The sequence below is a fragment of the Pholcus phalangioides genome, unplaced genomic scaffold (assembly GCF_987345545.1).
Source record: "Pholcus phalangioides strain wild (caught in Gottingen) unplaced genomic scaffold, Ppha-v1.0 ptg000019l_1, whole genome shotgun sequence".
Taxonomy (NCBI): Eukaryota; Metazoa; Arthropoda; class Arachnida; order Araneae; family Pholcidae; genus Pholcus; species Pholcus phalangioides.
The window spans coordinates 8,656,808-8,728,896 of record NW_028301612.1 but is presented as its reverse complement, the minus strand read 5'-3'; the positions used below and the strand labels follow the sequence as shown (position 1 = coordinate 8,728,896).

The 72,089-nt window shown below is 38.0% G+C and overlaps 1 protein-coding gene, 1 long non-coding RNA gene and 1 other non-coding gene across 3 annotated transcripts; 2 read left to right on the top strand and 1 right to left on the bottom strand.

The window, feature by feature from the left end:
• Nucleotides 1-28,463: 28,463 nt before the first annotated feature.
• Nucleotides 28,464-63,156, bottom strand: LOC149071193 (elongation factor 1-beta-like). The gene is made up of 7 exons (XM_089248074.1): nt 63,009-63,156; nt 53,942-54,064; nt 47,449-47,551; nt 44,965-45,028; nt 38,048-38,173; nt 31,829-31,896; nt 28,464-28,588 (listed from the first exon to the last, which is right to left on the bottom strand). Exons 1-7 carry the CDS (start codon nt 63,086-63,088, stop codon nt 28,502-28,504), a joined length of 651 nt encoding a protein of 216 aa, XP_089104200.1. The 5' UTR covers nt 63,089-63,156; the 3' UTR covers nt 28,464-28,501.
• Nucleotides 55,433-57,508, top strand: LOC149071194 (uncharacterized). The gene is made up of 2 exons (XR_016194679.1): nt 55,433-55,872; nt 57,295-57,508. It is a non-coding gene; the product is annotated as an uncharacterized LOC149071194 (long non-coding RNA).
• Nucleotides 63,157-71,114: 7,958 nt separating the features above from the next.
• TRNAF-GAA (transfer RNA phenylalanine (anticodon GAA)) lies at nt 71,115-71,187 on the top strand. Its single transcript has one exon. It is a non-coding gene; the product is annotated as a tRNA-Phe (tRNA).
• Nucleotides 71,188-72,089: the final 902 nt, after the last annotated feature.

Below are 72,089 nucleotides of genomic sequence, written 5' to 3'. Positions count from 1 at the left end.
CCAAACTTTAAGTAATATGTAATATACGCATGGATATTGCCACATCATTTCGGCACGAGAAGACATGTCACTACAGACAGACATGACCGCCCAGCGAGACCATCTTGGGATGGTTTGTCACTACAGTTGATCATCATCAAAAGAGACGGCCGCATCTATTGAAGTCAAACAGTATTTCATCTTGTGTGCAAATAGGCTATTCCTAAATTACTTCTGCTTCTTATAAACCTCTTATAAAGATTCATCCAACTGGGCTCTGACATCAGTCTTACTAGGCTGCCCGTGTGTGATTCGTTGTTTCATTTAACCCCCCCCCCCATTTATTTTCCATTATTCGTGTGTATAATTGGGCCTTTCACTCACAAAAAAGGAACCACCGGGCCGCGGGCTTGCAAACGTTGAGAACCATCGAATTAGAAGATTCGGATTGTATGAAGTTGAAAACAAGACCTCGAAAGTAAGATCTTGCTCATGGAGACGCCCCACCCAAAGCAAACAGAGAATGGTCATGACTCCTCCTTTTGCCTTTTCCACCAGGTCAAAAGTTAACAAAAGGTTTCGTTTCGGAGCATAAAACACTGTTTTACTGCGGGTATATATACTTTACTCTACATCTTTCTCCCCTCTTTTCAGAGAACCTCGAACCTGTTGAAATACAGTTTAACAGTTTCCTAAACGGAAAAATAATCCCGTAAAATAACATCAGCAATTCTAAATAACTCATACGGGATAGGTGTTGGATATCACCAGAGGCAGGTTTATGGTTTTGCTGCCTGTGGGTTACGTAAACTTTGCCGCCCGTCTACCATTCAAATCGAATTTTTTGGACCACTCATTCGTCAAATTCGAAATCTGATCTGTAGCCCGCTTAGTCTCCACCCCTGTTTTCAAGTCACTCATTTGGTCATTCACATGCTTGCACTCTCTAAAAAAAGGAATTTTAGGTAAATCACTGCTCCCTCTTTCTCTAGGTCACTCACATGCTTACAAACTCTATATGTCGCTCACTGATCTGATGTCTTGCTCTCTATGTTAGTCTCCATTCTTTTGATAGCTTAAATTCTTGAAAATCCACTAAGCCTTTTGGTCTTTAACTAACCTGTCGTCACTCACACGTTCATAAACGAGATCACTCTTTTGATTATTCACATGGTCCCTTGCTCTGTAGATTTCTATTTGATAATTTCTTGCAAACTCTGTAGATTACTCTTTAGGTCACTAAGGGCCGTATTCACCGACATGGTTTAAACTGTAGTCAAAATTTTTGGATAAGAGGTCAACATAGATTGGTTAAAAACCTGAATTTAACCAATATCCGTGTCGATCTCTCATCAAAAAATTGTGACTATAGTTTAAACCATGATGGTGAATACTGCCCTCACTGACTTGGTCCCCCTCTCCAAAAAATCTTCTATTGGTTATATTCAAGCTTATGTAACCAATAGAAGATTTATAGGTTATTTTTTTCCAGTTTTGTGAAAGATCTTGATAAAAATCAAATTTTTGTAGACCGATATGCGCCTATTGGTTGAATTTTTCAAGTTTTAAGAAAGAACTTTTCAAAACTTTTATATATTCTTAATAACTTATATAAAATCCCGGCCTTAAACCTGTTTGTGCTAGCAAATCCTGCACTTCCAAGCATGTAACGAAAAATCTAACTATAATAAATTTTCTCTCGTCTCTGTTTTCTCCAAAAAAAACCAACTTTGGTGTATCCATGCATTGGGGGAAAAAATACATTTCATTTGAAAGAGCAAGGAAAAACCATTGAAGGGGTAAAGTGAATAAACATGAAAGCAAAACAAAATGAGTAACAAATTGCGACCTGACAGTCGAGTGGTTAGAGAAGCTAGTCTCTGATTGTGGCGATCTGGGTTCGAATCCCGGTTTGGGCATGGATATCTACTAACAAATTCCCTGGACGGATCATGCTGATCCCTTGGGAATATGTGAGGATCACATTATTATCCTAAAATGAATGAAAATCAACTAGAAATAAAATAAGGTAGGTGTGTCCCTGATATAACCACACACACACACGTGCGAAGGTTTGAAAATTATTCTAGACGCCGTTTCAAAAAAAATTAAAACCGTTTTTTTATATCGTTCTCAGGTTAATAAGACTTCCATAAAATAAATGTTACATCATGGGCGGAGATACGGGGGCGTCAAAGTGGAGTTGACTGATCTAATGCATATATGTATATACGAATTGACATCATCATCGTCTTGCCCCCCCCCCCAGACTTCCAAGTCTATGTCCGCCTATGTGTTACATTCCCAAGAAAATAGTTTTACTAGTCCAAAAACCGAAAATCCTGAAGTGGCCATATCAGAAGCATGTGCACATGATATGACTACCCTTGTTCCATGTTCTACGAATCGTGACTTTTTTAAGTTTCAAATACAAATACAACGCCACAACAGGCAAATTGCCCAACGAGGTGGCTGACTTTAGAACATCATGGATCCCCGAGCCATTTTTTGGAGGCCCTACCTACTACTGCTACACCACACCCCAGATCCAGATTCTTTTTCAAATTGATCTCATGGCTGGTGTTATAACCCTCATTGTTTTTCTCTTTTTGGCGTTTGCAGAAGTGTATCAAAGCTGGAAGATTTGCCGGTGCTGCATGATTCAAATACCTGGAGGAGGGTCATCTCCATCCATACAAAGAGCACCAACGTCAAGAGGATCATCTGAATCAGACGACGATGACTCTGATGAGCTGCTCCAAGATGATGAAAAGCTGACTTGCTCGTGATATGGCCACCTTATTCGTAAAGCTTATTCGTAAAAATACGGAACTTTTTTTAAAAGACTATTTTAAGTAAAGTCGGGATCACACTACAAAAGTATGATAAATGTTCTTTTATAAAACTTGAACAAACGAATGTAACTGGCACGCTAATTGGTTGCATTTGTCAAGTTCGAGCGAATGTAACCACCGGACTTATTGATTGTTGTTTTTTTTCAAGTTTTATAAAAGGTCTTTTATCTAACTTTTATAGTGTTGTAATTCGAGCCTTAGATTCACGTTTCGGCGTACAGGGATTGCATAAAAAATAATTAATATTGCAATTATTTTCACGTATAATATTTATGACATTTCAAGTAAGTCAAATCTCGATAATTTGAATGTGCAGCGACCGACAAAATCGGAAATTTCAGAATGAAAAAAGGAATTTTTTTTTTTAAATAACAGTGTTACTTACGAATATAGTAGCCTACACCTAAAACATGTCAAACTTTTGGAGATGAAAAAATTCGAAAAGAAAAGTTATTTTCTAATATTAATCGTATTTAATTATTAAATGAAACTATTTAGAAATACACTAGACCAGCGGTTCTCAACCAGTGCTCCGCGAAGCCCTTAGGGCTCCGTGTGAACTCCCAAGGGGCTCTGCGGCAGCTCGAGAAAAACACAAAAAAAAACAGTAAATTCGGAAAAAATAATTATAAGTATTTTTGAATAATAATATTAAATCAGTAACTTTTTGATGGATGAATGAAAAATAGGCCTAACGGGCTCCTCCACAGAAATTATATACCAGAAAGGGCTCCGCGAGTCAAAAAAAGGTTGAGAACCGCTGCACTAGATGGACATACTGTATCATTGCAACGGACACAGCTTACATGATACTCGTATGAATGAAATGATTCATAAATAAAGTGCATCAAAAATTTACTAAAAAAATGCAGTGATTTTTGACTGGCTCTTTTTTTCTTTTCCTTTTTTCGTGAAAAAGTCATTCACTTTTTGCTAATTTAATAAATTCTATTTCTGAATGCTAAATTCTATTGCTGAATGCTAAATTCTATTGCTGAATGCTAAATTCTATTTCTGAATGCTAAATTCTATTTCTGAATGCTAAATTCTATTGCTGAATGCTAAATTCTATTGCTGAATGCTAAATTCTATTGCTGAATGCTAAATTCTATTGCTGAATGCCAAACTCTATTGCAAAACGTTTAATTCTGTCACTAAATGCTATTTTCCAAATTCCTCTCATTCCCTAAAATCTCGATTAAAAGGAGTAAATCGAGTAAAAGAAGAATTTTCACTCTAAAATACGAAAAATGTTCCGAGACTGAACATCTTCAACAATATATAATACAATATCAATAACAGATATTCGAGTTATCGGAGTTCGACATAACGAATTGGCTGTAGCTGCAAGTCACCCAAAACATTTTGTTACCAATATGCTTCTGAAGTCAACGGTTGCGGAGATATTCCACTGGACAAACGATTTGGGACTGCTAGTATAAGACATTTGAGGAAAGGGGGGAAGGAATGCAGTAAAACATAAAAAATTTAAAATTCGTAGAAGTTTTTCCCCAGGATCTTTTACCGGAAGCGCTTTCATGGTGTATACAAACAATCCGTGGACCTCACATGTTGTCAGCAGTGCACAATTTCGCATGCGCACCCCCCATAAAGACGCAACAGGCTTTCCAATCAAGCTCATAGATAAAACCACTGGGAGATACGAATTCCCGGGAGAAGTTGACCAGGAGAATCTCACTTTTACACGAATAACTTTGAGGTCTCTGCAGGGCTACTATTAAGAGTTCAGGGCACTTGCGCCCTAAAATTTCCAGAGCCTTATTTCTGCTTCTTCAAAATCATCCGCGACCCACGTGAACCGATATATTTTGGGCTCTGTTTCTGAAGCATCTTAGTTAGTTCTATTTTGCAAATTATTGAACAGTAAAGACACTCGATTAAGGACAGATTGTATCGAAACTGTAATGGGCCCCTGGGCAAAGAGATGTCCCGTGGTCCCAACCACAATGGAAGTACAGACAAACCGATTTAGAAACGTGTATGGTGTTAAAAAATTAAGCATTATTATTATTATTTCTTTTTGAGTTTTGATCTCAATAACACGAGGTCCACTACGCAGCTAAGGCCCCACAGGTCGTGGTGGTGGCGGCCCATGGGTTAGCCTGAGACTGCGTTTCTTGACCTTTCTGAACCCAAGGACCAGTCGAACGTTTAAGCCAGGGGTGCACAGCCAAATGCAGGACACCAATGTATCCCATCCAGCCCACGAAAGGTATTCAAGTAGAAAAGTATCAATACATCTGTACGAGACATCTCAAATTATCGCCAAAAATTCCCAAAAGACAAATGCCCATTATGGCCAAAAACAAAATTGTCAAAGGCAAGTTAAGTTTTCATTTATCGCTAAAATTGAAAAAAAAAAATTCACAATGGATTAAATTGTAATTCACCAAAAGAAAATCTATACGTTTTATTGATATGGGCCATTGATATATTTCACAGCCACCTCGTTGGGCATTTTACCTGTTGTGGTGTTGTATTTGTATATAACTATAATTAATACGGTCATAATTACCATAATATAATCTATAATTCATGAAAATTATCTTAATTCTTGATTTCAGTAACCAGTAAAAATTCAAGCAAGCGTCGTTGAGAATACGACGGGGGGGGGGGGGGAAACGTGGCATTATATGTAAAAGGATTTTATATTAAGGACTATCGAAATTTTACAGGAATGTCCCGTAAACTACGGGTCTTACGGTCACACCTGTTAATGGCCTGCAAGGCCGAGAAATTCCTCACTTCGGGCCCGAGGACCGCAAATGTTATGCACTCCTGGTCTGAACCAATTTGACGGACCACAAACTTACATTATGTGAGTCAAAAATCTCACATTTCTATAGCTTTCATTCAATTAGAATTAACTTTCCAAGTCTTTATGTGGATCACCTATCCCATCTTCACCTCTGGTCAGCGGGATCCGAAAAATTTCGCCTCCGATACTGCACCCCCCGACGTTTCGTCTCCGGTACATTTCGCCCCCGGAAATTTTGCCTACCCTGACAGTATAAGTGACTGAGTGATTGACCAAGTAAGTGATTGACTATCAGAACCAGCTCAAGATCATCATGGGCCCTCGTGCAAATTGATTTTTCTGAGGACCCTTATCTGACCGTAAATGCCTGCTTACCAAATTACATGCTTGATCTCGAAAATTTTAACCAGGTCGGATTATCGTGGGAGCTTTTCCCTTGAGTACCTTTCACTTGAGGTCCTCGGGCCGTGCCAGGGTGGGCCCATGTGTTAAGACGGTACTGCTGACTATGTGAGTGGCCAAGTGATTGGGTGATTGACCGTTTAAGTGACCAAGGGAGTGACCGATTAAGTGACCAAGGGAGTGACCGATTAAGTGACCAAGGGAGTGACCGATTAAGTGACCAAGGGAGTGACCGATTAAGTGACCAAGAGAGTGACCAAGGGAGTGACCAAGGGAGTGACTGTTTCAGTGACCAAGGGAGTGACCGTTTCAGTGACCGTATGAGTGACCACAATCTCTTGGTCTCTCATTCAGTCACATAATGTCCCTAACTCATATGGTCATCCACCCACTCACCTACTCCCATGGTCATCCACCCACTCACTTACTCGCATGGTCATCCACCCACTCACTTACTCACATGGTCATCCCCCCACTCACCTACTCACATGGTCACTCAAACACTCACTTGGTCAGCTTATAGTCATTCACCCTTTCACTTGGTCACTCGTTTTTTCACCCAATAACTTGGTCACTCACACAGCCTGTTACTTATTCAGTCACTGACACGGTCAGGGAAGCGAAATAATTTCCGTAAACTCAGGTCCACGGACCACAGGTTGAGGACACTGAGCAAGTGCAAAATACAGTATCATATTTCTCCACTTGCAGTTTGAGTTTGAATCGAGAAAAATGAGGGGAGAGAGTCTTATTCAGCACGATTCTTTTTAGAACCGCGCGTACGAAACGTCCGTCCTTGCGTCGACGCGACAGCGACCACACACGCGCACGAACCAAAACCCACATGTTCTTCACACCCTGCGGTTTGTTTGCTTACTCACCATTTAAGAAGGCTCTCTACTTCAAACTCAACACTTAAAATACATCCTCTGCCCCTCACTCTCGCTCTTCCTCTTTATCTAAGCAATGGGATACGCTGATCTTACCAAAATAAAACCATGAAAACACAAAAAGATTAGATGATAATGGAAGAAAGTTGGAGGGTCCCCGTTGCCCCCTGTCGATCGTCACCCAAAGACAACGGATACCGAAATAGCACGAACCTCAAAGAAGAATATATCAATACATTTGAATCTGAAAATAACATGACGGGCGATATGGTTGAGAAACAAGAATTAATTCAGAGATTAAAATCCCCTACATCAATGGGGTTCCTTAACCAGAGGGTGGTACTTAGCAGTAGCGCATTTACAGTGAGGGTGGGGGGGGGGCTTATTGGCCTATAGCAACACCCCCTAAAGAAGAGGGGGGGTGTTCTTTAGGGGGTGTTGGCTATAGTCATGGGAGGAAAATTTGAAGAATAAGTGGCCGAGAAAATTAGTGGAGTGGGGGGAAGGGCGGCAGAATTTGTATAACCCTAAATAAATCTGCCTCTGCTGAGCAGTGTCGTCTTAACACATGGGCCATACATAGACCGGGGGCCCCAAGACCGAGGGGGTTCATGAGAATGAGATCCGGTTAAAATTTTTACGAGCAAGCGTGCAAATTGGTACAGACAAGCATTTCTTGCTAGGTAGTAATTTGGTCAGTGAGTGGCCAAACGAGTGACCTATAAAAATTGCAAGCACGTGAGTGGGCAAAACAGAGACTTGGACATGGCCCCCATATCATGGAGCCCTGTCAGCCCTACTCTTGTGGGGGCCATGGACTTGGAACGTGAGCAAGCATGTGAATGAACACAAGAGTAACCTACAGAGTGAGGATCAGGTTAGTGAGTGGCCTAGAGTGCGTGCAAGCATGACCAAAAGAATGACGAATTAGAGCACGTGTAAATGATTAAAGGCAGTGCCGTCTTAACGCATGGGCCCACCCGGGGCCTCAAGAGAAGGGGGGGCCCCAGAAAAAAGAAAATTCGTTGAATTTTTCGAAAATTGGATAAGTAGGGCCTCAGAAAAATCAATTGGTCCAGGGGCATATGATGCTCTTAAGATGGCCCTGATAAAAGGAGTGACCTATAAAGCAAGGAACCTTGTCATTAAGAGACCAAAAGAGTGACCTAGAGTTGTGCAAGTATGTGAGCGACCAAAACAGTGTGCAAGCATGTTGAATGACTAAAAGAGTGACTTTTAGAAAGTGTGTGAGTAGGGGGGAAGGGGTGACCAAAAGGGTGACTTAAAGACACAGGTATACTTGCAGGAGTGAGGGAGAAGAAGCCAAGGTTGGAGAATTTGAGGAAAGAGTAATAAAGAAAATTAGACTAGAATGGGAGAAGAGCGGCAAAATTCGTGTAGTCCACATGCGGCAAAACCATAAATGAGCCTCTGGTCCTTAGACCAGAGTGATGTAGAACGTATGCAAGCTTGCGAATAGCTAAAGCTCAGTGACCTAGAGGACGTGCAAGCATGTAAATGACCGAAAGAGTGGCCCAGAGAGTTTGAAAGCATGCCATTAACCAAAAGAGGGATCTAGAGCAGTGTTTCTCAACCACCATCATTCATACCGGCCCGCGAGTGATCAGCCGTTTCATTTTTTTTTTCATTCATTTTCAGTTGGTCTTGTGTTTGACCGAGCGTTCCACTCACAAAAATGAATGAAACCGGACCGCGGGATTGCCAAGTTTGAGAACCACTGATCTAGAGTGCTTGCAAGCATGTGAATGATCAAAAGAGTAGCCCAGAGAGTTTGAAAGCATCCCAATGACCTAAAGAGTAGTCTAGAGCGTGTGCAAGCTTGTGAATGACCAAAACAGTTCGCAAGCATGTGCGTGTGACCAGAAGCAATATGAAAGCATGTGAATGACAAAAAAGAGTGACTTAAAGAGTGTGTCAGCATAGCAGTGACCAAAAGAGGGTCTTAGAACCACAGGTGCTCTTGCCGGAGTGGATGGAGGCGAATTCGAGGAAAAAGTATTCAAGTAAGTCAGACTAGAAATGGGAGTAGGGCGGCAAAATTCGTGTAGCCCGCAGGCGGCAAAACCATAAATGCGCCTCTAAATGCACGTCAGATTCAACCACATCATCAGAATCTCTCAAGCCCCAAATAATTTCCAAACCAAAAGAAAAAAATTGAATTGGATTTTCCACCAGTTTCTAATTCGAAAACAATCCAATTCTTTTTGAGGCAAAATTTTCGCCCATCACCGGCGAATGCGGCTTCAACGGTGCTTCGAAGAGGTGTCATCATGTCAAAAGTCATTCATTTCGTTGTCTTTTCAGCAAATTGGTCTTAAGAGCGTGAAATGTGTGTTTAGATGCTTTCATATATTGAGCTTCAAAAACAAAAATGTTTTCCACAAAAGACTTCCTTTTCCATTTTTTTTGCTAAGCTTTTAAAATACCGGATGTCAAGACTCGTGTCTTAAGACTTTTTTACTATTAAGATGAAAGACGCCGCTTCCTCAATATATACGTGCTTTCATACGGAATACATATATTTTTTTTCCTTACCGTTTCTCCCTCGTGAAAACATCGTATAAGAACATTCTGGAATCTTCCCCGAGGACCTATTTCCTTCTTAGTATTTTTCCTACTGAAATAGATATCCGTTGGGAAGAGTCGTTTCTTCGCCTTTGATATTCATAAATAGCGCACGTAAAGGAGTCAATAGTAGAGTTATGTTTGAAGGAAGATGAAAAATGGTCAGTGTGTGTGTGAAATACAGTAAAACCCCGATTATACAGAAGGTCACGAATAGCCAAAAATCACGGTTAGATCTCTAGGAATGAAAAGTTGTAGTGTAACCACACAGAGTTATGATAATATCTTTAGTCTATGAGTGTAACCATTGACGTACGCAAGGGGGGAGGGGGGGGGCTCTAACCCCCTCTTGAGCCAAGATTATTGTGTTATTTTGCGGGGAGGAGGAAAAGTAAACCCCCTCAGAAGGAAAATCTGAAACCCCCCTCCAGAAAATGACGCCTATGAGTGTAACAGTAATCAAAGATTTCAATTTGAGTAAAATATACATATGTATACAAATAGACCAAAGGGTTTTCTCCCAACCTAAAGTTTCTATCGGAACCCTTGATGGTTACAAGTCTGTACAGTGGAACCCTTGATGATAATGTGGCTATTTCACGCAACTTAAATAATTTATTGAATATTTATCCACAAAAAAATATGTTTATTCCTATTGCCGTCTCAACAGCATCATAGCCCCACGGCGAAATGAAAGAGTGCTTAGGCACCACCTCTTAATCAGGGGCGTTCGCAGGATCGACTTTTGCCTTGGGGGAGGACACAAAAATAGTCTTTTCGAGAAATTTTGAGTTATCGCAATTCAAAAAGTATTCAAATCAACAGAAATTCGTTTAAATAACACAAAAAAGTTACTTTAATTTTTGGTCGGCTTGGGAGAGGGCACGGTCCCCCTTTCCCCCCATGCGTAGGGGGTCTCTGCTCTTAATATACATATTTATTGTCATTAATCGTTATGCGAGATCTTATCGAGAAATCCCTATTCAACTGAGGTCCTCGCATGGTCCCTACAAGGGGGGGGGGGGCGGTTGACAGAGCCCAGGGCCCGAGATTATTCTCATAATTTTTGTTTTTCACACTACAGCCTGTTTGCACAGTGGATATCTCTGCAACCGTTGGCTTTAGAAACATGCTTTCAATTACAAAAAGTTTTCAAACGACTTGCAGTTACTTTAAAATATCGAAACTTCTTTGAGAGTTCGTATACATGAAAAAAATCATAAAATCAACTTTTTATACAGTCCCCGTGTGCTCAAAAACCAAATTAGAGAGATATACGGTGTGCAAACAATTTGGGACAGCCTGTGTAACTTCATCATAGATGGGACCCGTGAAGAGTCTTATCTGGGAGCCCACCAAAGACCTCGGCTGGCTTAGGGCCATACTGCAGGATGGGGAGAAGGGCACGAGTCTTCGTGCCGTGCCCGATTGAACTCGTTGGGAATTAAGGGGTAGCCATGTCATTCTATTTGAGGCACATTCACGAATCAAGAGCTTTTATTACAACCATCGTCTCGCCAGAGCTCTTGTGCAAGGACTCTGGCATGTTTAAATAATCATGAAAATGCTTGAATTAATCATGAAGCTAATCATTGAATTATAGGGTGTTATTTGAGTTGTGTGTGTGTGTGTAGGGCCCCTGGCTGGGATCTTTTGCGGGGCCCCCCCGACCAAACTTTCACGGGCTCCTTTATGGAGGATTTATAGCGTGAAAAACAAAAAAAATAATGAAAATCATCCCGGGCCCTAGGGCTAGAGCCTTGCCAGCCCACCCCTTGTGGGGGCCATGGAGGAGGCTCCACTACAGATCTGTCTTAGGAGGGCCTGGCTCCAGGATGGGGGGGGGGGCATGATGAGCACAGAGACAGGAACCTCTGAACAGCATCATGGGCCCCCCCGGGCTAAGTGAGTTTTCTGAGTTCCCTGAATGGAAAATTCTGAAAAAATTCAACTACTTCTCATCTTTCTGAGTCGCCTCTTTTCTTGATCATTTTTGTCGCACCACGGTCATTTTCTGCACACGAGAGCTAATCAGACCGGGACCTACAATTTATTGACGATTCCGAACGGCAGGCGTATTTTTTTTTTATACTCATCGAAAGGTTGGTGCGCTAACCCCTCGATGGGGGGACTCCCTGCAGTAGCAATTTTTTGCTGCGGTCAAGTCGCCGTTTTTTTTTGTACTCCTGTGTCAGGAAAGTTTTCTGACAAGGACGAACCGGGTACCGAACTCGCGACACCTCTAAACATCCTTTGGTACTTTAGGCGAGCATCTTATCGACCGGGCTACCGTGCCCCCCCCCCTCTTTTCTTGAGGACCCCCGGGGCGTGCCCTGGTGTGCCCATGCGTTAAGACGGCACTGCACAGAGACGCTGGCGGGGAAAGGAAAATTTTTTTTCTACATTGAATGCGCCCTCCAACTTTGTTTTCTTCCTGATGGGGCACAGTGTCTTTCATTTTTCGTGCACTGACCAGTTTCGCTGTGCGTTAGAATTTCGATATCTGTGTGCAGAATATCAAAATAACATACTACCTTATACAATACAGGGAAATTTCTTTTTGCGCAGCAAAAAATGTCAATGTTTCGTACACAGAAGCATTCGCATTCTTAGTATTCCCCCAGATTCTAAACGTGCCTATTTTGTAAACTTATTAACCATAAAAAAATGATACCATTCTCAATTACTTTTGTCCATAACACAAACGGATAAAAGTAAAGTATTATATTGGGAAGCAACATTAAAAACTAGAACCCGCTTCTGTTACCTATGAAGTAAAATGAAGGAAATGAGCTATTAGCTGATCGGTTTCGCCGTCCATTGCACGGTTCCGTTTGGCATATATACGCTCTAGCGAAGGAAAACCTCTATATCCTCTGTAGCTTAGTGGTCAGAGCACTCGTCCGGCAATCGAGGGACCCGGGTTCGACTCCCGGTAGAGGCAGAGATGAGTTTTTTCCTTCCTTAAAAAATTAACATTTCTAATAGTAAATATCTTCACAACATCCAGTCTTCTGTATATCTTGTATGAAGTAAAAACACAACTGCTATGATTTGAACTGGTGACTGGTTTCCAATTAATGTACCACATGAAAAAAGCAATATAATATTAATTATTGTTTTATAAGTAATAATATTAATTAAATTGTTGTGTTTGCTCAAAAATTTTAACAGTTGATATTTATAAAAAGTAAAATTATATATTCATTAAAATATTTATAAATTTTGGTTCTATTCGTTCGTCATTTTATAATTCTAATTTGAATGATCGTTGACAGTTATGTTTTTGATTTGATGGATGTTTCTCAATACACTACATAATGTAGGCCCTACTACTAAAATCGAAAATTTCTTTTTCTAAAAGGGATATTTCAGCTGATAAAATTTTATTTTTACCCGTTTGTTGGTTATGGACAAAAGTAACTAAGAAAGACATTAGGACTACAAAGAAAGGTTCCGTGGCGTTTGATCATGCGGGATCCCTAAAAGCCGGAACCCCAGGGTTCTACTAGTTGGGAACCCGTTCAATAGACGGGCCCGATTTTCACAGGGCCCTCCATGTTTTAAGGGGTCCTCAAATTCATAAATAATATATATTTTACTAAACTTTTTTTTTTTTTTTTAATATATATATATTTTTTTTGGAAAATCATAGAATTTTCCCTAAATCACACCATACTATTTCTTAAGTGCCCATAATCAGCAAACCCTATTAAATATCAATTTTTATATTATACCAATCATTAATAGACTTTACACATCATGTACAATAGACCTATTGTAATATCAACTCCACGTCACAAAAAAATATGTTTTCATGTGTCACAGTCTTGTGTTCTATTGCTCACACAATTTCACATCTTTCTGACTGTAAAATGATTTATGACATGATGACAAGAGAAAGTTTGCATGTTTGATCATCACGGAATCCCCAAATCTTGTCACGAAGGTTCTGTAATATGTTAGTAAATTGCAAAACTTTTTATGCATCTGATTTTGCACATTTTTTCAGATGAACTGCAACAATTTTCATCTTTGGTTCAGGTTGGTGGCACGGTGTCACAAATGTTAATTAATGTTAGGACAGATGCTTCCAAATGTAGAGACAGCATTGAATCATCATTGACATCACTCAAGGGGGGGGGGGGGGGGGCTCCATCAAGTTAAAATCGGGTCCTGACAGTAGATCCTTTCAAACAGGAACGTTTTTCCCCAGGACCGTAGCAGGGCAGTCTTTTCCTTCGGGGGTCCCTCTTGAAAGGTTTATTATTAGGGAAAACAAATGTAAACTTTTATGGGGGCCCAGTTCGGCTAGGGTTCGGCAGGGGCAGTGCCCCGGTTGCCTCAGCCTAGTTACAGCCCTGTGTGTGTGTGCGTGTGGTTTTTTCCCCTTATTTTTCTGAATTTTAACTAATATGTAAACTCTTACTATAATACTTATCGATATTTGAAGCTTTTTCTTGCTATCAATGCTTTTTTTGTCTCGCTTCCCCTCTTCCGTTAGGGCAGGCATCTTCAACCCGTTACTCGCGAGCACTACGGTGCTCCCCTGAAGTACTCAGAGTGCTCGATGCTTGAGTTCGATTTCTTGCTCGCGAGCACTTGATCAACGTTCCAATTAAAAATCTTGGAGGAATCGCATTCAAGGATTGAAATAATCATTTCAGGCATTCGTATGTTACACTTGCCGTAAGGGTGCTCTTCTTTTGATGATAGGGGCACAATCAGTGCTCGCGACTGGAAAAAGGTTGAAAACCCCTAACGGTTAGGGGGATTACTACCCTTTCTGTGTTCCATGGACCGTTTGTGTCAATAAGATCAGACCCTCTACGTGAATAAAACAAAGGCCACGGACCTCTTTACAGGATAGTATTCGGTTAATAAATTTATCGGATAACTAGTATTTTCCACTCAAGGGTCTCGCAATTCGAGAAGGGGCAGGGGAAGGGTGAAAATAGAAAAAACTATAAAGAAATTCTATATTAGAAAAACACGTTCAAAGTTTGTTTCTTGAATACTTTTACACTCTGTCATTCATTACTTCTTTTATTGTAAAAGAACCAATAAACCGATTGACACGAAATTTTTTGCACTTGATTTGCAATCAAAAGAAATGCTTTTTAATGTCATTATTGCAAAATTTACATTCTGGAGAGTCAGAGGTCATGACACCCCTTAGCAGTGGCGTATTTACAGGGAAGGTGGCATGTTCAAAGGAGCGGCAAATTTGAGGAACGAGTGGAAAAGAAAATTGGAATGGGAGTGTATGTATAAACCCCTAAAAAAATCCAGACAACAAGGGACTAGGACCCAGCGTATTTGCAGGTACGTGAGTGGGCAAAAGAGGGAGCGTGAGCAAGCATGTGAATGACCGAAAAAAAAGGACCTGCAGGATCAGTGAGCGTCCTAGAGCGTGTGCGAGCATGTGAATGAGCAAAAGAGTGACCTGGAGCAGGCCCGTCATTTGGGGGGGGGGGCAGAGGGGGCCGTTGCCCGCAAATATGAGAGTGAACTAGAATTGTCATAGGCGTACGCAGAATTTTCTCAAGTTGGGTGAGGGTGGGGGTTACGTTTTTTTCTGCAAAATGACTTTATAATCTTGGTTTGGGGGGGGGGGGGTTAGAACCCCAAACCCCTTCCTGTTTGCGTACGCCAATGAGAATTGTGCAAGTATGTGAGTGACAAAAACAGTGGGGAGACACGAGAAAGAGTGACTTAGAGAGTGCGCGAGAGTGGGAGTGACCAAAAGAGTGACTTAGCGCTGGCCGTAACTAGAGGGGGGGAGGGCCGTAACTGCCCCGGGTAGCAAAATTTGGCGGGACGGCAATTTTACGTGAGAACAAAGAACGCCATTACAAAATTACCGAATTTTAAAGTTGTGGGAGCGGCAAAATAATATTTGCCCGGGCGGCAAAAATCATAGTTACGGCTCTGATTCAGAGGCACGGGTGTACTTGGAGGAGTTGGGGAGTGGGGGGGGAAGCGGGTTATGCACAGGGTGGTGAATTCGAGGAAAGTGTAGTGAAGAAAATTAGGCTAGAATTTAAGACGGTCCTACGGGTAACAGATAATCGAAACCACAAGAGAAATTACCCCCGTTAGAAAAAAAACGTGGTGGGGGTAATTGTTCTCTTTGTCTCTCTATCTCCGACGTCCCTGCTTCTACTTTCTTAAATCATTTACTTATGCAGGTACGAACGGCTGGCTGATGATAGTATGATATTACATTTCGCAGGAAGTAGAACCTATAAAACCAGACCCAAAGTCTACCTTCGGGTCCTTCAAGGTTCACAAACGGTGACACAGGTTAACATGTTAATCCGTTCCCTATTACGTGTATAGTAAAAGTGGACATTAAAGATCGAAAGCGTCAAACGCCAACGCGTAATTTTTCTCGTCTTCTATATGATACCGCGAGGGTGTCGACGCGTGGCCAGACACCCATTCATTTCTAAAAATGGTAATCTCCCTTTGTGGTAGCACCCTTCGCCGCCTTTTGAAGAAACGAGGTAAAATAGAGCAAAAAAAAGGTGGGGGGGGGGGACACCTCCCAGAAGCACATTCAATGCCGCTTCCGTTTTTCCCGATTCGACAAGAAAGCCTCTTTCATAAGGGCATTATAAATGCACAAAATGTAGTGAGAGTGTGTAACCCTGTCTAGCCGATTTGGCGTTTAGCATGAGCCCTCGCCCCGAACACCTCATGTGCCCTCTTTTTTTTTTCCATCACAATGTGGAGCTGCTGTCTCTTCCACTTTCGCTGATGTGTGCAGAAAATTTTACATGGGGGAATGAATAGATGTTCTGCGTCTTCTATAGACAAGTCGTTGATGGTAAATCCCACATCCGCCCTTTAAAAAAAAAAAAGGAACGGATTGATAGGAAAACGACGCGTGTTGTTCTAGTGAGACAAGGCGTAAACACTACATCAGTGATGGTGATGATGGTTGAAGTTGTTCAGACAGTGGCGTATTGAGTATGACTTTGACAGGCACGTGTCTATTTACTCAACTGGTCCAATGAAGATTTGGAGAGAGAGAAAATTCTAAGGATATGCATGATCAGCATTTTTCTCAGTAAAGCACGTGTAATAATGAAATAATTTTTATAGTGAAACTCCCACACACACACCGATGGCCATCTGCAACGTGATGTTGTCTATAACAGGGGTTTCCAACGCAGAGTTGCTTGCTGAACCCTTGATGGTTATAAGCCTGTTCAGCGAAACCCTTGATGGTAATGAGGCTGTTCTACGGAACAAATTTTTGAATATTTATCCAAAAAAATGTTTGTTCCTGCTGCCGTCTCAACAGCATCATAGCCCCAGGGCAAAATGGAAGAGGGATTAGGCACTACCGCCACTTAATCAAAGGTATCCGCAGGATCGATCTTTGAAGGGGTGCACAAAAGGTTTAGAGGGGTACAAAAAATTGTCTTCCAGAGAAATGTTGAGTTCATTCAGTTCATATTGAGTTCACCCTTCAAAAAGCATTGAAATCAACAGAAATTTGTTAAAATAGTACATGAAAGGTATTTTATTTCGATATTTTTTAATTTTTTAAACCTAAATATTACTTTTTTAATTTTTTGGTCACTTTGGGAAGGGGGCGCGGTTCCCCCATTCCCCCTCCCATGAGTAGGGGTCTCTGCTCATAATATATATATATATATTTATTTATTTTCATAAATCATTGTGTCAGATCTTACTCGTCCCTACTGCAGGATGAGGAGAGGGCATGGATCTCCGTGCCCGATTGAATCCATGGTTGATACTCACGAGACGAGGTTCGAGCCCTGTCATCCAATTGGGAGTCATATTCACGAATCAAAAGATTTGATTATAACCATCACCAGAATTCCCGTACAACTCTGTCATGTGCTTTAAATAATCATGAAAATGCCTGAAATGATCATGATGCCAATCATTGAATCACGGGTATTCATCTGAGTTGTGGTCGGGTTTTTTACACTATAAATTCACTATAGAGGACGTCCCCACTATAAATCTCAGTCTAGGGGGGGGGGTCTGGTACCAGGATGGAGGGGGGGGACGCGATGAGCACAGAAATGCTAGCGGAGAAAGGAAAATTTTTATTCCTACATGAAATGTGTCCTCTAACTTGGTTTTCTTCTGGAGCGGGTGGGGGGGAGGCATATTGCCTTTTATTTATTTCACTTGCACTGACCTACTGTTCCTTTGCGCATAGAATCTCAAAATAATACGCTACCTTGTACAACATAGGGATTTTTTTTCTGCAAAAAACTATGAACACAGAGAAGTATTTTTCAGCCAACTATAAACGTCCATATTTTGCGAACTTATTTTATTAACCATGAAAAAACTGGCGCCTTTCTTAGTTAAGAATTCGTTGCGCCTTTTCCTTTTGTCCATTACCAGCAAATGGGTAAAAATAAAGTTTTATCAACCACAAAATATGCCTTTCAGAAAACAACTATACAGTACAGGATAATATTGAGAAATATTATGAAACTCAAACCCCTTCTGTCACGTATCAAATAAAAAACACAACTGTTATTCGACTGGAAGACTATATGGTGTGCTTATCGGTGATTGGTCACTTACCTTCGCAGCATCGAGGAACCGAGGGCTAGTCAGTACAATAACATTCGTATTACACAATCGAAAAGCATAGTGCAGGATGACGATATTGTTCTTGGGTTCGTAAACTCTTTAATTATAATTGCGACATATGGTATTATACTAATGTTATTTTATTTTATACAAACGTCAACTATCAAAGTTTCGCAGGAAACTTGATAATTTAATTTATATTAATTGTTAAAAATAATTTATCAATATCATATCTCATATTGATTTTTTTTATGCGGTATATTATTATCTATCAATTTTTGTTTTGAAGGGTTATTAACAGTTGCATAATTTATTTGATAGATAGCAGGAGGGTTCCAGTTAAATGATATTTCTAAATCTACTTTATAATATAAAATCACAAACTCGAAAAGGGCCTGTTTCTAAGCAACCGAAATTAGTGACGATTTTATGTTACGGAAATGGGTGACGGAAATCTGTTACGTTTTTGTGTTACGGAAGTCGTTTACGATTTTGGGTCAAATATTCATTTAACTGCAGCACATATCGGGAACCATTTGACCCATCGGGACCACGTTAGGTGCATGTGCCGAGAGACTCCTACATCCTACAGCAGAGCCCTTAGGCTGGAATTTAGATGGCGAGCCCCCAAACCAGCTTTTAAGGGACCCCTCTGTGGTTAATTTATAGTGTGAAAAATCAAAAAGTGATAAGAATCGTTGTGGGCCCTGTCAGCCCTGCCCTTGTGGGGGGGAGGTCATGCTGAGAGGTATGTATAATATACATACAACAGCAGTGCTCCCAACACACAAGGTCGGGGTTCCCGGGGGGGATTGCACGTATAAGGTAAAAGTTTTCATTGCCAGGGGCCCTTGATGGATCTCATTGTTTTCTTACTGCTTTAACGTTGAAAAATTTGCGATAGCGGAAGCACAAGATTTATCCAGTCTGGGGGCCCCATATAATTTGTGAATTCGGTCGGTAGTTGCGTGGGTGGGCCTGGATTTTATTCCTTGGTGAAACGAATACAAATGAAAATTTTTCATGGCACTCGCACCGGGGGATGACCGACAAGCTTCCAAGTCGGGGGCCCCATGTCTACAGGTTTCATTTTGGGGGCCCTGGATGAATCTCATTCTTTTCTGTTGTAGAATTTGCAACAGCGGAAGCCCGAGATAAAGCCAGGCTGGGGCCCCACTAAAAATCTGCGTATTGTGTCCCCGCTACTGGATGTGGGGGCCCTAGATTTTATTCGTTGTAAAATTGATAAAAATGAAAAATTTTCGTGGCCCCTCACACGGGGGTGTCCGACAAGCTTCCAGGTCAGGGCTCCATGGAAATGTTGACAGGTTCTAATTCGGTGCCCCTGGATGTATCTCATTGATTTTTGTTGTTTAACATTGTAAAATTTGCAACACATCGGTAGCCCAAGATATATCCAGTGTGGGGCCCCACTAAAATTCAGCGAATTGAATCTGGGGACCCCCATGGGGAAGTTTTCTGGGGATACTTGATGAATCTCATTTGTTTTTTGTTGCTTTATTATTATTTTTATTAAAATTCGCTTCTTCAGTAAGCTGGTGCTTTCACACGTCCCTTTCCATAGCACGCTGATGAAGTGGGACGAAATAAACAAGATATGTTGTGAAGAGAAGTGGGGGGGGGGGGGTTGGGGTTGGCCGCCAAAAAGCGGCAGGGTGACAGAGCTCCCCTAGTATGTGTATAAAATATTTCCTGTACGGTATAGTTATTTTCTAAAAGGGATATTTTTGTGGCTGATAAAATTTTGTTTTTACCTATTTGTTGGTTAAGGACATTCTGTGAGCAGAGATACAGGTCTGCGCAGATGAAATTAAGGGTTCCACGGAACACCAGATGGAAATCCGTGGTCTATAGCTACTGTATATGGAAACATTTTTTGATCCATTGATTGTATATTAAACTAAATTCCATCTACATAATACATTCTCAACGACCCCATAGTCCGCGGGTCAAATATGGCTCTCGGAGTCATCTGATGTGGCCCGCAACATCAAATCTAATTCTGTAAAAAACAACATTTATAGATCATTTATCGCTATTCGGCAGTTTGGTTAAGATCAAAGAGTAAAACTCTGATGTGACCCGTGGCACAGTCCCAGAGCACTCAAGTGACACGCGGCGCATTTCTAGATCCATACCGTAAATATGTCTGTGTGTCACTATATTTCGGTCGTTCACATGCTTTCACACCCTATTGGTCACTGTTTTCGTCCTTCGCTCATCAGGTCATTCACATGCTTCTACATTTTCTAGGTGTTAGTCATCCAAGTGAACTGGACTTTTCTTTTTAAACGCTATACTATTCTTGTTTAAATTCAAAACAAAATTCTTTGCGAAAGAAAACTTTGTGAGTATCAGCAACAAGAAAGTTTTCTTCTTTGAAAGCTCTTCGGGATTTGTAAGGGTTCCATGGCGTTTGATTATGCGGAATCCCATGGTTTTGCGGAACACAAATTGGGAACCCGTGCCCTAGTCGTATCCGGGATAGTGACACCATTCAGCTCGTCGTCTGACTGATTGTAAATTTTTCTCACGAACTTCGAATAATCCAAAAAATTCGAACTGACCACAAGTTCCACTGTAGACAATCAGTGTGCTTCAATACCGCATTATGTCCCTCAATATTTACGGCCCGCTGTGATTGCATCCTTCGTATCTGGCCCTCTCTATGATATTTTTCCGGTGAAAAAAAGATTATGAGATCATGAAACACCCACGGAATGTCTTCTTACGTGCAGATAATCCTTCGAGGCTATGTATAATCCTCTCAAACTCTTGTCACTCATTTCAAAGTACGTACTTTACGTAAATAGGTAAACTAGAGCGAAACTAGAAATGAAGGATTGACTGATATTTTTGGTCTAGAGAGCGATTTCTTGTTCTTCAAAAATCCTTCAAGCTTGAGGCAGTCATTCTCGGCATGGGGTCGCTTTTCACCTAACTCCCGATAAATCCCGGATTTGTCAGCAGAATTCTTTCGTTTACACGCTCTAATCCCTGAGGAAGCTCTTGACTTTTTGAGCCCAGAAGCTGAAATGCTTGTTGTTATTGCTGTTACAATGACTGACACGAGGATGTCGGGGCTTAAAAATAGGCTGCCAATCACTGTGAAGTCTAAAGAGAGCTTTTCATTTCGCGTGATGAGCTTCCTTAAAACGAAATAACGTAGCTGTGGTCAGCATCTTTTCCCTTAATGCTTTTCTTGATAAGGGGCCGTTCAAGTATTACGTCAATTCTAGAACAATTAAGCAGACCGTGGTACATTTTCAGATCACTTAAATGACCCGGGACACGGTACCAAAACACTTAAGCGATCCTTGACACATTTAGAGATCCCTTGAGGGGCATGTGACGTAGTTTTAGAGCATTTAAGTGGCCCCCAGTGCGGTTCTACATCACTCAAGTTACCCGCGGCACATTCTCAGATTATTTAAGTGATCCGCGGGATATAATTACGGACCACTTGAGTGATGCGTAGCACAGTTCCAGACCACTTAAGCAGCCCGGACACATTTCCAGATCACTTGGATCCGCAAAACATTTAGAGATCACTAAAGTGGCTCTGTAAGGCACTTACCAATAGGGGGGGGGGATGTTACTTCAAGTGCCCAAAAACTATCGAAAGGTTTCCTAGTTTTTGACGCAAGTAGTATATGTGAGTAGGACGCCATTAAAAATATTTAATATTTTCATGAAGAGTGGTTTATCACGTAAGTGCTAGCCAAACCCCCCCCCCCTGTCAAAAGTCAACAAATCAGAAACCGCCTCCCCCATCGATGATGACGTAATACTTGAACGGCCCCTTTACAGATAGCGTAAGTGACCCGTGGTACAATTGCATAGCATTTGGGCGGCCCGTGGAACATTTTCAGATCATTAGAGTAGGCCCGTGGCACACACATTCACAGATCACTTATGACCCGCAACACATTTAGAGATCCCTTATGTGGCGCAATTTTGGGGCACTTAAGCGACTCGCAGTGCAGTGTTACATCATTCAAGTTACCTGCGGGACATTCCCAGGTTATTTAAGCGATCCGCGGCATACTTGCAGATCATTTGAGTGCCGTGCGGCACAGTTCCAGAGCACTTAAGCGGCCCGCTACACATTTCTAGATCACTTGAGTGTCCCGGTCACATTTCCGGATCATTTAAAGGATTAACAGGACATTGAGAGATCACTAAAGAGATTTCTATAGAGCAGTGGTTCTCAACCTTTGGAAGCCCGAGGCCCGGTAAATCTCTTTTGCATAAGTGAAAGGCCCGGTCATCGAACAACTAACGAGAAATTAATGAAAAAATTAAACCGAATCACTTACAGCCCGGTGTGATCAGTGTTAGGGCCCGTCTCGGTTGAGGAAACACTGCTATAGAGAACTTATCAATATGAAGCATCCGAGTTCAGGTGCCCACAAACTAGGGAAATCTTTCTCGTCATTTTTGATACACCTAGTAAGATGCTATTCAGAATATCGCATATTCTTTATAAAGGGTGGTTGATGACGTAAGCATCATCCAACCCCCCCCCCTTGTCATCAAACCCGAAACCCCTTCCGACCCCATTGATGCTGACATAATACTTGAGTGACCCTAAACAAATTTCAAGCTCTTATTCCGATGACCACATGACCCGTATTTTACAGGTCATTCCCGGTGAACATCCCGACTTTCTTTTGCGAATTTTTAATTCTCCACTGGAATCAATGATCAGAGCCACCCTTGGGCTGGTTGCGACAGATGACGCCACTAACAATGAATTTTATTGAAGGCTTTCACCCTAAATTATTTCTTGCATTAAATCTGAATTTTCATCAATTCCGGATTTTTTTTTGCACCGTTAATTGAATTTTCATCAATTGTGGAATTATTAATTCATGATTTCCATCAATTTCTGAAATTTCTTCCGAATTTTCATAAATTCTGGAATTATTTCTTTCGTTATTTCAGAATTTTTATTTGTTCTGGAAAATTATTCCTATCAATTATTTTTTATATACAATTCATCATGGGCGGAGATACGGAGGGGGGGGGGCACTGCTCCTTCAGTGGCAAAGGTAAAGTCGACTCATCTGATTTGAGTACACGTATGAATTGGCATCATCATGCCGCCCCCAGACTTTTTCAAGTCTATCTCCGCCTATACAATATTCATCACTTCGAAAATTAAAATTCTATCCGAATTTTCAAATTTTGTGTTAATTTACATTTGTGTACTGAGAAATTGAATTTTCTGGATGTTATGCCGAAACTGATATTTGGAAAGGAAAGTTATTTGTCCCCTTGCATATATCGGGCAAGTGCGCTAACCAATACACCAGAGACACTTTTCAATTCCTTATAACACGCATTAGTAGCGTGAAGCGCTGAGTGGACACATTTATGGGAGGCTGCAGTCTCCCCTCAGCGCTTGACGCTACTAATGCGTTATAAAGAATTGAAAAGTGTGTGTCTCTGGTTGCGTGTATTGGTTAGCGCACTTGCCCGGTATATGCAAGGGGACAAATCACTTTTCTCTCCAAATATTAGTTTCGGCATAACATCCAGAAAATTCAATTTCTCAGCGATTCCCTCCATTGCAAGGGCGTAGCCAGGGGGGGGGGGGCTTGGGGGTCTGGTCCCCCCCCCCGAAATGTGAGAAAATGACCGAAAAAAGGGAAAAAGATGGCCAAATCTATTGTTCTGTCACTTTGGTACCCCCCCGAAATGAAAGTGGTCCCCCCCCCCCGAACGAAATTTCTGGCTACGCCCCTGCTCCATTGCATATTATATAAAAATGGGACTGGCGGACCGTAAACCTTTTTGGTGCCCGAAATTGTTGAGACGCACCGGGCACCGCGTCCGTCACTGAATGAACGAACGCCAGAACTTTGCCACTGGACTTATCCCGTACCCGAGATCTCTTCCAGCCCAGCTCCGTGGCAGTTCAGAACACTTTGTTGCATCACATTTATTGAAGATTGATTTCATATCCATTATAAATATTAAAACTATTAATCTCGCGTACACATCAATTCGCTACGATCTGCGTTAGCCTTCACTTTCACCATTTGCAATTTTTTTTAGCGATTTGGAACATTAGAATAATCTCCAAGCGCCCCCCCCCTTTTTTCTATTTTTGCATATTTTTTTCACCAAAATGTGCGCGTGTAATGAATAAAACAATTTTTGCGGCATCAATAAATGTTATACTGTATAGATGCAACGTTCTTTATAAAAGCTTCACATTTTAAAACAAGAGAAAATTTGATTAGTCTATTGGAACTTTTCGATCTTATAAAGTTGAATTTTAATTCATAATTGGAAATCCTAGATAAACCAATTACGGTTTATATAGGATTAATGGAGGTAGCTTATACCCCAGAGGTGTTTAACGCATTGCACTTGTTTGCGTATTTTGTCTAGTCCGAGCTAAAAAAAAAAATTTTAATAATTTTTATACTAAATGAGTGTCTTCAATAATTCAAAGCCAATGACCCCATTTATCAAGACATGTACATTACACTAAGGCCTGTGATACACATGCTAAGTAGCAAGGAATTGACATGTATTCGAACTATAGCAAAACCTCTTTTGGGGACATCGGCGGGACAAAAAAAAAATTGTCTAAACAAGAGGTGGCCGTTAACCGGAGTTTTGAAACGGGCGTAGCCAGAAATTTTGTTCGGGGAGACAAGTGATATAGATTTGGCCATCTTTTCCCTTTTTTTTTTTGGCGATTTTCTCATATTTCGAGGGGGGATGGGTGGGCAGACCCCCCCCCCCTCGCTACGCCCATTGGTTTGAAATGAACTTTTATTACACAAGGGAAATTATTTAGGGTGTAACAGAGGGGTGACCACATCCCCCTTAGAGGTTTACTGTCCTTACTAGCAAGAGCATCATGAGCTCATAAGTCTTTCTTGTGAATCTGAATACCATCTTATCCAAAAGAGGAATTTTTCGCGTTGTTCTGCAACGAGGCTTCGGCTGACAAAGTTGTTCTATATAAACTGAAGACCCAAAAAACTGGTACAGGCATGCGTATGCAAATAAAGAGATATGGAACCGATCAGAGTACGGCGCTGCGGTCGGCAAAGCCTATATAACACAACAAGTGTCTGCCATAGTTGTTAGATCGGTTACTGCTGCTACAATGGCAGGTTATCGAGATTTAAGTGAGTCTGAACGTGGTGTTATAGTCGGCGCACGAGAGATGGGACATAACATCTCCGAGGTAGCGATGAAATTTGGATTTTCACGTACGACCATTTCACGAGTGCACCGTGAATCCGGTAAAAAATTAAATCTGCGACATCGCTGCGGCCGGAAAAAGATCATGCAAGAACGGGACTGACGAGAATCATTAAATGTGAGAGACGGGCAACCCTTCCGCAAAGTGCTGCAGATTTCAATGCTGGGCCATCAACAAGTGTCAGCTTGCGAACCATTCAACGAAACATCATCGATATGGGCTTTCGGAGCCGAAGGCCCACTCGTGTACCCTTGATGACTGCACATGGTTTTTTGTTAAAACCATGTGCTCTCCTAATTGTTTTGAGCAGTGTACTTTTTTTTTTCTTTTTTTTAATAATGTGTTTTTATATTCAATGTTCATGTATTTTATATTTTATATGCATAATAAAGCACCCGACATCGCCCAGCTCCCTCACCCGGGCAATGGCTAAAATTGACAATGGTTGATAGAGCCTGGGCGGTGCACGGAATGAAATGATGACTGCACGACACAAAGCTTTACGCCTCGCCTGGGCCCCGACAACACCGACATTGGACTGGAAACACGTTGCCTGGTCTGACGAGTCTCGCTTCCAATTGCTTCGAGCTGATGGACGTGTACGAGTATGGAGACAACCTCATGAATCCATGGACCCTACGTCAACAGGGGACTGTTCAAGCTGGTGGAGGCTCTGTGATGGTATGGGACCCCTGATACGACGCTGACAGGTACGTAAGCATCCTGTCTGATCACCTGCACCCATTGTGACGGACTTGGACAATTTCAGCAGGACAATGTAGCAATTCTGGACGTGTGGGGTGTCGCAAAGTGGCTCCAGGAACACTCTTCTGACACTTCCGCTGGCCACCAAAATCCCCAGACATGAACATATCTGGGATGCCTTGCAACGTGCTGTTCAGAAGAGATCTCCACCCCCTCTTACTCCAACGGATTTGTGGACAGCCCTCCAGCACTACTTCAGACATTAGTCGAGTCCATGCCACGTCGTGTTGCGGCACTTCTGCGGGGGCCCTACACGATATTAGGCAGGTGTACCAGTTTTTTTGGCTCTTCAGTGTATAAATATGGAAAAAATTACCACAACAGTTTCCTACACTTTTCTGAAAGTTCTAGATTATTCAGCAGTAGCGCCGATTGTTCTACGACGTACGTAGCAGATATTTCGGCATATTCTGTTTCGAGGCATCTTATGAATCTAAATATTACAGGACTCCTCGAGAAAAGGTTCAATTCGGGCCGGTGTCACCCCCCCCCCAATTATTCCCAACCAGTTATACGCCATTCAGGACTACAATAACGAGGGTGAGAATTAATTTTCCCAGTCTGTCTGAGAAGACTAACATTTTTTTTTTTTTTCTTTTGCTAAGACTAACTCTGCAGACAGGATACATTTAATATATCAAAAAAGGTCCCATATGTCATTCTCCATAAAAATATACAGTTTTTAAGTCTGTGCTTTTTGGAGTGTTCCAACATTTTTTTGAATTACTAGAAAAATACTGGGCAAATTGTTCTGAAATTTTGGTCTCAGGTGAACTTATGCTTGTACTCAAAATTTTTAGTGAAAATTTAGTCACAAGTGCCTTTAGGGCATATGTAAGTATAACATTACACGTGACATCCTGTGTAGGAATTTGAATAATGAATTGTTACATTCTAATGAAATATGAACATTTTTTAGTAAATGATATCTCACTGAATAACAAATTGTCCCATTCTAAATTCCTGCACAGAGTGTTGCAAATGTAGTGCCAATTTTTCTGATAAATTTCATAAAAATTGCATGTTATAAGAAAAAAAAATGCAATGAAAATTGGAATTTTTATAGAAAAACATTTCTGTAAAAATATGTGCTGTTCTCTCAAAAATACACACAAGTATTGCACAAAGTTAGTACAATATTTTGTGAAAGTTACTAATCATTTGCAGTTTTTTTTTTTTATCATACAGAATTGATCGAAATCCTTTCTTATTTTTTTTAGTTACCGCAAAGGCCACTCTAAATTGCGAGTACAAGCACAGGGTTCAAGTGCGACCAAAATTTCAGAATGATTTGCCCAGTATTTTTTTATAAATTTGTGAAAATGTCTTAACTCCAAAAAATACAGACTTTTAAAAACCGTATAACAATATTTCACACCCTTTTCAAATCGCACACATTTGTTGGATTACATGACATCAAAAATTGATATCACAGTAAAAAGTCCTTTTTCAACTTAGAATGAAATATAATTCAATCTTTTTTCATGGCAAAATTTTTGCAGTATCTCTCCACAATTTCTGCAATATGTGTAATCTGAACAAACTCAAAACCTGGCACCTTTTTTTTTCAATTGCTCAATCTATCACTCATATAGACAGAAATATCTGTCTAACCTCATAAGTCATTTTGACTTGAATGGTCTCTTATAAAATTCTCACAAACAATATCACTCAATTCTCAAGCAGCAATCACAGCTGCTCAAAGACTAAAGAGTATTATTCTCGCGGAAAGAGAGTATGCGAATGAATCCTAGACACACACACACACACACACACACACACACACACACACACACACACACACACACACACACACACACACACACACACACACACACACACACACACACACACACACACACACACACACACACACACACACACACACACACACACACACACACACACACACACACACACACACACACACACACACACACACACACACACACACACACACACACACACACACACACACACATATATATATATATTGATGCACTCTTTGATATGTGTGTGAATTAAAAAAAAAGAAAATACACAAAGTATTTTCTAATGTTCTTATTCAATGTGTTTTTTAAAAAAAAAATTTATGTATATTTTTTTTACTTTATTCAATGTATTGTTTTTAATGTAAAATGTGCCATGAATGTATTTAACTCAGTGCAATCCTTTCCCCCAATCTGAAATTGATGTATTGTCTCTCACTCTTCAGTGTATAATATATATTTAAATGCCACAAAATTGTAATAGGGTCACGGCCTAACAAAAAAAAATACTTCACACCCTTTCTGGTGCTAATAACTAATGGAACAACTTCAAAATGCACACACGCTGTAAAAAAAAATAATAATTCTGTATAGTGTACATAGAAAATATTAGTTTATTCTAAATTCAGTGTCTAAATTTTCTGGAAAGCTGCAATATCCACAGATTGTACATGATCTTCAAACTGCTGGATTTCCTCCTGAAGCCAGTCAATGCTCACCTGCAAACAAATCAAATATGTCATCTAACAGCCTTTGCATTAATAATACAATAACGCATACTACTACTAACTAGACCATACAGGCACCTCAAATATTCCTCAGGAATTTCTAATGAAGCGCTGTATGTCAGAAAGTATTGCATACCGAGAGAGACCCAGGCTCTATCACACAAGGCGATTTAAGCACATTGTCCCTTGGGAACTTGGATACCTTCGGAGATTTATTAAATGTTAAAATTACACCATACCTAAAAGCTTTGCTTATATGTGCCAGATCGAGGTTGAGTGAGGGATGGTTTGGCAAAAAATATAAACATGCCTGGCACCTTCTCCCACAGGGACAGAAGGATGAAAGAGAAGAGATTTTTACACCACCTTCTTTGGTAGATTTATAGGGTTTTTATACCACTTTCTCATGTTCCTTTGCAATTTCCCTATTGCAAAGTGAAAGATACGAACATTTTTATTTCCCATGTAAACAGGGCTCAAGTAAAAATGGTTATTCGATGGTATGATGGAGGGCATGCCGATTTAAATTGCTATTGTTTTTTAATTATAAAATTTATATATTTTTTTATTTTAAAAATCAAATTTTCCTCCCTTTATCATTTAATGATACTGAATTAAAATTAACTGTGTGGTATGCATGTTGTTAAAAGGGTGTATAGTTGATCAAAAGAAATATAGAAGATCTGGTAAACATAACTTGAACCTAATCCCAAGCCAGAAAGACAGCTGTTCTTTTATTTCTAGATTTTGTGCATGGAAAATAAGAGCAGAAAAATATGGGAAGAGAGCTGCACTAAATATTAGCAATGGGGCACCAAGGTTCCCCTTATATATTAAAAAACAGGAAAATTAGTTTTTGTATAAAGGATTGGATTCTATGCCCTAATTCTTGATTTAAAATAGGTATTGTAGCAACATCAATATCGTTGAAGAAATTTTAACATGAAAAGTGGAAAAGTCTACAGTTTGATCATTTTTTTTACCAAATACTCTTTAAATCTGTGAAAGAATGAAAATGTATAAATTATTAAGCAACATCAATGCAAGTTGGAAGCACATAAATACATCCAATTGGGTAAGAAACAATGTTGTCAACAGAACATTTTTCATTTAGTTGATGCTAAATTGACCCTCTCATTATATACATTGAGTGAATTGGAAAACCCAGCACCATATGCGATACCCTCCACCAAGCATTTACTTTAAAAAAAGGGGGGGGGGCTCATGAATAAAACCCTTTTTTCTCTCTGCAAGAAAAATGTGAATTGATGAAGTTGATTCAGACTCCCCCTTTCATGTTACATAAACAGATTTTAAATGTTCATATATTACTTTTAGTTTATCAACCTTCATGAATGCCAAATTAAATTTGAGAGATTACATGAAGAATATGTATCCTCAATGATTAACAAGATTTGTTTTAATTAATAAGCAGACAGCTTATTTAAATAAGGCAAATTCTGATTTTTACTTAAAAACACATGGTTTTTACATACATATGCATGTAAAGTGTTTGCAAAGCATTGCTATCTGTCTTCTGAATTTAGAAGCAATAAATTTGCAGGTTATTGCCTGTATACAGGAAATTACGGGCAACAGACCTTGGAAATATAAAATGTAATACAGGTAACAGCAAAAAATCCCCCCCACAGCAGGTGAACTGTTGGTCTTCATCACGAGACACATAGCTTTGCTTTTTTGATAAGCAGACTTTTAGAGACTGATACAACCTGCAACTAGAAATAGTTGATAAAACCTTAACTTAAGGCATGCAGAGTTGCAGACTGTCATCTATCAGAGAATCATCTATCGTATTAGTACAGCATGCACTCTGCCTTCAAAAAGCAGATAAAATGTTGCATGTAATTAAAAAGGTATTTTCCCTTACTCTTAAATTTTCTTTCCCTTTTAGATTAGAGATAAGCTAAAAGGGAAAGAAAATAACTACAGTCAAACCTATGTGCCTAGTGAGACTTATGGTTTTGCCGCCCTTCTCATATTCTAGTTTAATTTCCTTATTGACTCTTGCCAATCTAGGCTATAGTACACTTGTCCCCAGATGCTGTAAATATCCTTGTCACTCTTTTGGTCTCACATGCTTGCACATTTTTGGTTACCCCCTGATCTGATCCACTGCTCTCTAGGTCATTAACATGCATGCACCTTCTAGGTCACTTTTTTAGTCTCTCTGGCTCACATCTTAGGTAACTTGGCTCTAAAATCTTAGGTAACTTTCATTGCTTGAACATTGACCTGGTTCCTCGCTCTCTAGGTCATTCACTGAACTGGTCCCTTTAGGACTCTGACCTGGTCTCTTGCTAGGTCACTTTCAAGCTCACAAAATCTTTAATCCACGCACTGACCTTGTTCATTACTCTCTGAACCACTCTTACGCCTACTCCCATGACGCACAAGTTCTAGGTCACCCACATGCTTGCATAATAGAGATAAATCTTTTGATCGCTCAACCAACTTGGTCCCCTCACTCTCAAGGTCACATTTGGTCACTCGTATCCTTGCACATGCTCTAAGTAACTTTTGGTTACTTGCTGATCTGGTCCTTTGGCCACCCTTCTCCCACTTTACTAATTATTCCTCAAATTTGACAACCCATTGAACTAGCCATCCAAGGCTATAGTCCACCAGGCTCCTTGTAAATATGCCTCTGCAAAACAGCCATAATTTTTTTTTAGCATCTATCACTTATAATGTGAGCTTTCAGAGGTTCCTGAGAGCACAATCAAACAATTGAATATTTTTATCCAGTTCCAATGGATTTCCGCTGTGGTGGTCGAGTGGTCATAGTGACAGACTCGCATCGCAAGGTCCTGGGTTTGGTTGCCACAGTGGTGGTCGGTCTGTTAGGTACATACACTTAACACTTCCTGCACAACTCACTAGGTAGTAAATTGCCCATAGATGGCAATAGACCAGAGTTGTGCTCGGTTTGAAAGTTCCAATGGATTGAGTTAAAATTGGGAACCAGGCACGGATAAGCGAAATGTGCATATGATATTACATTCGATAAATATGTTGAAAATTACTTGTATCAACGTTTTTAATTTAATAACAAATTCAAGAAAACCTGACTAAAAAAGACTTTCAAAAAAAGTTGGACAAAGAGTAAACCGGTACTGTCCCGAAAAATACGGGACGCACTGCCACCCTATCTACAACAATGTGGGAAAATTACCCCTGCTGGGATACATTTAAAAAGATACAGCATTTTACCTTTTCGTCTTCTACCACACTCATAATCTGCAACTTCTGGATACCATAAGCAAGAGGCATTAAGCGAGCTGAAAGTAAGAAAAAACCCATTTTGAGCATTTTCAAATCAATATCCAAACTCCAGAGACAGAATTTAAAAAAAAAAAAAAAATTGCAATAAACATCATTTATTCTATTAAACACTACACAATACATTCAACCACCATTGAAAAAAATAACAGGCGAAATCTCTTGAAAATTGAAAATTCTTTCATGTCCCAATTTTTGAACACAGAAAAATCAATAAAACATTCCAGTAAAAACAAAGCATTTGTAAGATAAAATTTGTACTAAATGGCAGAAATGCAACTATAGGATTTTTGTGAGGGGGAAGAGGAAAGGTGCACAATTTTCCCACCCCTCTCCACCCTGTAATGTCTATTACAGTAAAACCTCTCTTTTGCAGACACTGGCGAGACAAAATAATTTGTCTGCAAAAGAGGGCCGATTGTTAATGAGGGGTTTGAAATTCATACTTTTATTATACAAGAGGAAATTATTTAGCTCAAAAGAAGGGTGACCGCATCTAAGGGGTGTGTTAAGAGGGGTTTTACTGTACTATCATTAAACCACACACATGAACTTTGTATTATAATTATATTATAACTATATTCCCGTGAATCTCTAAGGAATTGGTACACGTTGCAATATGTATATTTGGCGTTGTGAACCTAATACGAAGTTTGTTTCTGTGCAATGCTTGTTATATAGATCTCTGAAGACCGGACACACCTTGCTTCCCATCTCAGAGATATCGAAGCGTTCCGAAGGATGAGTGTATCCAAAAAGTTATAAACAAGATTATATGATGGCATTCTCATAACCAATCTAGTAATCGTCAGTTAATTGAATGATTGTCACTAATCTAAATCTAATGATTGTCAATAATGAATGTGAAATTTTGAATCGCAGTGGATATAGTTATATATATAGTGTTATATAGATCTGCCATCTATTTTTCAAACTAAAAGTGAAGTGTAATGATTGAATATTTGTACTGTTGTAGGCCTGCTGCTCTCTGCGCCTCTCAATGCAACTATAATCCTCCTACAACAGAGCTCAACATATCAAAAAAAGTATTTAAGCATCAGCCTAATCTCTTAGGAGCCAAGCATGGTATTTTACTCAAGAAAAACAATCGTAAGGCCAGGATTACATTATAAAAAGTTGTGGTTGCATTTTTCAAGTTTTATGAAATAATTTTTATAGCATAATACCAGCTTAAATGTTTTCTTGTACTCTTTCTATGTTAAAAGATATAGAGCAAGAAAGACAATTTTGTGTCACCCAAACTCCAATTTAGCAACCACATTAAGAAAATTATAGGCACCAATACAGATTTTCTAGATGACATAGCAACCTAGGATTTGTCTAGCCCTGTTCTACAGTAATTTTTTCTTTTTGGTCTGCAGAGTATTTTTTGTAGAGATTTCACATGTGTACCCTACGTAGGGAGAAAGACACACTGATGACCCTAAAAAGGACAAAGCTTCAATAACTTCATTTTATCTGTTATATTTCACAACATTACACACTGTGCATAAAAATTTGCGTTTTTTGGTATAGCTTATACAATGAAGGCATAACTAAAAAATGTCCAGAATCACATTTATGGTTATGTCGCTCTTCTCTGATCTTAGCTCAATTTTTCTTGTCATTCCCCAAATTTGCGCAGCCCTTAACCTCCACCACCACCACCACCACCATAAATATGCCCATCTCCAAGTCATTCTTTACACTCACATGCTTGCACACGTTTTAGGCCATTATTTACTTATTTGTCCCTAACTGATCTAATCTCTCTTAAAAAGTTACTTTTTGGTCACTCACATTCTTGCCCACTTTCTTTGGCACTTACATGTTTGCAGCTCTCTAGGTCACTCACTGAACCTGGTCCATTGTTCTCTAGGCAGATGTGAATGTATGGTTTTACCACATGTGGACTATACAAATTGAGACACCCCCCCCCCCCTCTTTAGTTCTAATTTTCATGAAAAGTCATTTCGGAAATTAGCAACTCCCTCCGAATCTTGAAAGTCTGGGCTACAGCCACTCCCCTCCCATGGCTTCTGCTCAAGCCATCCTTGCGCAACTACATAACTTGAAAGTAACTATGAATGAAAGCCAAGATCTCAAATTCCAGACATTTTGGAAAAGCAGAAAATCATTATTTCAAGATTCAACAGAATTCTCAAAATTATATTTCTCATCGTTTCGTGTAGATTAACAATAAAGCACTAGCCTACTCCCCTCTTGAAATGCGTGCTCCTTTGGTATAATTTCCCACCATTAAATTAATAAAGTAGTAATGCTAGAAGTTAAAAGAAAAGAAAAGGTTAATGGCCAGAGTTCCAGTCCAGTCACAGAAATCAGAAATATATTCTCTAGAATAACTCCAGTGTAGTTTTAGGGACCGACCCCCCCCCCCCCCCATCACTAACTTCTATGTTGTCATATCAGATTTCTAAAGAAACCTATACCTGTGAGATGTTAAAATCATCATTACCAAGGAGCTTTCTTGCGATAAGTCACATGCAACCATTCAAGAGTACCAGCTTGAAGATGGTCAAAAACTTTAAATCCAACATAACTAAAAGGTTGTACAATAGGGTGGGGTTGAAAAAAAATGGAATTTTTATTTTCAAAATCGCTATAGTGCGGGAAAGTTGCCTCCTTTAATAAGAAGGAAAACTACGTAAAAAATTTAAAAATTGGTTGATATCTTCCGGTCGCGCATCGGACTTGAAGTTTATGGAAATTGACGAAATCAAACATTTTTCTGAAATTTTTTATTAGATGAAATTCTATGATCGACACGCAAAAGTTTGTTACGCTTATTTTATGGTTGAATAAAGTGAAATAAATTAAAACATCATTAATATTTTAATGTTTATTGGTCACGCAATGTGTTCGAAAAATGGGAATTAACCAAATTTTTACAGGTTTCATTCTGCAGCTTTTCGTCCGTTTTGTCAGAACAAACCACCCAGAATTCATCACCAGGAGGTGGTTTGCACGTCGAGTTCCACCCACACGAAGACAATCCGTCTCTAAGGAAAAACCATTAAATACTTCGTGCTACGTAAGAAAAACTTTAAAGCTACCGAATACACTGGAATTATTAACCGGAATACTTGCCTCTTGTATCCTTCCCCCAATGCTACGGGAAGTATGTGATGATACATCATTCATCAATTCAGACATCAGAGGCATCGAAAGGATTTACCGACAGACTCAGACAGTTGAGATATGTATCAAACTTGTTACCGAGGCCTGAACTAAAGTATATAGACTTGAGAAGCTTAAGTCGTACATCAGATCTACACTATTATCAAGATCAGTTTTATGAATGATTTCTCCCAAAAGTCATATTTTGAACATGTTAATTTTTATGACTAGCTTTGATATATAATATAAATTATATGCACATGCCTATTTCGGAGGGTTGATTGGGTTGCGTGTGGATGAAACTGGACATGCAACCACCTCCTTGTGATGAATTCTGAGTCGTTTTGTTCTAACAAAACGGGCGAAGAGCTGCACAACGAAACTTGCAAAAATTTGGTGAATTAATGTTTTTCGAACACGTTGCGCGACCAATGAACATTGAAATATTAATGATCTTTTAATTTATTTTACTTTATTGGACCATAAAATGAGCATAACAAACAATAGCGTGCCGATTCTAGAATTTCAAGTAATATTAAAAAATTTCAGAAAAATGTTCAATTTTCGTCAATTTCCATAAACTTCAAGTCCGATGCGCGAGCAGAAGATATCAACCGATTTTAAAATTTTTTACTTCGTTTTTCTTCTTATTAAAGGAAGCAAGTTTTCCACACTATAGCGATTTGAAAATAAAAATTTCATTTTTTTCGACCCACCTTATTGTACAATACAGAATTTTTTTTTTTGAATCAAGGAATGCTCTTCAGATATGAATATCGTGAATCAGAATAGGATCAAATAGTCATTCAGACACAAGAGCCTGAATCTACAATGTTATAGACATGGTAGAATTGCTTCCAACATTTGTGGTATCACCCCCACCTTTACAGGAAACATTTCTCCCATCTCTCTCCTTGCTAAGCCAACTCCATAACATCCGATGTTGTCCCTGTAGTTTCTACTGCCCCTCTTGCCCTCCAAGTGGCAATATTGCCCACTTTGGGAAACATCGATATAAGGGACCAGGACAAAATGAAGCAAGACCAACCAAATGAGTAAAACCAAAAATATATTGAAACTCGTGCAAAAAATAGGTGATCCACAAACATGTTTACACAATGATCTTCCATGTGACTTTGAAGTCACAACTTCTACAGCCTTGACAAGCCAGCATAACCTATTAGAACTTATGTATCTGCACCGTGGAGATTATGAAACAATGCCCCTGGCCTTTACTTGACCTAGAGGTTGGCTACATAAAGTAACTTCTAAACTCTAGTCAAAGAGCCTGCATGGCTTATGAACTGACACTCGTACCGAGAAAAGACTATCAAGGATAGTATGAAGCTATTTGAAGTGGCCATCTAGGTGCGCGCGCGCGTGTGTGTGTGTGTATAAAAAATGAAACATTTTCTGTGTGTGTTCCCTACACAAATCTACAATTTTAGAACAATCATCACCAAATTTTGCACGTCTACCAAATAGGGCATGACTTGAACGACAGGCTACTTTAAAAGTTTGTAAAAGCTGTGCAAATGGCCAACATGGGTAAAAAAACTACAGAGCAACAACAGTTCTTGGGCCTCAAAAATCACTTTCGAAATGTTTACTTTGATTAGAGGTTCCCTAGCAATGCATTTCGGACATGCATATATGCCTTTATAATGGTTTGCCACTTTTTCAATCCTCCCAGAAATTGAAAAAAAACCCCAGGCAGCGCCCGGTATTATAGATTACTTATAAAATGCAAGGCTTCTCTGCTCCTCCCATGGACATTATTGGAGGCAAAGGACATTGTAAAAATTCATCATCTAATTTTACCATCATTTAATTCTCTATCATATGATGGGGCTGATATTACTACTGGTTTCCACTTAACTAGAAACATTTTCATTACATTTGTTAAAAAGAAAAGTTTGCCTTGAGAGAAGAGTTGTAACAGAAAGCACAAAGACTTCATCCGGGGATGTTGGATTTGTGATTATTGAGTAAATGAAAAATGTTTGTATGATTACAGTAAAACCTCCTTTGCAGACACTGATGGGACAAAAACTTGTCCCTAAAATAGGGCAACCGTTAATCAGGGGTTTGAAATAAGCACTTATTATACAATGGGAAATTATTTTTTGGCTATAGGGCCACTTAGGGGTGACCACATCTGAGGGGTGTCTGTAAGAGAGGGTTTTACTGTATATCATTTTGTGAAATCTTGATTGACTGTCAAGCTTGGTGTGGTTTCACGTTTTTTCTATTTAAGAAATCAGATACAACTTGTAGAATGCACTCAGAGCATAGAGCAGAAGGTTCCTAAACAGGGGTCCGAGATTTAAGAAGCCTGAACTGGCATGAGAAAATAATTAACTTGGTTTTTACCACGTTTATAGTCAAACTCAGATTAAATAAAATATATTTTGCACGAGCCAGGTGCTGTGTTACACAAGTTAGGCATTTTATCGTAATCACTGTCAACCCTATCGTAATCACCTATGTATGGAAGATTCACTCACAGTAAACTTTTGGAACTAAACAGCATTGGTGCTGAATCGGAGGGACTAATGCGGTTTGACAGAAATGTACATTCCCTATAAGAGTCCTTGACAATCATTGAAAGCAGGGGGGGGGGGGGGAATCTGTTGAATATAAAAAGTTAAGAACTTATAGTATAGAGGTTAAAATTATATTCACTTATGCACATTTCATCCAAATATGTGCATGCAACTTTATACACTGAATCCGACTCAAACACTAGAATTTTTTCGGCATTGTTTTATGATACCAAAATTATTTGTTTTGATACAAGGCATTGCAAATACAAAGAGCGAACTCGAGATTTAATATTTTTTCTGCACATAACAAAATTAACTTTTCTGAGTTCACCCTTCATATGCATGCATACAATACCTTGTATGCTCGTTATAAAAATTATTTAAAATTGTTTAAAAAAGACATTATTACAATCCACATTAACTTAATATTTCTAAATGAAAGACTATTACATATAGCAATACATACCTGCACCCCATTTAAGCCCATCGCATTCAATAGTCCTGACCAACCTTTCCATCTCGGCCATATCAGTTTCATCATCCCAAGGTTTAACATCAAGAACAACACTGGACTTGGCAATCGTACCAGGTTCTAAAACAAACAATTTTCTGTTTCATTTGAAATAACATACACTAAGACTATTTTTACTCCATAGAATCGCTTCTGTTATTTTTTTCCATATTTGACTGTAATAGGAAAAATGCAACACAAATTTTTTTTTCTTCACCGTTTTTTCTCTCAAAATGCATGTATTCACTTTCTGTCATTTTTTACTTTTTTCATTCACTTTTTTGTAGCTTCGGGACAAAATGTCTTGTTGACATGATTGTCAACAATTTTGTCTTTTGACACCTCGATAGTGGTTTGGATTGTAATTTTGTCTCTGCTTGTGATGTGTTGCTTAATTTTTACTTGAAAGTCTACCACCAACGTTAGAAGTATGATACTGGCAAAAATTTTGAGAGAGATTGGGTGTGCAAAATGAAAAATCATAAACAGCCGCAAAATTTTAAACATAAAAAAAATACATACGCGAGACAGCATTGGATTTTAAATTTGCTGGCACATGGACCAATTTGGTCAAACTGCGCCAAAACACATGATTATAAAAAAGAAGATTGTCCTTTTGTCATATCAAAAAATTAAAAAAGTGCATGATAAAAAGCAGCATGAAACTTAAAACAATGACATGAATTGTTGAACTATAATTTGTTATAAAAACCAATGACTTTAATGAATTTAAAAATTCGAGATGCATCGCTATGGTAATTTAAAATGTCATGAAGTGAGAGATGACTGACCAAAAGTGGTCGTAAAATGATGACGATGATATGAACAAGTAAAAGCATGAGCAATGGTCAATGGACTTTGACAATGAGGGCACTCTGGTTGACTCTCTCGTAATAACAAATATGATTGTGTGAGGCGACTGTGTCCTATGCATAACCGGGCAAGCAGAACTTCCTCTTTTCGGTTAGTCCTGCAGCTCGAACGCCAATGGCCAATTGCAGGCTTAATGGAATGTAGTTTATTATTTACCTGGTTATTCCAATGATCCTGCCAGCAGCGATGCATCACTTCTCGGAAGATTGAGAAATGGCCACTGGCAGATACCAAAAGGTTATCAATGTTAGTTGTTCGAGCTGCGGTGTCTGCTTTTTCGTTGCCCGGTATTCCAACATGGCCTGGTACCCAGTAAAATTTTACTGTGGTACCGTGATGAGCGAGGTAATACAGTTCATGGAGAATGGTATGAATAAATGGACGAGTGTGAAAAGTAAAAGAACACAGTGCTTGTAATGCGCTGAGAGAGTCACTATAAATGATGCATCGTCGGTGGCGTTTGCGTCGTACATGACGTAGAGCCTGAAGAATAGGCATATAGTTCCGCCGAATAAATAGAGAATGTGTCAGGAAGTTTGAAAGATGTCTCCTCACAGCAGATGTAGGCACAACCGACATGGCCAGGGCTCTTAGAGCCGTCGGTATATATGGGGAAGTACCTGTTGTACCTACCCCTGTGCCTAAGGAATATCTGTCGATATATGACATCTGCTGTGGTGGCTCTAAGATGTGATAATAATAGAGAGACATCTGGCGGAGACTGTTCCCATGGTGCCAGTTGTCGAGCAACTGGGACCACACGACTGATGTCTAATTCTAGTTCTTCCACAAGTGCCCTCATACGTAGACCTTAAGATAGAACACATGAAGGGCGAGCAGCAAATAGTCTATGAAATGAGGGATTTAAAATGACACGATGAAGTGGATGATCTGGTAAAGACTTCATTTTGAAATAATATTTCAAGGAAAGTTGCTGGTGTCTTGATGTCAGTGATGGCTCGTTACATTCGACATAGAGACTTTCCATGGGAGAAGTTCGGAAAGCTCTAGAGCAAATGTGGAGAGAGAGATGATGAATTGGGTCGAGCACACTGAGATAGCTCAGAGGTGCCGACCCATATACGATGGAACCATAGTCAAGCTTTGATCTTATTAGAGCTTTATATATGTGCAGGAGTGACTTACGGTCTGCTCCCCACGATGTAGAAGAGATGACCTTCAAGAGGTTCATCGTCTTCATGCAACGGGCTCTTAATTGCGCAATATGAGGTTATGCGCGAGACAGCTTTTTGATGCAGATTGCATTGTGCAATGAATGAATTAACTTAGAAAATATCAACACTCATTAATGATGCAATAAAATTTCATCATTTCTGGCAGAAATGTCTTTTCTGGGATTTCAACATGTCTCTATATAGTACTCAAGACCTAGATTTTCTCTGCTTTCTAACAGTGAGTGTGGTTGAGACATTCACCAACACCCTACAATGAGATGAGCTCATTACTGTTGCAATTTGGCAGAAGTTCTACGATTTGATAAGCATGATAAATGTTTCTTAATCACAGTAATTCTGAAAGTAATGGTACGAACCCGCAGTAGGTGGAGAGGACCACCCCCCATGATAAGTGATAAATTTAAATATTCAAAATATACCAAATATTATATGTTTTGAATGAATAAATTTTCACCTTCATAAGTCATTCATTTTGGCCCAAGATCAAGCACGACGCCACATCAAAAGATGCCCATCCAACTGTTTGCTTGTATTGGGAACAAACATGGCAACGATTCCAAAATAGTGAAACAATATGCAAAATAGACAATGCTATGGATGGACGGTTTCCATCACCGGATCATCCCAACAACTGATCGGGCATATAAATAGCATTGGCAGGATTAACATATCACTTGCTTGCTTCACTTGGCATCTTCATCACTTGTCTCACTGGTTCTGTTGCGGCTCTACTTGAAGAGTCGGCCTTCCTGATCTATGATGCTCTCCCAACGATGTTCCATTCCTGAATTCTAAGTCACTTTGTTTTGTAAGGCATAAGGAGCTAAAGAAATCGGCATCATGATACTGAGCAGTCATTAAACTCTGGTATGTATCAAGCTAACCTCTATGGACTCCAAACGACAGCGGGGCCAAGGAAGACCGATGGTGAAAGTATTTTAAATTTTTAATTTCTTAATCATGTCAATTAAAGTAAATTAATTTGAGTTCATATTCTCAACTCTTGTTGTGTTTGCTCATGGTATTTATTTTTTATTCCGGTTGTGACGAGTAGTAATCATCACACGTATCAAGGCAGATTTTTTTAATTGTGATGTGTTCATATTTTGGGAAATGACATGGTTTAGAAATTACCAGCAAACAACGATTTCAATGTGCATTTTATCCCAGATTTTCTACCATGCACTGATTGAATGAGGAACATCTTTTAGCATAGCGACAAATGCCAATAATGTTTTTGGCGTTCTCATCAGTTGAAGAATAAACTCATGATTTAAAAAAAAAGATATATACTTATTCAGGAGAGAGGGTAGATGTATCATGTTTGCTGTGAAAATTGTGATGTGGTACAATCATGGCTGTTTAAGTCATCCAGCAGCCCCCCCCCCTTCCCGTATGGGATGTTTGGTGGGCCCTGGGCCCTCTATAGTGAATTTAGTGTGAAGAAACAAAAATAATTGTCCCAGGCCTCTCTGGCTGGAGCCCTATCAACCCCAACTTTGTAATGCCACAAGTAAAAAAATCGTGAAAAATGAAGATGCTGATCTTGGCGTGATAATTTTCCGGTGAATGCATTGCATTTGAAAGCATCAAGATCAATAAAAATGCTAATGAATCAAAAAACGTTTGACAGAGATTCTTGAAAAGTATACCTTTGAACGGTACAGAATAAGTACTTAACGATAGCAAACACCATGATAGAACACCTGTTCTTCCAATACTTATGTTCTATTTTAAATGGAAAAAAAAAGAAAAATTTCCATTTTAAGAAGTTTTGTAATCATTAATGTAATACCCCTATAGCGATCAAAATTACCACTACCATCATTCTAGGTAGAACTTCATTTTATCTCTTAACTAAAAAACTGTTTATATTCCAGGAATTTAAATGAATCAAAATGAGAAAGTCATGGAATTACAAAAATTTGAGATAAATCATTTAGGTGTAATCGCATGGCAAAGTAACTTTGCTGTCAAAATGACTGCGTCAGCTGTTCTAGTGTCAAAGGAAGATGGATCTCAGACCGGGTTTAGAATCACAAATCTAAAAGCAAATTCATGAGAAATTGATAAAAAGTTTGTTAAAAACACTCAAGAGCAATTAGACAGTTGGGGATATACAAAAGAGGCAAGGGTCTGTCGTGAGTGCATCAATTCCTGCAAGAAAAAAAATCATGTGGATGCGCAGGGTTTACATCAGAAAGCTTGCACGATAACAGTGGATAGACGGGCCATGGTGCAATTAATCAGTGACGTAACACTGGTGCACCAAAATGTGTAAAAGCAGTCAAAAACATTTCCTTGCGGTGGAATACAGAATTAACGAGAGCGTTTATAAGTATAGATATCCCTGTATTTTGTACACATTCTTCACAAGAAACTGAAAAAAACGTTGAAAAATTATAACTTTTTGAAAATTTGATAAAAGGAGATGGAAAGGTGTTTTCCATTTCTCAAGCACAGAAAACAGAATCAAGGCAGAGCAGCCTCAAAAGCACACACCCCCTCCTCCCAACAAAGTTATATTCTGGTGCCTCTACTTAGCTAACGTTACCTATCTTTGAAAATCCAGAGACAAACTTATACCATCATGAGGCCACTATGCCCTTAGGACATAGACATGGTCAGGAGCCTGAAGATAGGGCCAATAAGCCCAAGAGACCTGGTTTCCCATGTTATAACGTAACTAAGACAGCAGAATACACAAAAATAGCTATTAGAAATCAAAACGTCGCGGGGGGGGGGGGGGAAGAAATGGTTTCAGTCCACAAAACAAAAATTTTTCTTTAAAAATTTGGTTTAATATAATGTTTTTATAGTGTTAATACAGTGAATCTTTAATTTCATATAATGGTATATGCTATGTAAAACTCAAAGTAAGCTATTTTTAAAAAGAAAATAAAAAAATGGTTGTATAATTTTTTTTTCCTCTTGGCTTCACACCTTCTCCCGCCCAACATGTAATTTAAACAGGATTCTGATACTGAACACACATATTGCATAAAATTTGAATAATTATGATATTTTGATCATGGTATGATGAATTAAGTTAAAAGTAGAAAAGTAAAGAAAGAAAAAAGTTTATTATCCTTAGTCGCATAATTGTGCTGTTTATCGCTCTCATGTCCATCTATGTGATGTCAAGAGTTATAAATCTTAAAGATTGCAGGTCATTGTACTACACACAAGAGATTGGAATTGGGGCCTTGTACAAAACTTCCAATTCTTCTATAGGCATGTCCTTCTATTTTTGATGGTTCTCTTCTTCTTTGCTTGTTTTTAACAGTAACTTAATGGCTGGTGTGACTATTAAAGAAACTGGAACGGCAATACAATAAACGTGATGTAGATCTACATGAAGGCATTTTTTCTGGTACAGGCTTTGAAAAATCTGTCCAAGCTTTAAAAATTTGTTTATGGTCAATCACTATCAAAAGGAGATGGTTTTACACGACCACTTTTTATAACTTCTAGCCATTCCTCTGCAATCTTGACATAGGTCGTTTGTGTAGTAAACAACATAAATCTATACTCAGTGACGCTTTTGATACACGAACTAACCTCATTCACAATTCATAAGCACAAGCTACACATCAGTAAAGCAAAACAAATACTGCTTTCTGCGCATATGCTGGACACTGATAGTTTCATCCGTCCATCGGTGCACAGTGACTAAAATCATTACCCCTTCTGAAAGCATTTTTGCCTCTAATGTTTTCCGCGGTTGAAACAGACAGTACCGAGCTATACAAAACTGCAAAAACATTAATTTCAATTTTTTGGACTGAAAGTTCCCCCCCACCCTTCAATATAATAAAACAAGAAACCTGGTGATGGAGACAATATACAGTCAGCCCCCCCGTATTCGCGTTTTTTTTTCCCTTACTTGGAAAATTTTTTTGGCAACACTCAGCAATAGTGATTCACGTGTTTTGCTCACAAAATTTGAGTTGTGTGTGTTTAGCATGGCTCATTTTCCTAGTGCTACTGATAATGCTTCGAAAAGGCAAACATTACAAGAAAAATTAGATATATTGACTATGCTTAAAGTAAGTCAATTGCTGCTGTGGCCCACCATTACGGAATCATCTACGGTAAGATATATCAAAAGAAAAAGGAATCTTAAATCTGAACAACCTTGGTTGTAGTTGTACTTTTGTCAGCGATAACTTTGCATCTCCTACGGGATCCATGTGTTTCTCGGGTACAAGCCATTTGATTGAAATGGATAGCTGAACCCTGTGACTAGAGAGAAGAATTGCACGTGAGCCCAGTGGCACATAAGGGCCGGAGATCGCAGCCTGGGATTTCAAAAGAACTGTGGAAAAGACTTGTGGGACAAGTAAGAAGACGGAGTCGGCATGTTGAAGTGGGAGAGATTTGAGAATGATCTTTTTTTTTTATAAATACTTGATGATATGAAGAAGAAATGGCAAACAGAAATCACTATTTTCTTTCAGAAAACATCGCCAACAATTTCCTCACCCTCTTTTACATTCCCTTCTACCTTTGTCACCCTGCTCTTTCTCATGATGTTCAATAAACAATATATATATAAAACCTATGGTTTCTGTTATTTGCGGTCACCCCCGGAACGTAACCCCCATGAATACGGGGGGGGGGGGCAACTGTATCTAATTCTCAGCCACCTCCTTGGGCATTTTGCCTGTTGTGGCATTGTATTTGTATTCAAAATACCTACGTTTTACCATACATAAAAAATAAGTGGGAACTACAGACATTCATTTTACAGCATACCACCCATACATAATGTGTTAACAGAGCAGATTTTAATTCACTCACTTTTGGACTTTTTTTCTTCATATTGCTTCAGTCTCTCTTGCTTCAACTTCTCAGCATCAGCGTCCTTATAAAAGAAATTAAAACAAATTTAAGAAAATACAGATAGAAATAAATGTTAATATATATCAATTAAAATATACTTTTTAAACCAATGAAAGGAACCTCATCAATACTCTTTTTTTATTTGGTTGTATTTGCGATACATTGCATGATGTTAGATGATCCTATATTTGACAGCATACTATCAACATGGTGTTGACGTTTGTTTCTTGTTGCAATATAAATAGACACTTTTCCCAATGGACATCACCAAGTTCAATGTCACAGGAAAGGTAATATACAGTCTCATTTTCTGCTATTGCAAGCCTATAGCGATACGATCAGAATTTTTTTGTCCTCTGTGTTTATTAAATCATATACATATATATATATACACACACACATATACATATATATATATATATATACACACACACATACACATATATACACATATACATATATATATATATATATATATATATATATACACATATATATAAAAAAATGTTGTTTGATACTCATTGCTTCTGTTTTAGTTTTACCATTCTATTCAACTGCTTTAAACGTAAAAATTGAGAAATGTCTATTATGAAAAAAAATATAAAAATTGAGAACGTGACACTTAAAACACGAGTACAAATACAAAATAAACACAGGCACCCATTGATATAACAAAAATATTTGAGCCAATTAAATATAGAGAGAGAGAGAAGAGAGAGGCCATAAACAGGAACACTTGTTTCAAGAAATTGGAGAGCACCAGAAATTTACGAGTACAATTGATGAAATGCTCGTGTTAGAAAGACAAAATTTACAGTATGGCTGTAATTTGCATTTCCATTTTCTAAGAAGCTGTTCTTGAACATACTGGTTCCAAAAAACTTGCATGAAGTAGATTGAATGTATCCTAAGATACCAAAAATTACTTTTCCTCTTTGTTTCAAAAAATTGGATCAGACTTAAAATTCTCACAATTTGAAACACAGATGGCAGCACAAAAAAAAAAAAATCACATAACACTATATACCCACACTTAGTGTGTATATAGTGTTAGGTAGGCTACACCAAGGCCGTAGCGAGAGGGACTGGAGGGTCTGGTCCCCCAAAATGTGAGAAAATGACTAAAAAAAGGGGGAAAGATGGCCAAATCTATTGTACGACCACTTTCCCCCCCCCCCTCCCTGAAATGCAAGTGGTTCTCCCTCCAAACAAAATTCCTGGCTACTGGCCATAAATTTCTGGCACAACTCAATTGATAGTAAATTACAAACGGTGATAGACTAGAGTTGTGATCAATTTGAAAGAGACTTAAAACTGTTTATTACATGAATATTTTCACACATAATCTTGATCAAATAAGAGATTAAATAATTCAAGAAAATGAAACAGGACATTTCTACAAATGCAAAATTACCAGTGCATTTGCTTTGGCAATATGAGAAAAAACTCATGCCGATATCATACAAATACATTGTACTGTAACTGTCTTTGGTAGCGTTGACTATGGATTTTACAAAGGTTACTTAGTAGTTAGAGAAGTGCATGGTCGCTCATTTTGGTTCAAACAACCTACAGTTCTCTTACGAGTTGAATGATACCACTATCACGGATGCAACTAGGGTCACAGATTTGGGAATTCTCATTGACGAGCGGCTTAGGTTTTCTGAGCATTGTTCAGCAGTTGTCAAAAAAGCAAATAGCATGCCTGGTCTCATTTTCACAAAAGGACTCTTCGCATTCTCCTAAAGTCATTCTTCCGCTGCTTAGTTCATCCTGGACTGGAGTATGCTGTAAAGTTTTGGAGACCATACCTACAGAAGGGCATAGACTTGATTGAAGGGGTGCAGAGAAGAGCTACATGTGTCCTTATTGGCACACAGGGCTCAAGTTATGAAGAGACCATTTTTTGAATATGTTTACACTGGATGAACGCAGGTGTCGGGGAGATATGATCGAAGTGTTTAAAATTTTCAACGGGATGGATAGGATGGACCACGAGTAATTAGTACACCATCAATCGACTGCTTTTACAAGGGGACACCAGCATTGATTGGTAAGAGACTATGCAAGGTTATGGTGCCGCGGGGGGGGGGGGGGGGGGAATTTCTCTAATAGGGTTGTAAACTCCACAACAGTCTCTTAGAAGATAGAGATGCAAATTACAACCCTACTGTAAATTTTGGTATTCTAACTTGAGCATCATGACCTGCTCGAGTAAATTTTCGGCACATAATTTTTTTAAAAAAAAGATGTACATACGGTAGGCTATAGTGTGTGTGTGCGTATGTGTATGATCACCAATACAAATTTAAATTCCATAAATAATTGATGTATTCAGCAAAAAATATAAATCTTTTCTTTGATGCAAAAATTTGATCCAATTAATGAAGGAAAAGTTACTAAAAAGACAATTTAGGAACTGACGCAACAAATAGCACTTACAGCTTCATCATCAGATCCGAAGAGATCGATATCGTCATCATCCTCATCTGCAGCAGCAGCTTTTTTCGTTTGCTTTTGTGGCTCGCCGGCACCATTCGGGACACTAAAACGAAATAAATATGCAGTTTAAAATAGACACGTTGAGAGCACTTGATACTGAAAATGAAAGACTATTTGTGAAACTTTCTAAAAACTAAAGCCGAGGGGGGGGGGGGGGAAGGTCCAAGCAATGCCACAATCAAAATAATTTTCGAAGCAAGTCCCACTATGAATTTTAACAAGCAGACCATATGTCCTAGTTTTTACTGCACACATTCATATCATTAAAAATGTTCATTAGCTGAGTCAGTACTCAGCAGGCAGAAAAATCATTAACAATCTTTGTTAACCGAAAAATTCGTAAGTCAAGGTGTTCGTAAGCCAAGGTATCACTGTACTTACAGAATTGATTTCTTTTTCAACAGTTGTTACAATTTCATATCTAATTTCAATAATACATTTTCATCTATTATTTACTCTCAAGTATTAATTCATCATAAAATTTACAGCTTATTTTTCCTCTCTAGATGTTCTTTGCCCCTTTCTCAGCTCTGTCAATACATTTCTTGTCTAGGTACATACTTCAGTTAATGAATTTGTGTAATTCATGCTCACTTCTACCTTTTATTGTAATAGAATTCTATTTTCAATTCCATGTGGTTTTGCTTACTTTAAAAACTCACCCCGAAATAATTTCTTGCACAGAAAGGGATGGGTATGCACAGCACAATATAATTAAATTGTTAAATTATGCAAAAAATTCCAATTAATACAATTTTTTAAAACTAATCTGCTGTGTAAATTCACACAGATATTCGGCTGAATACCCAAGCATTATTTGACCAAACAAAATATATGAATAGCAGCAGAATATTCATCTCGTCTCTAATAAAAATCTGCTAGCTTTATATCATTGTTAAGATATGTGAAGAATGTTTTTCCTTGCAGTCGATTGTAGGGGCAGCACATCAACAGCTTCACTTGTTGATGTGCTGCTCTTGGTTATTATGAACAATTCTTATCAAGTTTTATTGACAGCAAGTGTTCAAAAACCAAAAATATATTGAGGAACGAAAAGAGCAGAACCTTTTAGCCTGGTGACTACCTCCAGTGACAAGAAAGCTACAACTGTCACATAAAAGGAGAAAAATGCACATCAAGCCTAAACCGCCATGGGTCCTTCTCTGGTTTATTTCATCTCAAGAGAAACTTGGAGAAACACATGGCTTCTGCTGTGGGACACCCCTATCTCACAAAACTATAAAATATATGGGAGCGGGGGGGAGGGAAAAATTCAGGTAGGACCTGAAATCAAAACCTACACCTATAAAGAGCCTCTTCACAATGGCATCTCTATTGAAAGAGGAACACTTCCTGTAATCTATGCACGAGTGAATCCCAAAAGCAGAATGTTTTGCACTGTTCTGCAACAAGTCCTCAGCTGAATGGAAATGTGGTATGGTAAAAATCATGATAGTATTTTTCACACATTTCTTAAAGTCCTTCCAGATTGTTCTGCGACTTGGAGAGAGTGAATATCTGAATTTATTGAAGCCCGTTTTTTCGGGAGAAGAAAAAAAAAAATTCATCTAGATGTCTAGCTATTTAAAGATGTAAAAATTAGAGAATATTCTCTGGAAGGACTAATATTGCACATAACTTAAGAGAATATTCTCAATACTTTTAATGAGCATATTCTCCTGTTATTTATATCATAATTATAATATCCTAGAGAATATTCTCTGGAAGGACTACATTTGTAAATTACTGGGGATTATCGTCAAAAATAATTATTATTCTCAAGTTATTTATATAGTTCTTCCATAATATATGGAATATTCTCCTCAATGAGAATATTCTTGTTATTTATAACATGTATTATAATAAATCATCTCCATAAATAACGACTATAATTCCTATTATTTTCTACTAGACTATGCTCTGGTAATTTGTAATGGTAGTCCGAAAGAACATTCTCTGTCCCAGTCTCTATTCCTGTCAAGAAGACTAAGGGAAATATTCAAGTTTGTAGCCCACAACATTAAAGTTTGAAAGCAAGAAATAGAAACCAACATGGCTGAACTGCACAACTTGTAAAGGAATAAAAGTGATAAAGAATTGAAGCCTATGAAGAAAACAGTTCCGTGTCTTCTTACAATGAAGGTAATTATATAAGAAGAGTGTTCTTTCCCCCCCCCCCATTTTTTTTTTTTTAAATCAATTTTCATTTATTTTTTATTTTAACTTATTTCTGAAAATTTATCCAACTTTAAAATAATTTTTTAAAGGGGTCTAAAATATATGTGGTAGGCCTATAATAAAAGATTTTTTTAAGATCTTCATATATGTATAACCAAACTTTTAAAACCTCTCATCATGAGGGAGAGAATATTCGGAGCATACTCTCAAGCTAAAAGTTGTCACTGAGAAGGGTGATTATGCCAAAAATTGTTTTGTTTTAAATGTTTCAAGCAATGAAAACTTGTTTTTCATTGCATGAGCTTCATCAGATTATAAAAGAAAAAGGCTATAGGTCATAGGTCAGCTTGTTTAGATTATTTTTCTGAAAGAAATATGATCAACTAAGACTTGTTGATCTCCAATATAATATAATAAGGGAAAAGGGGACTTAAGCCATTTAAATGTACAAAACATGCTTTTTTGCCTCCATCAACACTCTTTAATTTTATGGCCACTTACTTACGGGGGGGGGGGGGGGGGTAGGGGACCTCCAAAGATTACATAATAGCCGCTCTGTGCTTGCTTTTGGCTCCATATTCTTTTCTCTCTTCCCTATAATACTGAAACCTATCATACAATCAGGTGGCAATACATCATTGTATTGCCACCTGCAGGCAATTGACTTTACAGCTTTATTTCATCTATTTCAGACATCCCTTCATGGGAATATGTGCCTTTTCTGACTTTCTTGCTTCCTCTCTTCTTTTCCTTCTCTTTTTTTTGTACAAACCCCCCACTGAAAAAAACGTCTTCCTCCCATATGCTTTCAAAGATCTTAAGGGGTGAACCTTGACCAATGATGTCAATATTAATACTAATTTATGCCTATGTAATCCTCATCACCCAATGGAAGGATCTTTCTTTGAAGCCGGACTACCAATTAGAAATAGGGGATTGGTACCCCTTAAAACTTTACTTTTTGGAATCTTTGAAAAATTAAAGCAGATAGAAGTACAAGCTAGAAATCAAGTTGAGGAAAAGATGTGGTTAGATTTTTGTTTTTAGACATTGTAATCGATTCCCATCAGGAGTGGCGATCATCCACGACAAAAGGGATGGAGGAAAGAAATTCTTACATTTTTAGTAAATTATGGAGGTTTAATTAAAACCTTAATTATGAGGAATTAACAGGGGCAGATGGTGAAATTAGGTATAAAGAGTGATTAAAAGAGTTATTCCAACATCAAGTTAAAACTATTACAATTGAACATATAGTATTCTATGTATTATGCAGATTTTGATATCGTGGAAATGGTGTTTTTTAATTGACTTTTTATTTGTGTAAATATAACACACACACACACTCTCTCTCTCTCTCCCTCTCTCTCTCCCAGTGGTTCGATATAACAATAGGGATATTTTCTAGGAAACTGCACCAAAATATTGTTGCTATGGATTTTTGATAATGGTAACCAATATTTTTTTCCCTAATTTAAGAAAGGAATATACACAGATTCAAAATATTTTGTAATTTTTATTTTTTCCCAAAATTACAGAAAAAAAATTGAAGGTTTCTGTATAAATTATCATCAACCTCCGATACCCCAGAACTACATTTTGTGGTGAAGGAATATATGTTACACCTTTCCCTTCACAGCAAAGTTAACCCAGAACAGATTAGGCCTATAGCTTTCATGTCATCCAAACAGGATGGCAGGTCACATTGAATTACAAAATAAGCAACAACCCCAGTAGCAAAACGATATAGTACAATATCTGGACCATATTGTTATATATCGAAATGTCAGAGGAATATCAGATGTCATAACTATGATATAGAACGATCTCGTCTTATATGGTGCAAATTATTTATGATGTTAATTGATCAAGTCTTTAATTTTTCAGCCGAATATGTATTTGATTTCATGTGAATAATCTCTACTTTGAAGGACAGCAACTTGGGACAATAAATAATTTTAATATACTTTGAAAAACAGATCTATATCGTGCACCTGACAAAGATCTATATCAGATTCTCGATGTAGACCTGATATAGATCTATCAAAGAAGACATAGCTCTATATCCTGAACATGACATACATCTATATCGTGAACCTGACAAAGATATATATCAGATACACAATATGTTGATATATCAACATATTGTGTGACTTTAAATAAAAATATTGCCTTCAAATAAAAATTTGGGGAAAATTTAAAGTCGAGCGTACAATTTTTTGTTTGAATTGAAATTAAAAACGTTTGAATGAATAATTTTTATATGAAATTTTAATTTTAATAGGATTGATTATGTTGATATATCAAAATCATTTCGTCAATTATAATTGAATCCTTACTGTGTATGTTTTACATCGTAGATGTTGGTATTTTAGGAGGAGCGAGAACTTATCCACCGTAACTTTAATTGCCACTTTATAATTGCACATATTTTTTAATTAAAAAAAATTGCTCTTGTTTTTGTTGTGTGTTTTTCATAAAATTATTTATTTTTTCCCTTCGATGTTTTCATTTTTTACCATATTTTTCACATATTATTTATTTATGACATGAATGTCGCTCTCCACTTGTTAATACAAGATATACGGAAGACTGGATGTTGTGAAGATATTTATTATTTGAGATGTTAATTTTTTTTTATTTTTTTTTTAAGGAAGGAAAAAACTAGGTAGGAAGGTAGAGGTAGTGATGAGTTTTTTCCTTCCTTAAAAAAAAAAAAATTAACATCTCAAATAATAAATATCTTCACAACATCCAGTCTTCCGTATATCTTGTATATTATTTATTCTGTATTTTTTGTTTTATTAGCATAAATTAATAATTTTAAATAATTAATATACTACACAATACATTAATTTGATTCTTGTGTTATATATAATTTTTCAATTATCTGCCTCAAAATGATAAATATGTCTCACAATTTCTATTTTGTAACTTTTGTGCATACATGAAAATGAATAAATTTGATTGAAAATACAAGTAAAAAAAATTAGTTACTTGTAAATTAATGTTATAATAACAACTAGTAACCAGTGCTGTAGTGGTGGGTTGGTAAGATACGGGGTTAGAGATGGGAATAGTTCAGGTTACATGGGTTCAAACCCACCCACCTCCAAATAATTACACTTTTTTTTAATTTCTTCCGAAAGGGCGCCATCTATCGTCCAAAATTTGAATTATTTGAATATATCACGTTCACGATATAGATCTATTTATCTCCGACTGTGCCTTTTTTAGCCAGAACGATATCGTGGCCCGATATAGATCTATATTGGAAACTGAAATTTTACGATATAGATCTTTGTGCTACTTGGGAAGCGTTTCCTTGGAGCTCCAAATCATTTTTTCTCACGATGTTCTCCTAACCGATTTACATTCGTAATTAAATCACTGATAACCTTTGGCAGCCATGGTGGATGTTGAAGATTTTTGGAGAAGAAAAAAAAAGTCTTGTGTCACCAAGAAACCAAAAATCTTTGAATAATTAGAAATCGTCAATTTGACGCAACCTCACTTTTGGAATCTTTGCAGGGAATCCAGTTTGGTTGGTACTTCAAAAGAGGCTTAAGCTTTATTTCTAGGATCTTGTATGGCAGAGGTATGACTGCAACAGGTGTGCAAGAGATGTGTGAAGTATGGCTAGTTTGGGAGACCTAGCCACTATGCAGTTCAAATCTTGCCACTGAGCGAGACCAGGGGTCTGCCTAGACATCTTTATAAGATCCTTTGTTTTTGTGAAAATCTTCATTTTTGTGTAAACGATCTTTAACTTAGTGAAAAGTAGTTTAGCTGATTTTGTACAAAAGAAATAGAATGACAAATTTATCGTTTCACCAATTTGTTTTCCGTGAATGGTCCAGAAAACTGAACTAAATTTTAAATGAACAAAACCTTAATGACACTACTAAAACAGTTTATATTCATTCGTGATACGATCCAAATTTTATTAGTCAAATCTAGTTATAATGGATACCACCATAGTGAAAAAAAATTGTTTTAACGAACATTATTTCAATCCCCCAGATAGGTTTACATATGAACGATGCAAAAACCTAGAATTCCTTTAAAACAAAGTTATTTCTCTGGTCTCTTGGAGTTCGTTACGATGGTATTAGACTGTATCAGATTAAATGTAAAATAACCAAATCTGAGGTGCAATTGGATTACATTACGATAGGTTCGACAGAAATAAACAATCCAATCCAATATCATGGACATAGTAATAAACCACAAATAAAAATTATCATATTCTTACGAGATTATATCTTTGCCGAATGACTTGATGTGGTTATACCACCTCAAAGCATGTGGGAATTTCCCATTAGGAGTACCAGCTAGAGCGCCGAACACCTTACTGTCAGCCTGCGATACAGCAAAGCTAGGAACAATGAAAAAAGATTCATTAGCACAAATTAAAATCAAAGTTTGCACATACCTAACAAGGAAACCATTCCATGTTAGGTATTTATCTGCCTCTCTATAGCACTACTATAATAACATTCATAAATGAATACAATACCCAGAACCATGTACATATACAGGATGTTTAAAAAAGAATCTTAACTATTCAGCTATTAATCTGTTTTAATCGAATAAGCCTAATGTTTAAGTAGAAAGAGGGAGAAATAGTTTCACACAGTTGGCGACAGGTAGAGCTAACACTCTTCCTTTGGCCACCACTTCAGTGCTTGTCAAGATGGTGACTACACAACAGAAATAGTTTTGTGTTCTAAGCTTCGGGAAGTGCGAGTCCGTAACAACTATTCATCATGCTTTTTGTAGACAATATTTTGGTGTTGAACTCCCTACCGCTCAGAGCATTAGGCGATGGTATACACAAATTCTGAGACGCAGGTTGTCTGTATAAAGGGAAATCCTCTGGTCATCTCCACATGTTGGAAGAAAATATAGAGCACACCCGCCAGAGTTTCGCATGTAATCCACAGAAGTCTACTCGCGGTGGATAAACTTGACTACCGTATAGACATATGCCGTGCATCCCAATGCAGACACATTGAGCACCTTTAATTGGGTGGCATGGACTTTAGATACCCTTCAGAAAGTCACCAAATGCGGCACCTCAAGATATGTATTTCCCCTGTGCTCACCTGCTCAACTGGATTATACTGACTCCTTTGTCTGTTAGGGCTTTGAACCTGCTTAGTGAAATATGAATACTTGGGGTGGTGAAAACAAAATTGATATTTTCAGGTCCGGGGACCCCCCCATCGACCCTAACGAAACTCGGACGAGTGGCAAAGCCATTTCCAGGCAATCGGCTTGCACTGAATGAAGTTCGGCCTGCAGGTGTAATTATTAATAAAGCAGTCAGAAATATATTTGTTTTTCAAACATACATACACAAAAATATATATTTGCAATATATAATGCAGTGTGATATTTATTTTTTTTCATTAATATTCCGAGGCGTGGCATGACAAAAGTAAAATCACATCTATGGCAGTGATGGTAACTCGGGTAAATTTTGGCCAATTTTTCCCACAAGTATTAAATTTTGAGAGTTCATCAAACAAAAGAATTTTTTGAAAAAAAATAAAGAAATTAATGCAGTGCAATACTTTTCTATTGTAAAATACTTGATTATGTATGTTCCCTGCTAGATGGCAGCACATGTTTTGGAATGTATGGGAAAAATTTTGCCAAATGGGAAATTTTGCTGGAAGAGGTTACCATCACTGATCTATGGTTATGGTTATAGCTGTAACAATTTTACTAATGGCCGTATTCACGGAGCGACTGTTAAACGGCCGGTCGAATAACATGCGGATGAATGCTATCGCGTATGTTAGAAAAAATCGGTATTCTCATCTAACCAGTGAGTGGCTGTGACAAGGCCTCGGCGTTTAACAAGTGATGATGATGATCTTGATGCTGATTCGTCAATATCGATCACGTGTTTATTCTTTTTTCCTCTGCTGCTGCGAGTGTTTTTGAAAACAAGATGGAGGACGATCGCGTTGGCTATCGCCGCAACATGTTATTTATTTTTGTTATTGGTAGTTTTATTTTATTGAATAAAGTAACGAATTAGAGAAATTTCAAGAAACAGATGTTTGTAACGTTGGTACAGCTCTTCATCCGTTCCGACCTCGTCACAAGAAACATGCTCGATCGCATTTCTGGGAGATGGAGGAATCTGATTATGATTCTCAAGCAGTTGATGAGGTATGTGTAAAGCTTTATTTAACAGTTATTTATATTTCCTTTTATAAAATTATTATATAAACAAATTGAAGTATCCAAATATAATGTTGCTGAGTGGTCCCTGATTATCCCTCAACCAAGGTCCCCCACATCCTGAAGCCGGGCCCCATGCCAGGATTTTCTGTGGGCCCCTTGATGTAAATTTAGAATGTAAAACAAAAAAATTACGATCAATCCATCCCAGGACTGAAGCTCTGTCAACATCCCCACTTCATTTTCCCATGTGACGACTAATTATGAATTAAATCTAATTAAAACTAATTACGAAACAATATTAATGTCCGATTTCACGAAAAAAAAAAAAAGTAGATTTCTATTTTTCCCATATAAAATTACAAATACTTTTCTATTCAAAAGCAGAGGTTTATGTATGTGTATTCGATTGAGCCATCAAAGAAATGCCAGTTTGTAAACAATACTCTGCATTGTTTGTAAACAGTGCCAATGGGGATGGGAAGAGAATATGCTATTTAATTGTGAAACATCATTTGCAAGAGTATAATTACTATTAAAAATGTAGAAGAAATTACATTCCGAGAAAAATTTGTGCAACTTATTGATGACATGGTTAATTTAAAGCAATTATGAAATAATTTGATAAATTCTACCCTTTATTTTATGACCCAGTGTCGAGCATACAAATACTTTAATTTTCGTGAATGATTTTTGTTTCAATTTATGATTTTTACGTGGGGCTGAATTGCACAACTTTTAAATAAAAGTGAGTGATACAGAATATTTAAGTGTATGTGCATTGAAGAAAACAGTTCTATATCTTAGAATGAAGGTTACTATGTAAGAATAGCTTCCTTTATCAATCAACTTTGGTTTAATTTCTTTTGTTGTGAACTTATTTCTGAAAATTTATCTAATTTTAAAATAATTGTTTATATAAGAATTTAATCTAAAGGTTTCTAAAATCTCTATACAAACTTTTAAAACCTCTCATCATGGCCAGGATTAATAGGGGGGTGATTGTACCAAAAATTGTTTTGGTTGTAATGTTTCAGGCAACTTATATTTCACAATATACACGAAATTAGTAAAAAAATGTAAATTATTTAAAAGAAAAATGAATATTCTCACCTCACATCTCTAATAAAATTATATGGAATAAAAAAATACGTTTAGAAAGAGTTTAACGTAAATAAGTGTTGTGCAAACAGAAAAAATAGGTTAAGAGTTTATGAGTATTAGATTATTTCTTATTTGTAGTTATTTTCATTGGTTTTTAGTTTTAAATAAGCTATAAAAATTGTAATCTACATTATTATTTCACTCATTGTTTCATGTGTAAAGTAAAATTTCTGAAGTAGTATGAAATATAGTTGATACTTCAAAAGTTGACACACATTAATTTCTGGCTACTGTACTTTATTACAGAATTTGATCTAATCAAGTAAACCTCTCAACTCCTAAGCAAGCAGTCTACAGGCAACACTCTTGGGGGTTCTGCACTTCTTTTCACAAAAGATAATTCGACAATTTGTCTGAGATGATCATACAACAAGACGGGCTCATGCAAATTTTTTTTCTGCCTTTTAATTATTCTTCAATACATTTATGAGTACAATAAATAGCAATTATAGTTTTGAAAGTTTGATTGACTTTTTTTTCGAAATTGTCAATTTTTTTTTTTCAATTGATTTTAAAATATTATTTCAAAGTACAGTGTCTTTACAAAAACATTTTTATATGTTCACCATTTTGCAGGAAAAATTTAAACGTCTCTATGTTCAAGGTATTCGAAAACATGCTGCCTCGTATGAGATTTATGTGCTGAAAAAATCTTGGAAATGACAAAATATGGAAATACATTTTCTCATCTGTGCATTAGCTTACTAATAACATTGGACTACGAACAGATTGTATCAAGAAGCACCATTTATCTTTGCATTGAGAAGCTGAGTTTGCCAAAAAAAAAATAATATCAAGAGTTTTGCTCGAAAAATGCTATAATAATACATACTCATATTGAGCATCCAGAAGTACATAATTTATATAGTTACCCACATTTTGCAGTTATGCAAAATATATACTGTGCTGTGTAATATTCAAATACATAATGAAATTGCACAGTATAACTACAATACACTGCTCCATCATGACATTAGCAACAGAACAAAAAATTTGAAAAACACATGAGAAGTTATGTGCCATATGAAATTTATAATGTGGCTCTGAAAAAACGCCTAGAAATTTTAATCAGTGTTTGAACTTCGAATCATCAAAAATACAGGAAAAAAATTATTGATCAATTCTTTTTCTTTCAATAGTTTAAAGCAGCGGTTCTCAACCGGTGCTCCGCAGAGCCCTTGGGCACTCCCCAGGACTCCGCGACTCGAGGAAAATAATAAAAAACAGTAAAATTAAAAAAAAATTATTATAAATATTTTTAAATAGTAGTTGAGAACCGATGGTTTAAAGTATATATTTTTAAATTACCAAATGCACAGAAAAAATTGAATGCAGAGACAATGAAATAGAATTCGTTTCTAATATATGTATATACATATACGAAAATAGATTCAAAGTCCAGAAAATGAAATTTGAAAGTCTTCATTATTATTAATATTACATATACAGCCGATACGCTTATAACATCCCCACAACGTTTTCTCGATTATTAAGACTAATTATTTTCATGTCCCCACATCCTGGAGCAGGACCCTTAGGCTGGGATCTGGCTGGCCCTTCTATAGTGCATTTATAGCGTGAAAAAAATTATAGTAATTGTCCCGGGACAGGAGCCTTGTCAGCCCCGGCCGTTGTGGAAACATGGGCGGGGAGGGATTCCTCCCCTCCCCCCCTAACGTCAAAGGTCTAATGTATATATGAATTGACATCGTGTCCCCCCAGACTTCCAAGTCTATCTCCGCCTATGTGTGGGGGCCACGGTCCCAATCATTCTCAACAATAAGATTTTCCGTTTAAAGCGTTTTCCCATGATGGTTTATGAAAAATGTTATATAGGCGGATCCAACTGTATAAATATATATTTGGTAATTCAACGTCCGTGAAATTTAACTTCGAATTGCCCAAAAGCGTGATATGAATTTCAGAGTTCATGAAACTATGAAGTACCCAAGAAAGAAACCGAAAAAATGGAATTTGAATTCCGCAAAACAAATTACCAAAAAAAAAAAAAAAAAAATTCAAGTCTGAAATTGTACAGTCGAATCCCGTTATAACGAACTCCAAGATACCGTAGAAATCACTTCGTTATAACGAAATTTCGTTATGAAGTTATTGCAGGTTTTAGCATTGCTCCTACGTAAACTTAGCTGGGGGATGAGAAAAGTGTTCATTAAAACGAGATTTTTGCTATAACGGTATTCGTTAAAACGGGATTCGACTGCATTAGAATTGTCAAAAATATTGAAAAAAAATTTTTTTTAGTCCGCAAAACAGACTTTGAATTATCAAGAGAAAGAAAGAAAAAACGAAACTTCTGAGCACGAATAAAATTCGAATTTTCGAAAAATACCCCAAAAAAATCGAAGTCTACGAAATAAACATTAAAGAAAAGTGGTGAAGTCAGAAAACACACTAATCGCGCATGCGTTAACATGCCTGTCATTTTTTAACAGCCCAAATAGCAGTGGCTACATTTTCACGAAAGAACCGACTGCTAACCGGTCTGTGAAGCGCGGAGAATACCGTTTTCCAAATAACCATCGTTTTAGCAGGCGCTTGCATGTTAACAGCCGTCGGTGAATACGACCATAAGTTTTCTCTTGTCTTATTTGCATATTCGCATGCATCTATGTTAGCAATTGGACGAAATGTTTTCTGCAATAATGCATTGTTAAAATACATGTCATTTCGCTCGCATCGAGAAGAGCTACGCGTGTCCTTATTGGCACACAGGGCTTGAGTTATGAAGAAAGACTTCATTTTTTGAATATGTTTACATTGGATGAACGTAGGTGTCGAGGAGATATGATCGAAGTGTTCAAAATTTTCAATGGGATGGATAGGATGGACCATGAACTTTTAGTACACCGCCAATCGACTGCTTTTACAAGGGGACACCAGTATCGATTGGTGAGGGACAATGCAAGGTTATGGTGTCGCGGGGAATTTTTCTCCAATAGGGTTGTTAATAAATGGAATAGCTTACCCCCGGAGGTAGTAAATTGTAACACAATTGACACGTTTAAAAAGAAATACGATAAACATGTTGGGGTAAATCGAGAAGCTATCCATTCTTAGAATAAGACAACCATAAGTATTCTTTATGGGCATTTTATCATGTGTATATATTGTTTGTAATTTGTGTTAATTGCATTTTTAATTGGGTTGCTGTATTTTTGAAACATGTGACATCCATATTTTTATGGGCATCTTTTTATCAGCCACCTCGTTGGGCATTTTGCCTGTTGTGGCGTTGTATTTGTATTATAAAATACATGTCATTTCGCTTCCATCATGCGGAGGTGTTGGTGCATATTATGCTCACAGCCGCATTTCAGCACAGTCTTTTTTTCAATTCTTGACAGGGTTAAACAGCTCCTGTTGAGCCGAGGCCTAGCGACTTTATTAGTTCAAACCCAGCAGAATTTATTCTTCCGGTGATTTTAATTTTGCATTTTTATGACTTTTTAAAAAAAAAAAAATTTGGTAGTATCGGTGTACTGTTCATTCAATTGTGTGTGGATTATTTTGATTCATGTATGTGCCCTTAATTATTGCGAATTTTAATATTGCAGTTGAGGAAGGACTAAAAAAAACCCAGGAGAGCGGTAAACAAAAAACTTTTATTTCCCTACGTTATGCCTCGAGATGCACTAGGGTTGCAACCCGAGGTCTTGGTGCCCACAAGAGTAATTAATATCCATTTTCACCAAAATCTGATTGGTACCCAAATTTTTCTTTTTAATCATTGAACAACCCATCTTTTGATTCTGTTCAAGACTGGTTTCCGTCCCGCACGCAGTGTCCATCTCAGACAAGTTTCACTGTGTTTCGATAAATGCTTATGGAGATGGTTGCAAATTTTTGGGAGGGAGCAGTCCATAGACCGGATACAAGTTTACACTCATGCCTAGAGAGCAAGGGATCAAATGCGTCATCCAGAGAGAAAGGGAAACAGGTCAATGAGATAAACAGATACAAACCCTCTAAACGATAGGAGTGGGAGAACAAATGTCCACTTCCGTGTATACCATAGTTTCCCCGACCTTTTTTGTCCCATCGCCCCCTTCTTCATAATTTTTTTCTCCCACTGTCCCCCCCCCCCACCCAACGTAATCTAACCCATAGGATCCTATATTATACCTGTGGCTTCTACTGACCACTGGAACTTTTGATCGCCCCCAGCGGACATCAATGTCCACATTGAGAATCACTGGTCTATACCAATGACAATTTTCAACTGGATGCAGAAAGGGGAGGCTGTATTCGGCTATGTCTAGTGTAAATGTCTTCAACCTTTTTCTAGTTGCGAGCACTGTCTGTACCGGCATCAAAAGAAAAGCACCCTTACAGTATGTTTTGGAGGAAATTGGTATACTTTTAATCCTTCAATGCAATCTGCACAAGGTGTTTAACTGATCAAGTGCTCATGAGCACGAAAAAGGACACGAGCACTGAACACTCTGGGGTACTTAGCAGAGCATCATGCATAGGTGCCAATTCACCGATTTGCAAAGTCTATAGTTTATCACATGATGGCATATTTCACAAAGAGACCATGTACCACAAATAAAAGGGAAAACTAAAGGATCTTTTCTGGGATTACATCTGGTGACCATATATACCTTTCCCAGAATGCATTTTTCACAATCATAGTTTTTTTTAAACAATTGGCAACTTTGCTTGCTTTTGGCATCATATTTGACAAGTTAGATTTTTCGTACTTGAAAACATTGATGATGAAAAATATTTCTCATATTTTTCCTGAGAAAACGTGATCAGCCTAGACTGAAAGTATTCTTTAGGGATTTTCCATTTGAATGAACATGATTAAAAAGAATTTTAGGGATTTTTCTATAAAGATATGAAAAATCAGAAAAATTTGATAGCTGAAAGGAAACTTTTAACAAGGCTTTTTTTTTCTCAAGCCGAACACACCTCAGTAAATTGCCCATGGCGATAGACCTATCTAGTGAGTTGTGTCGGAAGTGTACGTACGTGTACCCAAGTCTGAGTACGTATCTAGTGTTGTGCAAGATTTTTTTAAAATAAGGCTGAAAAATTTGAAGGCTTCCGGGTAAATCAGAAGCATTGTTACCTATGACCATGGTGCTCGTAAGCAACAGGTTGAAGAGTTTCCTGGCGTAGAGAGTGAAGGACTGTATGTGAGCGCGACTAAAAGACTGGCCTAGAGGGCAAGGTAATAAGTCAATGAGTGACAAAAAAAGTGGTCAACCAAAATCAGTGAGCAACCAAATGAGTGATCAAGAGCGTGTGAAAGCATGCAAGTGATTATGTGAACGATGCAAGTGATTATGTGAACGATGCAAGTGATTATGTGAACGATGCAAGTGATAAAAAGACAACAAGGTCACTGGGCGACTAAATGAGCCATGGGTGCTTAAAGGTAAAGGGGGCTTCCATGGCAATGAAATCTCATTGCGATTTGCATGCCCCCCCCCCCTTTTCCTCACGAGGGTGGGGCTGGAAACTATTACAATAATTTTTTTTTTCTCGCTGTAAATTCACTACAGAAGGGACCATGAAAAGTTTGGTGTGTGGGACCCTCTCAAGCAAAGATCTCAGCCAACTTAAGGATGTGGTGGTGGGGCTATATTGATTTGTGAGAGAAGGTATGTGAAGTCAACCCTTAAATTGGGCTCGGGGGGGGGGGCGGCGCACGATGTTAAGGGGGCCCCCCCAGCATATTAGGCCGGTTTTTATGCCCCAATAAAAAACCATACATAAAATCTTGTCTTTCCCCCCCCCCCCCAACAGACTTCCTAGTGAACGTATTCAGTAAATGGTTGGGGGGGGGGGGGTAGGCAGAGCCCCGTTAGCCTTCACCGAGGTTGAGGGGGATGCCTAGGAAATAACACACTAGGAAAATGTAAACAAAACACACTAATGGAGCATTGATCTCAATCCATAGACATCCATTAAATAAATGCCTCACTCACCCTTCGATATAGCTCCTATCGGCCAAATATTCGTTCAAGGCCTTGACGCCGGTTTCATTTTTAAGATTACCGAAATCCATTGAGAAATGTTTTAAATTAAAATTAAATCACAGACACTGAACAAAAATAAACCCCGGAGTACAACTGGAGGAGGAGGCGTGGCGGAGCGTAACGAGTGTATATATATGTCTTATGGCGTAGAAACGCCCACTTTGAGGAAAAACATGTATGTTGATTGAATTGACGAATCGGGAGAGATCTTATTTTGGCACTTATGGCTTTGAGAAATAAAAGATCAGTTTTGATTCGTTTATTTCATTATTGCGTCATTGCTGTCCACGGAATGATGAATGTGGTATCTAAAATTTGTTTAAACAAAATAAACTCAAACACATCGCTAAATCGAAATTAACCAAAAATTATTATTTGATACTAAAAATGTGTAAATTATATTGAAGAACTCGTTTTTTAATGGAAGCTTTTTCTTCTCCTAAGTGTAGTTTGTATCATATTCCCGTACCCCATTATAGAAACTGACCATATTCCAGTTCAACATTGATGTCTTGGAAAATTTGAAATATTTTTTTTATTGACTTAGCATCAATTTTGGTAATGCAAGTAATTTCAGTTGCATTCAACACATAACTTATGAATATTATAGTGATAGATTAGATTACCGAATTTAAAATTCTGAATACGGGACACGTATTTCCCAGTAATCTTCAAATTGTTGACAGCATCAACCACAACAACAAGAATACTCATGCAGCTTGAAAGATTTGTTTCAGAAATGTGGAAAATATGAAAGAAATCTTATGTCCTTTCGTAAAGATAAAACAATTGTTTCGGAAAATGAGTGTGTAGCATCTCAAAGTGCTGCCATCCAACTTCGAAATAAAAAGTAACAAATCAACGACTTATGATATAATACGCCTGTATCGTAGTGCCGAAGCCTCCGAATAGGGCACATTGTGTGCGTCACGACCTGCACCGCTTCATGGCCAGTTTGTATGATGACAGTCCGCCCATAGGGCTGGGAATCAGCCGAAATTTAATTCTGGTCTGATTTGCAGCACTGATTACACAAACAAGCATGAGCTTCGCGAAAGGAAACGCCGTAGGACGTAGGTGTCTTGTTTAAATTATTTTTCTAAAAAAAATACGATCAAATAAAACTTGTGAGCTCTTGAAATTAAAGCTTCAAAATTTTGTGAACATGCAATGTTAAAGATATAAATAACAGTTCGTCTACTCTTCATATACTCTGTTTCTCGTATTTATATATATCCTAGTAGCCATGCTTTTGATTCTTTATCCATATACCACTTAATCGTTATTCAATGATTGAATCAAACAAATTATTTTTCAGGTTTTTTTTCCCCCTCTATAAAAATGGTGATACGTTTTGTGCCTGATTGGAAACACTTCACCCAAGATAATTTGATCATCTCTATCATAGTGGATGGATGACATGATCCTATTCTAGTGCATTTCCCCCTCTTTCTATGAGTTTAGGTTGTTCGATGACGTCATCACTTTATCACATTTTTCCGTGCCATATTTGAGAAGAAACCTGAAAAAAAATGCAATAAATACAAAAGTGAAAACAAATCGAAATTTCGCTTACGCCGGGAGGGAAGGGGTTTTCAACCAGTGGTCCTCCGAGCTTTTTGCTGTGGCTCACCAACCATTTTTAGAAAATTGCTATTTTACATAGAAAAACTATTAAATTCCAAAAAAAAAAAATCTCAAAAGAGCTCTCACCACTGAAATTTGTACTGCTGTACTTAGAACTGTGAGGTACTTTCCGGAATGAATAGTGATGTGTGCATTTGATACATTATAAACGCCACCGGGAGACCCTATGATTTCATATAGGCTGCTACATATTTCGAGAGGCCAAATTCGGCATCTAAAAGTCATACATAATTACAGAATTTGCAGGAATGCTAAAAAGCATCTTAATGAAAGAAATAATTTTAGAATTACTGATAAAAATAATTTTAGAATAAATGAAAAATTAAAAATGTCACAGAACTACTGAAAGCAATAATTATTTCAAAACTACCGATAGAAATCAGAATTATTGAGAATAATTTTGGAATTGTCAAGCCTAATTTCAGAATTGGTGAAAATATTAATTCATGAAAATAATAATTTATGAAAAAATTTAAGTTTCTTTTGGAAGAAATAAGTTCATAATTGGTGAAAATTTGAAATAAATCGAGAAATTAATTTCAGAATTATCGGGATAAATTGATTTAGTAAAAGAAATAATTGATGAAAAAGAGTTTAATTAATTAACGGATGTTATTTGAAAATAAATAAAAATTCAAATTTAATGAAATAAATGTATTCAGAGCAATTAGACCAAACGCACGAATGAACGGATGACCAAATGAAACAATGACCAAATGAACGGATAGTATGAGAGAAATAAAACGCTTTCCATAGCTAATTACAGACGACCTATCATTATATTTTTAACATTGCATGTTCAAAAGAATTTGAAGTTTTCATTTCAAGAGATCACAAGTGTTATTTGATGATATTTTTTTTAGAAACATAATTTAAACAGAGACTCACACCTACGTCTCACAGTGTTTTCCTTTATAATCTCATGAAGCTCATGTTTGTTTGGAATCAGCGCTGCCGGTCGTGACGTAATCACCAATGCGCTCTATTGAAGTAGCATCGGAAGGCTTTTGGAAAAGTATTTCCGGGGAGGGGGGGGGGGTTGTGGGCTATAGCGCAGGGCGGCCACTTCGGATTGAATGCAAATTTCAGGAATAGGGGCACCGACATTGGGAGGACTGAAAGTGGCTTGTCATCCCGTATATACGGGACTCGAGCGCGTACACAAGAGAAGGAAGGCGCATATTGCATTGGTTTTTTTTTCCAGGAAAATTATTGTGGGGGGGGGGGGGGTCAAATGGTCTCAGCCCCTAGGTTCCGGCGCCTATGTTCAGGAATGAGTGGTTAAGAAAATTAGTGGAATGAGAGAAAGGCAGCAAAATTTTCACAGGTCACAGGTGGTAAAACCATGAATCCGCCTTTGCCTAGGGAGTGAGTGACCAAGAAAGTGCATCTGAATGATGAAACAGTATGAAAGCCTGCGAATGACCTAGAACAGTGGTGTGCTAGTAGCTCGAAAATGCCCAAAATACGTCATAAAAATCATGACGTCAAAAATCCGAGCCCTAGTAATGACAAATTGGTGTTTATATTTGCGTGCCATTTGGTGTTTATATTTGCGTGTCGTTTGGTGTCTATATTTGGTGTCAAATTGCGTCTACGTTGTTTTTGTATGAGTATCTTTCATCATTGTTGTATATTTTATAATAAATGTATACATTTTTGGATACATATTCCCCTCTCTCACAGAATATATAGAACCGGGGCTTAAGGGTGCCCCTCAAAATTATTGAGACACCACTGGCCCAGAGGGGAATCTCGGCTTGAGGGCCGAGATTATACCTTTTGGCTAACCCCAACCCCCTCTCCCCCTTCGCGTACGCCAATGTATATATCTTGCATATTTGTCAAGCATATATGTTTTGCTTGGTGAATTATAAATTTTACTCATTGGGTCTTGTGGAAGCTTCTACTTCACGCCATTTTTCTTGATGTAATCGCCAACTTCACTTGATTTGAAATTTTTTTGGTTGCTGTTCTTATACTTCCCTAAGGAACACTATTGGCGAGCCGGATAGAACCCCTTAGCAGGCCGTAGTCTGTGCCCACCACCCACCACTAATTTACTCATTCAAAAGCAGTAGTTCTTAATCCGGAGTTCTAGGAGAGACCGGGGGGGGGGGAGGTGAGTGTCAGCAAGGATGAGAAAACAACAATTTACTCGTTGTTGCTTTTAAATTGCCCTATATGTACAGAATATTACTATGTAAAAATATTCGCATGGACTTCATTTTTCCTAATTTTATTGGCACGGGGTCGAGTTGGTCCGTTGATTTCATCTTACTGGCACAAATTGTCCAGGGGACCGCACAACGTTAAGAAACCCCCTTGGTCAAACCCCCTTGTAAAGAAAACACTGAAAGAGGGAAATAAAAGAAAGGAGTCGTCACAAGAAATTGTATAAAAAATGGAAATTTTCGAATTGATTTAAAAATGGTGCGAGTTCTAAAAAGTTTTGAGCCTTAATAGGAAAAACTCTCTTAAATTGCTCCCCCCACCCTTCCCTAAAAATCAAATTGCACCACACGTTGGGAATCACCTCATTAGCTTTGTGTCATGCTGTTCGGGACAAAATACCGGTTCGTAGAAAAAAGTTCGTGTTCGTAAATTGAAGGTTCGTGAAATCGAGCATCGGCTGTTTTTCTAGACAGGCAAGTTGTTTTATGTGGCGCTTGTTGTTAAGTCCAAATTTATAGCTGTATCGTGTATTTTTACAATGGAGGTCATTTCGACGGTTCCTGTAGTTCTAGGGGCATCAGTGTTTCTCAATTTTTCTCAAAACAAGGACCAGTAAAATGTCTGAAACAATTTTACGGATTACATGTGTCACGTATTACGGGACATTCAGGTAATTTTTCGTTGTTGCTATTTATTTTTACACATTTGTCTTGTATTGTCAACGAAACTTATTTGAATTTGTAATGTTTACTAATGGCGTCAATACACTCACAGAGTTTTCATAATATAACTTACATTACGATAATTATGGCAAAAATTATAAATATTCATCTCACATATTTGTCAAGTTTAACGTTTTGTCCTCACTTCTTTTGCAATTTTAATTACGATTGGTGATTATGCCTACTTCCGACAACGTTTTTGATAACTGTCGATGTCCCGTATTTTACGGGTTATTATTTAAGATCCCAGTTGGCAGAATTTTGTTTTTCCTCAATGAAATATGGTCATCATATCATTTGAATATGAAATACATTTTTGTTTACAGTGATTCGTAGCAGTACTTTATTTCCACACCCTTAATCAATTTTGGCAGTAATTCGCAAATCGCATTTAAAGCAATAAATTGCAATTTTTTTAAATTTTGTGATATCCCGTATTTAGGATCGCAATTTTCTGCCTTTTCTTTGATGCTGAATCTAAGTAAAAAGGTGCAATTTTTTTTATTTGGACCCATATGGATATCACTAATATCAATTACAACTGGTGAATAATTTCATCAAGTCTGCCCGTGGACCACGTATGTTATCGTCTCTGATCACCTCTGATCTGTGTGGACCATAGGTTGAGAAACGCTGGTATGTATAATTCCGGTAGTTCTAGAAGTGTTTTGTAAGAGAGCGTTCGTTAAATAATTCACATGCACGATGCGAATTAAGAAAATTTTATAGTGAGTATGGGAGTCAGTAGATGGCAGCACTAAGTGAGATTCTCTTAAATTCGGGAGTTGTGAATATGCACACTGTGTAACTGCAATTTACAGGAACGCACAAAAAAGTTTTTTGCACCCCTGTACTACTTGGACTACCGCTCGAGAGTCACCAATGGGAGGTCCCCACGTGCAGGACCGTAACAGGGTTTTTTGCCGCACCCACAACTTTAAAATTCGACAATGTTGTAATGGTGTGTTTTTTTGTTTCCACCTAAAACTGCCGCTCCCTAAATTTTGTCGCCTGGGGCAGTTGCCCCCCCTGCCTCTCTCTAATTACGGCCATGCCGGTGGGTCAGTAATCAGGGCCGTCTTAAGAGCATTAAGGGCCTCCGGGCCAAGTGATTTTTCTGAGGCCCTACCTGGCAAATTTTCGAAAAATTGCACTACTCATTTTTCTGAGCCCCAATTCTCTTGAGGCTCCCGGACCGGCCCGGGTTTGCCCATGCATTAAGACGGCACCACTAATCACTAACCCAAACAATAAAACGTTCGGAAAAAAAAATAGATGTCGAAGAGTACTTTTGTTTTGCTATCTTAAGAAATTTCTCAAAAACTTGAAACTTCTCTGGAAGAGATTTCTTGCGACCCCCTCCCTCCTCCTCCAAAGCAGGAGTGGATCTGCGGAGGGTGATCACGGTCCCCCTAAGCGAAATGCGATAATTCATGAAATTTTCTATATGAATAGAATTATAGAAGTGCAACATATAGAAGTATATGTTACATATACTTCCATATTGCAACAACAAAAATTAAACAATATGCTGAGTCTAATTTTTTTAGCGATTTGTAAAATCACCCCTCCCTACAGCGAGCTCTAGATCTGTTCCAAAGTGCGTATTCCTGCGTACGTCCCTGTCACTAACTGGCGTACGTACTTGTTTTGTTGTCAGAATTGATACTTTCCTTTACGCACAGCTTTCGTGGGCCTGATAGAACCCATTCGTGGCCGGATCCTGAGAGAAAGCATTAACCTAATTTTCGAGAAAGTAATTTTCAAGGGTGGGAGATAAGGAATATATATATATGCTATGAGATACGGATAGTTGATATTATTCGAAGCGGTGTAAGAATGTACGGGGTGATTATAAAAAAACTATCCCGACATATGGGCCCCTAACTATCATACCATTCACAGAAACTGAATGAAATTTTGGCATAAGGTATTTTGAGGTATGCGCTCAAGAATGATATGGAAAACAACAGTGTCACTCTAACAGTTACGGTTACAGTGAGAAAATTTCGAAAATATCAAATGACAACACCAAGTTTTTTGTATTGGAATGCGATCTCCATACTGAAAAACACTAAATAGCGTTGGAATGGCACCTGTAGCACGAAAATCCCCGGAGCTAGGCAAGGAAAAAGTAAAAAGGACTTTGCCGTGCACCAGAGCATTAATGTTCGTTTCATTCGTCACACCATTTCTTCGGCTGAGATCCCAGCCTGATTAGTCCTCCACAAGGTCATGTGGAAAATTTGTGAAACACAATAAAATGCTTTATTTTATGCTGCTTCTCTGTCCTTATTGGTTGTCCTCACTTTTAGCCTATCTACCGCCGGTGATTTTCATGCTACAGTTGCCGTTCGAACGCTATTTAGTGTTTTTCAGTATGGAGATCGCATTCCAATACAAAAAACTTGGTGTTGCCATTTGATATTTTCGAAATTTTCTCACTGTAACCGTAACTGTTAGAGTGACACTGTTGTTTTCCTTATCATTCTTGAGCGCATACATCAAAATACGTTATGCCAAAATTTCATTCAGTTTCTGTGAATGGTAGGATAGTTACCCTGTATATAGAAAAACAGGTTTATATTTAACTCATAGTAATCTCTCAGTTTAGTTGGTTTGAACAGGGACGTAATTTCAACTTTTTCCGGGGTGGGGGCAAAGAACATGTACTTAATATATGTATGAATGTATACAATTTTTAGTGTATTTTCAAAATCCGGGGGCGACGGTCCCCCTGCCCTCCTCCAAATGGCGGGGCCTGGGTTTGTAGCCATTCAAGTGTAGAGGAACACAAAAAATATTTTTTTTTTAAGTTTCACAAACAATATTTCAAAATCCACATGGTCAAATGCTTTTTCAAAATCAGAATAGATTACATCAAGCTGCTGATTGTTATTATGATGTATTTAACCCTTTAAGTGGCACTAAAGAAATCACTAATCCCCCCTCAAAATGTCATTTCTTTTTTTTTTTTAATGCAATAGGTTTTATCTCAATTTGCAGCAGGTACCTACGGGGCATAAGAAGAAAAAGTGTCCCATTGAGAAATCCATTTTACAAAGTATTTGGGCTTGCCAATGCTAAAATAAGAGGCTTTTAAGGGGACGAGATATCTCGTCAATGCCGCTTAAAGGGCTAAATAAGTAAGAAATTGAGTGTTAAGGAAAATAAAAACTTGCACATTAACATACTTGCACTTAACTTACTTTTCTCGCAAAGCCTGGTACCAGATCTCATCAGGTGGGATTCTTATGCGAATGAAGCTTCTAGCCGTGTTATACTTGGATGGTCCTGGGTTTTATGGTTCTGCATGATTGTTGTGAAAGTGGTCGCAATTTTTCTATCATACTTCACTTGAAAGCTTTATTTCTTCATATCTGTTTTTTTTTTTTCACAGTTACCTGTGCAATCCCCCTCCCGCTGCAACCTGTCATATTTTACTTTCACCGTTGGCTCCAGATCATCCCCGGACTGCAAGGAGATCATATGGCCCCAGGTTGGGAAACAAGCTTAAATAGCTCAGTTGGGAGAGCGTTAGACTGAAGATCTAAAGGTCCCTGATTCGATCCCGGGTTTCGGCAGTAGAAATTTTTCAAGGGACAGAGTCCGGGTCTTGTCTGGTACTTCAGGTTGGGAAACACTATGGGCAAGAGGTTCTCTTCTTTTTCTGCCATGACACCGCAATGTCACGATATGACAAGAGAATCAGGTATCAATCATTACGAGATATCACGAACTCACAGAAACATCGAGGAAGTTTCACAGGCATTGCTGAATTCCTGATGGAAACTTCGTTTCCCATCTCCGAACAAAGTCTTCATCCGACTAAATCAGAAATAATTCTAGAAGTTTAATACTTTTTAGGGGGAATGTCAAATTCAGTTGCCATCAGGATTTTATCCATTCCTACGGAGCTGCATCAATGCTATTGCAACGCACCCGAGGGATATATTTGATAACGATTGGAATTGCAATCTTCAAAACAAGTCCTGCATTTTTAGAATCATAAAATAGTGACCATCATAAAATTATAATTAGAGTCTGTAATTTCTGATTCAAAAGTAGTTGAAGACTATATTTGGATTTCATAATTTTTTCGGAAAATTATTCAGGATTGTTCTAAATTTTCGAGTCAAAAGAAAAAAAATATTTTAAAATTTTATGAGGCATTTATTGGACTTTATAGAAATGCTATACCAAAGATAAGCTCAACAGATACATCTTCTGAAAGATAGAAATGCAAACTGAAGCTACATCGCAAAGTTTGGCTTTCCAACTTGAGCATTCTATGAAATGCTCTCATAGAAATCTAAGATGTTTTAATTTTTACATTAACGAAATTCCATTTAGATTCCCGAATTTCTAGATTAATCCCAGATAGTTATAGCCATTCCACGATGCATTAAAGTTGGATTTATGTCTTCGTACAGATATAGGAGAAGAAATAGAGCCTCGTGTAACTCACACGAAGAATGTGCGCTCA

Excerpts from the sequence above, each read along its gene's own strand:
- LOC149071193 (XM_089248074.1), bottom strand. The coding sequence starts at position 63,088 with ATGGATTTCGGTAATCTTAAAAATGAAACCGGCGTCAAGGCCTTGAAC. Across the intron at positions 31,897-38,047 it reads TGGGCTTAAATGGGGTGCAG|CTCGCTTAATGCCTCTTGCT; the intron begins GTATGTATTGCT and ends TCTTACTTTCAG. Across the intron at positions 28,589-31,828 it reads GTGTGGTAGAAGACGAAAAG|GTGAGCATTGACTGGCTTCA; the intron begins GTAAAATGCTGT and ends ATTTGTTTGCAG.